Consider the following 72,089-nt stretch of genomic DNA (forward strand, 5'->3'; position numbering starts at 1 on the left):
ACCACTCGGCCATGGAGCTGGCCCCTGTGGTAAATTTTTAACATGTATATTTGTTCATGTTACCTGAAAGTAAACATGAAATTTCTGGAGCAGAGATCAGAGGTGTTAATATTTACAATGATAACTTTACCAGTTCCTCCTTGCCTTAATTCTTTCTCTTTCTGAAGCAATGTGATAAGAGCCAGGTGGACAGACGTGCAAGTGCAAAGGCAGGTTTACTCTACAGGAGAGGAACCCAAAAAATATGAATTTGGGAGTTTATATGCATTTTGCCCTCCTCCAGTCCTGAGAGAGAAGGAGAAGCTTAATCTCCTTAATCTTAACAAATTATAATTGGGAAATGAAGGAAAGGGTATCATTGTTCTTATCCTTGGGAATGTAAATAATTGTCACCAAAGGGAAATTAGGCCAAAGGCCTCCAGCTTTGAAGCCCAGGGAAGTTTCCTGCATTCCAGATTTCATTCCCTTTGAAATGTAAATGCATATCTCCAGGAGAGTAAATCTCAGTTCTCGTTATCTATTCAGTCATCTTTCTGTTTCTGAACCTTGTTTGTTAACCTAGGTCCTATATTTCTTTGTTCAAAAGCCCCCAATCATACAAGAATATAAATATGTTTTCTCTATAGGCCTGTAGTCCATTCATCTTTTTATCTAGTTCAGTCATCTTTTTTATCTATACTCTTTTCATCTATGAAGTATTTTTAGTTTTTCTTCTCTACAAGTTGTTTTCAATTTCCCACGTAATACACTAATACACACACAGGTACACAAATCTTACACCACCTCACTGTCTAAATTCAAACAACTACATAAAGCAAAGTCACTATTTGGTGCCACCCAATTTCACATTCTTTTTCAGAGATGCTTCCAGATCAATTTGCAAACACTTGCCTGTATGTATATGATACTGGCTCAACACAAGGACATAAGAGAAGCCATATTGCAGAAAAAAAACTATATGGTAACATTGAATGACCTCTGATTAACTAACCCAGACATGCTCTGTAGATTTTATGGCCTTTCCCAGCTATTACAAGTTGATAACTTTGAATTTTTGAGGTCCTTATGATTGGGATTGGTGAGGATTATTTTAGGCTGGTTAATTTTAAAAATTGCAGATGAGAAGCAGGCTCCGAGGACTGGAATTTGCTTGCCCTTTGAGAGACATTTGCATTTGTGAAGGAAGGCAGGATGGTCTTATCTCAGGAAACTCTTAACGTGGAAGGCAAGAATTTAAGTTGGTTACTGTCTGGCAACCTCATGTAACTGATTTAGGATGGTGGCTGCTGGCCTTTACTTAATCTGATTTGATTCTTATCTAAAAGTTGTGGGACTGCCCAGTGGCCGGACCCCACCTGCACTGATACCGTTTTGACTTTTTTACATGTTCTTTCCTTTGTCTTGTAAAGAGATGGCTCACATACCTATGCCTTAAATTTAGCCTTACTCTCCACCCATATTTGCAGCAGAAGCGGTGGTAGCAGCACCTCCTCCTGCCCTTGGGCCCTGTCCCCAGGCAGCAGCTCTGACTGCCCATGGGTCCTATCCCCATGTTATTCCATACTATTCTCTAAATAAAAGAGCACTACTGCCAGACCTTGAGAGTCCAAGAAATCTTTCTTTTGACTCCTCAGCTCACCGACCCCACATCAGGCTGACCCTCAGGCAGAGAGTATGTTGATAGCCATCATCAGTGACAATTGAAAGATCAGGGTATAGGGCATTGCTCAGGTCTCTGATGCATATCCAGGAAAACAAAGGACTATCAGGAACTAAAACCAGATATCTTCCCCCACCTGGAGATCAGAGGGAGGTCCCACTGAGATTTGGTCTATTTTTCAGGGACTATTAAAATTTGGCTTGTCTGTACTTCTTATCCTTCTGGTAGGATACTTGATTACAAAATGTGCCTTTAAATGTTTTCTAAAACCTTGTTAACTGTGCTGTTTAGGCAATATGCTATCTGATTGCCACTAGGTTACCATAGATAACATCTCCCAGGTGATGGGATCACCATAGTGATAGATGTTTGAGATGTTTTTGAGGAATTAGAACCCCTGTCCACTTCAGGCCAGCTGAGATCACCAGTCCATCAACTGGGCCCACATAGATGTCCAATAAGCAATCTTGTGACATGAAGAAGCTAAAAATCCACCCTCAGATCATGCTAATGCCACTATTTTGTGATCATGTGTCCTATGAAGAGACATGAAGTCTGACTACACTTGCGCAGATCATCAATTAACTCAGCTCTCTTCACCTCCCATCATCTATCTCCACATTTCAGACCACCTTGCTCCCCTACCCCATAAATATCACTGAGTCCCCATTTTTAAAGATAATCAATGTGATTAATTTTCTGCTTTTTCTTAAGATCTGTAAGAGTGAATGAATTTAAGGTTCATTTTTTGATGCAATTCAAATAACAAATTATTTAAAAGTTAATTCAAAAAACAAGATCAGAAGTAGATCTCACCTTCAAGGAGTTAACACCATGAAGTAACTAAAGTTTTTTTTTCCTTTTTGCAATTAGATTATAGCTTTTAGTTATTCACCCACCCATTGATCTAATTATGTGCATTCAATGACTAACATAATGTCTGGCACTTAGTTGATGCTAATAAATTGTTACTAGCTACTTGATCATCAATGGCTAACTGTTTGCTAGTTTCAGTCCCCCCATTCTTTGGTCATTCCTCTTTCTTGAGGGATTAGGGGCAACAGCTGATCTAGCTACTTCCTGCTGAATTGGGGCATAGTGAAAAAATCACAAAAGCTACAGAAGGAGGCAAACTGAGACTTGAGTAATTGAAAGATTCAATGATTTTACATAAGAAGATACAAACTCAAACACTGAACAATTCTTGTTAGTTAATAAAGCAAAATCAATAAAAATACAGGGTTTGTTCTATATTTTAAAAAGGAAGGTCATGACCTATATGATTTTAAGGAAAGTCATCTAGAAAAGCCAACACAAGTAGCATGCTTAACCTGCTGACAGGTGGTCCCTGTTACAGCTCTCACTGGGTTATAGAAACATCCTTCCTTCTTGCCCCTTCAGGCCAGGAGTGGTGATAAGTTCCTACTGAAGCCAGTCTCTGCATGCCTCATTATTCCTCATCAGTTCCCTTAATCTTGCCTGAATCATTGGAAATAATCTCTTTATTAAAGTATCTTCAGCCATACACTCTTGAGTGGAATTATATCTTGCTTAGCTGCAGTCCACATTTTTGAGTGATTATAAATTGTGTTTTGCAATAAGAGAGTTTTGAATCGAGAGTAAAGTTTGTGTTGATGAATTTATGCTAGATGAGAACAAATGAAACTATAGAAAGACTATTTTAATTTAGTGATAAGTGAGTATCTCTTGATTTTCATTCAAGGGAATTAATTACTAGAGTAGTACAGAGTGTAACTTACACTGGTTTCATCAACAAATCCACTCCTTGCATGGATGCACAAATCACACATATACTCTCTGCTTTATATTTCATCTTATTCTGATTCAATTTTCCCTTCTAAAAATAATAAATAAGGAAAGAAGTTTATGTTATAGAAATATACAGCCTCTGAAACTAGACACATGGTTTCCCGTGAGGGTACTCTTAGATGCCAAGAGCAGTGGTACAGCCTTCAGATGGCACTGGAGAACAAAGAGAAAAGCTGCCAGGAATTAACCATTTTCTCACATCTGCTTTTTTCTTCTCTCTCTGTGGGGCTCCCTCTACTCAATTCACAAGGCAAGTGAAATTTGGCTACTCTGGTGCCCTAATTGAATCGCATGTCCAAGAGACCAACACAAAATGATCTAGAACCTGTAGGTTCAGATTTCCTAATCATAATCTGATTCACCCTACCTGAGGGAACATCTACTACCTCCTTTATCATCTGTGGCCAAAGGGGAATTGTGGCTCTTACAAAATTGATTGTTGTGGTTCCAGGCCTGGAGAGTTCAGAACATCATTTGTAGCTGGAAACATACTCTAAAAGAAGTTTATTCCCTCCAAATTTTGTGATAATCTTTTTGGATATATAATTTCATATAATCTTCCAGAAAACCTGTCAGGAAGTTACTGTATGATACCAAGCTATAGATAAAGCCCAAGAAGGTTAAATAAATTGCTCAGGGTCACAGTGATTAAGTGACAGAACTGGGATTTAAATTCAGGTCTGTCGTAAGTCTAGAGTCAGAGTTCTAAACCACTGTGTCATACTGCTCCTTCTATCTGAAATATTTTTAGGCAATTAGGGGGAAGGTCAAAGTTTCCCCATGATTCTTTGTTCTTTGAAATAATTAAGCCAAAGAGACACATTTTAGGGAAGCATATTCTGCTCCCATTCACTTCCATACAATAAATGTGAGGATCGCAAATAAATATACATAAACTGGGTGCGATATAGTGCGTAGTCTATAAATTTCACTGTCTTCTTATTGTTAATGATGCTGCTGCAGATGCATGAGTAAAGAAAGAGCTGAGGTACTAGCTAAGTTAACAAGGTACCAGTAACAAGGCAGACTTACTATAAAATAAGTATAGTATTAATATTTTTTTAATATAATTTTTGATTTGCCAAAGATTGTGAGTAGAGAGTTCAGGAAGGGGTAAAATGAAGAAATTTGATCCTGCATATTGATATCATCTTTGAGAATTAGATCAATTGAGGAGGAAAGGAATCAAAACAATCAGAAAAATATGATTTCACAATCTTCTGGCAACTGATACTTGCTTGAATTCAAGAGAAAAATATCCTCACAAAATAAATAAAACCACAGGAAATGGGACTGTAATTAGGTTTATGAAAGTATTTACAAAATTATCAGTGCCATTTTTATTTATTTATTTATTTTTGGTGAGGAAGATTGTCCCTGAGCTAACATCTATTGCCAATCCTTCCCTTTTTGCTTGGGGAATATTTTCCCTGAGCTAACATCTGTGCCAATCTTCCTCCATTTTGTATGTGGGATGCTGCTGCAGCGTGGCTTGATGAGTGGTGTGTAGGTCCACACCCAGGATAGGAACCTGTGAAGCCTGGGTTGCCAAGATGGGGTGTGTAAACAACCAGTACACCACCAGGCCAGCCCCTTGGTATCCTTTTTCTTAATTAAAGCAATACTACACTAATTATGTGATGACCCATGTAGTAAAAGAATATGTTTTATAGTCTATTTTCTATGTGGTTTATTACTTTCTAATGTACAAATTTGTTAAAATAATAAGACAAGGCTAATTTGGAATTAACAGTACAATTTATAGGCCAACAAGTACTGTTTTGAATTTTAAAGCTAATTCTAACAATTGAATAGCAGGAATATATATGATAGGAATGATAAGGAAAAGAAGTATTAAATTTGACTTTGACAAAATCTGAATTCAAGAAAATTTACTTTACTATGGTGCAATAAAGATGCTGAGTTTTATAATTCATTTAAAAATTCCTGACGTTCAAAGTATCTGGCATTTCAAAATACCTATATGCTCAAATAAATGCTATTTTTAGAGAGCTCTCGTAAACTGCTATTTTAATGGCACCTACAGAAATACCAAATTAAAAAATAGGAAATGCAAAGAAATGATGACGAGCCTTAAGAACTTAACTAAATTTGGGGTCTCAGTTTCCTCTGATGGCCTTACATATGCTAAGGAAAGCATTAAGTTAATTAAAAATAAATAAATAAAAAGAAGCCGAGGGAAAGTCAGGGGACTCTTTTCCACAAAGTAAAAATTTTTTAAAGAATTTTTAGGAAATATGCTAAATGAAACAAATATTAAAAGAGGAAATAAAGAGGAACCAGAAAGGGAAGAGTCACAAGACTCATTCCAGCAGGATGGAAATCTTAAGATGGTTATTTAAAAAATGGAATAAATAAGATGGACATTAATGGGTTTAGCACAAAGGTGTAATATAGCACTGTCTAAGGTTCGCCAGGCCAAAGGGACCCCCTTCTGGCCCTCCAACATTAAAGGGCCACAAACAAGTCTTAAAACTTTAAAAAGCCAGAAGGCAGAGGTCACAATAAAAAACCCCACACTTGAGACAACAGTTAGCCTCTTAGCCAAGTTAAAGATTAACAAAAGGGCCAGAGTCTCTTGGCTCAACCTTTCGCTGGCGACTCTAAATACCTTTTGCACTGAAATAAGTGAAATAACCAGGAAATGGAAAAGAGAAGTTTCTGAGACTCCCTGATGCAGGAACCCTGCAAACTGTGATACCAAAACCCTATTGGTGGGGCCCTGACTCAGGTTAAAATTAGATTTAAAAAACGTGGAAAATTAAATAAAAGTGTAAGAGTTAATTATAAAGGATAGAATGTTTCAGCTAATATTATGTGAAGAGTTTATATCAACTTTGCCTTAGTGTTTTTTTTGAAAATGGATGTTATGTCTGGCTGGGAATGCTTCCCCTACCCAATATTGTAAGACCCAGACTTGTTGATGAAACCCTAATAGAGGCTTTAATTAGAGATACAAGAGTTGATGAAATTAAGACAAATTTTTGCGGGAAAATTGGTCTTTAAATGGGATTTATATGAAGTGAGTGTATCTCTTTTGCATAATTGTATTGTAAATTATATTGTGGGGCTAGACATCGTGTCTTACTGGGGAACATTTTCCCTGCCTCATATTCTAAGACAGCATATAAATCTGCCTTTCAGACAAAGTTAATTAAACATATTAAAGGGTAGTCGATAGGGTTGCCTGAACCCACACATATGAGAAAAAACCTAGAGGCTAGTATCAGGTACTAATAAAAAGGATAATAAAATTCCCACCCAAAGGTAGATTGGTCTATGGTTAAACTGTGGACTTAGAAAGAGGACCTTTGTTAAACGATTTGTGCAGACTTTTTAAAGGTGTGATATACTGTCCTAAAGTTTTAGAACATAAAAATCTTTTTGGCGTTGGCCCCCTGGCATAGTGGTTAAGTTTTGGTGTGCTCCACTTCAGCAACTCAGGTTCATAGGTTCAGATCCTGGATGTAAATCTATACCACTCATCAGACATGCTATGGCAGTGACCCACATATAAAATGGAGGAAGATCGGCACAGATGTTAGCTCAGGGCTAATCTTTCTCAAGCAAAAAATAAAATAGAGAGATTGGCAACAGATGCTTGCTCAGGGTTAATCTTCCTCAGCACAAACAAAACAAAATAAAACAAAACTTTTTATTTATCTCTTAGTTAAAATTTTCCCTGATATAAAGAAACAAATTAAAGAATGTAATTTAAATGAACAAATCTGCCTTTTATATCATTTAGGCTAAAAGTATTTGAGAAATTTGAAGCAACTATCTTTGTCTTACAAAAAATGAGAGGAAATATTCAAAAATGAAAAAAACAAGATCTTAAATGTCTTCTCCACAAATATTAGTAAAAAACAATTTAGCAGGTGAACTAAGATTCAACTCTTTCTAATTCCTAAAACAAACTTTGGATTTAACTATTCTTTTATAAACTAGTGAGTTTTGTGTTGACCTGCCTCATAGCAAAAATTTAATAGAAGCTATAAGGTTTCTGTATATGTCTGTCTGTGTGGTTATATATGTATATTTATATATGTGTTATAAAGGTGAGATAGTTTTTCTATCTCTGGATGGTATGTCCAAAATTAAGAGCTCTATTTCATTGGCTTAAAGTAAACATTTATATAAATTATTTCTAAATGTAATAGATACTAACTCAAATGTTTTTCAAGTTAACAAGATATGAAATAATCTTTGGTAAATAAAAGCTTATTGAAACTTGTTGGTTTGATTGAAATAGGCCCGTCCTTAAAGTTATCTGCATTGGATTTGATGCAGACATGCAGCCTGGGTTTACTAGCCAAATAAGCTCATGTTATCTCTGTTACAAATTTGTCAGCAAAATAATGTCTTAGAATGAAAGCTGATTTTGTCTAATGTCTCCTAAAGATTTTGTAAGGAGTCTAAACAAAATTATTTGAAAAAGGTCAACTAAATAGATGAAAGTAAGATAAACGTTTTTGGGTGAGCTTTTTAACAATAATTATGTGTTATGATATATGTACTTAAAACAATTTCCAAACCTTTTGGTGACTTGAAACTTTAGAGTTTTATTAAATTAAGTTAAATAATGATAAAAATTTATTCAATATCTAGATCATTTCCAAATAAGATAAAATATTAGACATTAATTATTAAATATGTGTTTATCTACTTTTGGCTTCCTATTACAGAGAAACCAAAAGATATTTCTGTCTATTAAACAGTCTAATAAACACATCTTGTGATTTATTAAAAGATTGTACTATGAAGTAGCATGTTTCTAAAAAGTATTTATAAACTTGCCAAGCCACACAATGCTAATGTAAAAGATAGTTTATAATTACTTGTATTTTAGTTCATTAAGAGTTGTCTAAAAGGGTTAAGAATTTTAATTAATATATCTGATTTCAGCTACTAAAATTAATAAAGGAAACATCTTTGTATTCAAAGAAAGTAAGATGTATGTTTTAAGTAAAAAAAGAGAAGCATAATAGTTTTGCGGAAGAGGAACTCTGAGAAAAGAGTTCTGTTCATGGTCAAATTGGCTAAGATCGAAATGAACTTAATTAAGTAAATGAGTTTTAATATCAAAAGTGAGCGGGTGCAAAATTAAAATTTGGTTTTCTCTCTTAAAAGGATAATTTTCTTAAACTTTTAGTCTGCTCTTATAAAGAAATTATAAAATGTTTTTTCTTTATTTTTGAGTAAATCTACATGAAAGAGAAATTCTATGTTTTGCAAAAATAATTTTGTATGTTCAAAAAGGCTGAGGTTTCTCTATTAAGAAAACTAAGTATTTTTTTAACTCTTTAGCTCTCTATGTTTGTATTTAACATTTTCTGTTGTCACTTTTGTTAAATGGGTAGCTAAGCATTGTTTCATAGGGACCTATGTTATTGTGTGGGTAAATGTACTGATAAAAGTGTTTTAAACATTCTATAACAGTCCTAAAATTCTGATCTGTCCTGGTTATCAGTCATAATTTCAATTATTATCTTAAAATATTATATGTCACAAAAGTAACTACTTCTTTGTCAATTACCATTTTTAACTCTTTTGTCATTTACAGTTTTGTTTTACTCTGCTTTTTCAAATATGTTTCATCCTCACAGAAATTAATGAAAAGGACTCTGACACTCTACAATATGTATTTATGATAAACTTTCAAACTGAACTTGGTAAGAAATTACAGAACTCTCACAGAGAAACTTATGACTTCATGAAACTGCTAACAGAAGATCAAGATCAAGAGTTGATTACATAGAACTGAATGAGCTGATGAGGATGACTATAATTTTTATGATTTTTATTTGAAATATTGCTGATTTTTTAATATTTTGTTTTTTCAGCTTTAAGGAAAACTTTCTCTTGTGAGCTATAACTTCCAACAATTTGGTGAATTATACTTTTGTAAGCAGAGTTAAAACATTTATCTTTTTCACCCTACCTGATTCCTTCAGGGTTTGGAAGCCCTTAGTGAGTGAGCATTCTTATTATCATGGCTATATAGTTGTTTGTATAAGTTCAATAAGAATCTGTTCTCCTTATAACAAGACACAACTGACAACACTGGTTATATTACCAAAGCTTTGACTGGAATGTCATATTTGAGAGAAACATGCATACATTCAGATAGGGCCAAACAGTTTAAAGGACAAAGAGTGACTTTATGAGACAAATAAATTCACTTCAAAATATCGGCCTATACTTTGTTTCCAGTCTTCCCAGCACCCTTACTTTGTGAGTAAAGAAGTTCACTCCCTCAGCAGGTGCAAAAAAACCTCAGGATATTTGGGGGACCTCAAGAAGAGAGGAATTCACCCAAATCTAAGGTATTGCAGGAAGAGTCTGATGACAAGTCCTTGGCTTGGCTTTCCTGGCCTTGGTAGCCCTATGAATTTCAATCTGAGATTCCTTATGAAAAGTTCCAGCAAAACAGATTTAAAAGAGCCTATATGATCAATTACAATTCTTACTGTACTTATGTAAATAACTGGGCCAAATTTGTTGAAACTAGTCTTATTTTGGAAACCAGTTAGTCTTAATTTGCTATCTTTGGTAAAAATGAAGGTGATTTTAGAGAGAAAAATTATGTTTCAGTAGAAAGTCTAATACATAATTTTGGATATTAGATTATAGTTCTGTTAATTGTCTTTGAGGTTTTTGTTTCCTACACATAAACTGGATTGGACCATGAATTCTTCTAGTCTCCTGAAATATCTGGCTACAAATTTCCAAAGTAACTTTTTAAACTTTTTCCATCCTTTTCATTTGGAATCATTGAGAACTGAAACCACTCTTTTTCTTGAAGCCCTACAAACTAAAGCTAGACAATTTGATATAAACTTAAGAGACATCATCAGGACAGCCCATGTTTAGACAATTTTCATGTCTATTGCTGCATAAGTCTCTCAAAAAGATACTAAACACCCAACGACGTCATCAGAGACATTTCAAACTGCAAAAGATGCTTCACCCTTAACATCCAGAAATCTTGACTATCTGTCTCCTGGACTGAGAAACTGGTTTATAATTTGTTCAAACCAATAACCTTGTTTTTCTTTTATTTTCATAGAAATACCTCTTATTAAATACCTAATTGCTTGCTTACACAATATCTATCTAACTTTGGGTGCCACCTTCATCACTGCCTTCTGAAATGAGTTTAACTGGACTGGCCTATTAGGACTAAGTGACTTGTTCAATGAGATGGAACAATCTACCAATAGAAACTTCTTGAAGTTTCAAAGGCAGGATGTGAGGGATCAGAATTTGCCACCCCAAAATGTGTCTCTTTGGCTTATTTTTGAGAACAAAAGACTATGAAAGATACTGACCTTCCCCCTAACTGCCTAAAAGAATTTCAGATAGAAGGCCTGTTGCAGGAAGGAACTAATATCATAATGTAACTATAGTATCATATAAACTAGACATGGTGGACAGGAAGGCACTAGCAGGCCCATTTTTACCAAAGTTTTTCCTTGAGTCTCATTATCTACAGATGGCCAAACAAACATTTGTTTATCAAGCATTTGCTTTTCCATCTCCATGCAAATTGCCTCTTCCACCTTGAAGTCCCAAACTACTACCCTCGCCCTCCTTTGTCCTTAGCTGAAGATGCTATTTAATGTAGTGGCTTCTGCCATTTTAGCAAGTTACTCAATTTCCGGTTTCTCCCATGTACACATGTTATGAAACTTTGTTTGATTTTCTCCTGTTTTTCTGTCTCATATCAATTTAATTCTTAGACCAGCAAGAAGGACCTAGAGGGGAGAGAAATAGTTCTTCCTTTCCTACAAAAGCAGAATGATATTATATCTGCTCAAATTCTAAGAGTCAATATAAACATTTAAAAAATAGGTGCTTATCTGGGATTTTTTTCTGGTTGAGTGTAAAAAGGAGGAAAGGTCACACTATGAATTCAAACATTTTATAAATTCCCTTGTACTCACTGCTAATGGACAAAGATGAAGGTTAAAGTAGCCATTTTGCCTATTGTTTTTGTTTTATTAGCAAAGGAATCTTCACCATTTGGGAGATTATCTGAGGCTAAATATGTTTTGAGCTTTGCTAGTTGCCAGCCTCACATGATTTAGAAGCATTTGTAACATCCCTGCAGCCAATTGCTTATAAGTGAAGACAAGAGTGATGGCTTGAAGGTTAAACCTGTTCTAATTAGCTTGTGCTAATAATATTTTTGGTAAATAATAGAGGAAGCCTCACAGATCCTTATCATTAAAAAATAATTATAAAAACAATTAAGGTAAGCTATGCAACAGTGTTAAAAATTATATTCCATGTTAAATTTGTATATTTAATGATTAAATGTTTTAACACATTCTATTTAACTCAAATAAATATAAAAAAATAAAATGACTGATGGGGCCAGCCTGGTGGCATAAGAGTTAAGTTTGCACATTCCTCTTTGGCAGCCTGGGGTTGACCAGTTCAGATCCTGGGTGCAGACCTAGGCACCATTTGTCAAGCCACACTGTGACAGGTGTCCCACATATAAAGTAGAGAAAGATGGGCACAGATGTTAGCTCAGGGCCAGACTTCCTCAGCAAAAAAGAGGAGGATTGGTGGCAGATGTTAGCTCAGGGCTAATCTTCCTCAAAAATCAAATAAATAAAAAATAAAATGAATGATTACATAAAACCAGATAACGTAAAATGTAAATTTGAGCCCCCAGTTACTCCTGCTCTACCTTGATTTTCAATCATGGAAAGCCTCATTTCTCAGAAACCACTTAACTATTCTCTTTCACTTTGTGTAGGCCTGGATATTAATGCCTTCAGAAACTAACAATGATAGATCTCTTAACTTCTTATCTTTCCTGAAGACATCTGCTAATTTCAGTCTGTTAATAAGTGTTCAATGCCCAGACTGCTAGAGGCCATGTAGTGTGCTAAGTACAGAGTAAGGGCCTTGTTTTTAAGCTATATACAGTCTAATAAGGAAAGTGGACAAGAAAATTTTAATTACCTCGCGTTGGAGGAATATGTGCTGACTACGAGAAAGTGCGGGTTTGAAGGTCACTCTAAGGGATATTCAGTCTTGCAAGAGTCAGAGAAGGCCTTTCAAAGGAGGTGCACTCAAATTAGAATTGAGGGACAAATGAGAACTAACCAGTTCTAACTAGGCTGGATGTTTTGATGAGAGTGGTGGGGTGGGAGCAAGGGAGAATTTTCTCAACTCAAGGGTGAGGAGGTGTAGAGACATGAAAGGAAGAAAAGTGGAGGATTCATGGGTTCCAAAAGTCCTTGGCCTTTTCTTTTTCTCATTCTCTTATTCAAGTTCCAATGGTGCCAATGGCTAACTTTACCTGGAAATTCCACACCATACCGTGAAGAATGTGTTTGGGAGCAGAGAGAAGTGAGATTTTTAAAATAATAATCCAAAAGTAAGTGATGTTTACATTCTTTCCTTAGCTGTCATCTGTTTTTGATTTTCAGGGTTGCTTAAGAGTTAAAGCCAAAGATTTTAAATAGAAGGTGTTTTCCGCTTGACTTGTTAGGACACAACCAAGTACTGCAAAGCCTTCTTTGACAGGTCTCAGGAAACTGAGCCCGGTCTTCTGATCCAGGGTGCTCGCTGCCCTCCTGTATCTTCCCTGTCGTTTTCTTCTGTCCTCTCATTCCTCTGGAAAATTTATTCTCTTGCAGGTAATGTCACCCATTTTATTATTCATCAGTGAATGAGTAATGGACTCTCTTTCCCCAAGCTCTATTATATTTTGGTCTGTTCTCTCTCATTATCCCCTTAGCTTCCTTTCCCTCTCTCTTTTCAACACACTGATAGCTATTGGCAAATTTCAGAATTTGACTATGAGCCAAAAATGAAAAATTACAGCAGAGGCTTTCTACATCTCTGTATGAAAGAGCATGACTCTCTGGCTAAACGTATCTGCAGGTGTGTATCCATGTTTATTTTACTCCATTGCGTCACATGCTCCAGAAAGCCAAACCCCTCAAATTTATCTCCACCTCCTTCTCTGGCATTCTGAATAAAAGCTCTCCAGAAACATTCCAAATGCACGAGTGGTTCTTATATTTTTTTTGCAGTTTACAACCTGAGTGGGAATTTGAAGAAAACTAAACTGGATCACGCAGTTTCTTTCATAGGATCATCCAGACAGGTTGTATTTTTATCATTATTGTTGATATTAATGTTTAAATTATAGATAAATGAAATATAGAATGCAAATTTTATATCATAAGGCTGTTACAAAAGGAAATAGAGAATAAAGTGTTTATCAATACTTTTGTAACTTTGGTTACTTAATAATGTAATACATTTAAAGCCTTTTATTATTTTTTTTGATGAAGATTAGCCCTGAGTTAACATCTGCCGCCAATCTTCCTCTCTTTGCTGAGGAAGACTTTCCCTGAACTAACGTCTGTGCCCATCTTCCTCTATTTTATATGTGGGACACCTACCACAGCATGGCTTGATAAGCAGTATGTAGGTCCACGTAGGGACCCTAACTGATGCACTCTGGGCCACCAAAGCAGGGCACATGAAGTTAACTGCTATGCCACCTGGCTGGCACCTTAAAGCCTTTTTAAATCACTTGTTTGTCATTAAAATAATACCTTGCATATGTATAGTGCTTTGCTGTTTAAAGAGTTTTAACATCAAACTACAGTATCATAGTTGCTTGTAAGTCCTGCATGCTGAATAGGATCTCCATTTTACTGATGAGGAAACAAAGCAAGCAGGGTAGAAAGAGTGGAGACTGGCTTCTAGGCTTGTGTTCACTTTTGTGAAATATGTCAGAAGCAGTCTGTTATCCTCAGGGGCCTTGCGATTTTTTACTGGAACTTTTGCATGAGAGATATCACGTCAATAAGAGCAAAATCCAAGTCCTTGGTAAATCATTGATAGGGAGGTCATTAGCAAGATAGTACCTATTTATCAAAGAGTCTGTAGTAGAAACTAGAGAGCTCAGAGAGATTTGATTTAACAATTAAATTTAATGAGTATTTGTGAGCATCTACTTTGTGATACAGTGCTGAGGCCTTGGATAGAATGATGCACAAAGGATATTCTCAGCTTTCAGCCACTTTATCCAAATCCAGGTCAGTCCAAGACAGTGAGGACTCAATGAGCTCTTTGCATCTGTACTCACTGTGGTATCTCAGCGTTTAAGCCTGGGAACGAGGTCGGCCCTAACATAGAGGGTATTTACTGGATGTATACAAAATTGAGGATGGTCTGGGAGAGAATTTAGAAAGGGAGAAAAAAATAGGAAGGAAAGAAGAAATGAGGAGGAAAAAAGGAATAAAAAATTTAATTCAGTTGAATTTATGAATCACAGTTTTAACAGCTTTTTGTTGGTGTTTCTAGACAACAGTAACCCACATACTGAGTCAGGAAATTAAATTAACAATTTCTGCTGTTGCTTTTGAGAAAGAAGAGAGCAGCTAGAGGCTAAATCTGTACGTTGTGATGTGAGATAATTTACCAAAAGAAGTTAAACAAAGAAAGGGATTTCATTATATGTCACGTAGTTTAACTCTGAGACCAAATTTGAACATGAAGAGGCAGTCAATAGTCCACCAAATGTTCCATGGTAAATCGACTACTCCCAACTGACAATAAGCCAATTCTTACAAACTTGGCAGAACATCAAGAAAAGTTGTTCATGTGAATAAACAAATCAGTAGGCAGAGCAAGCGATGTCTTTCATACAGATTGCTTCTCTTGAAAGATCTATTTTCCAAGAGCAAGGGGAAGGTTTGGGGAACAAGCTGATTTATTAACAAGACTAATTTCTAATCGAAATCTCATAATTTTGATGAGATTACATCTGATATACCTGAGAGGGAGGTTTGGAAAGAGTTGAGCTTGTTCTTAAGGACTGAGATTCTTTTTCCTTTCACTAAGAGCATCCATGACTAGTGTTAGTCTGTGGTTTCCAAAACACATGTTAAACCATTCTTTTGTTAAAAACAAACAAATGAAAATTCTTTCATTGTGTCTCATTTCTGGTGTGCAATCTGGGACCAAAAGGAAATGAATGTCGTGCTGGGTTGTCCCAGAGAACTTTAGAGAAGCAAACAAACAGGAGCAAAAGTCAGATTGGACATGTATAGATTTTATCCTCTCCAGTGAGAAAACAGATTATTGACTATAAGTTTCTCCAGATAATTTTATATATATGAAACTCACTTTTCAGAATTTTTGAGGACAAATATTTCCCTGCTTTGAACAGAGATAGTGCCATGTAATGTGTCCTGTTACTGAGTGACTTTAAAGTGACTGGCTCCTCTGCATTATCATACAGACTTGGCATAATAACAAGATAAGCTTACACTTATTAAGCATTTATAATTGCCAGGCTTATCCTCTCATTTAAGTCCTGATAACTGTTTTTTGTAAGAATTATAATTATTCTCATCCTCAGTTAGTAGATGAGAAAATGGGACACAGTAGAGCTAAAGTAATTTGCCAAGATCACACGACTTTGAATAGCAGAGCTAAGATTTAAACCAAGAGGGCCTACTGTAGAGCCCACAGTCTTAATAACTATATTCTCTGCTACGTACATATTAACCATCTAATTTAATATGAATGTATCATTTTTAACACATATGTATTTCTCATTATATGAGCACATTTAAATGTTAGTTAACCATAGCAACCATAATACAAAAATTTGACACGTTTGATTACATGAACAATAAACTTTTATACACTACCATTAAAGAATTCAAAAGATAACTGTCAATATAACACAGAAAATCTACAGATATCATCAGTATATAAATCAGCAATAAATTACTAGCTATAAATCTGTTAGGAGAAAGCAACACTCCTGGTGGGAAAAATGAATCAAAAGGACTAAAATAACTGATAACTTAGAAATATGAAAATATGAGAAATTATAAAATATCTATGAAATACAGATCAAAAAAATATACTTTTAATTATGAAAGATTATATTAAACAATTTCCAGCCCTGGTGAGAATGTGAGAATACAGGCAATTTCATATACTGTGGAAATTGGTACAATCTTCAGTAATTTTTTAAAAAAAATTTATCAGTATCTTATATGTGCATGTCTTTTATTTTGGCAATTCTATTGTCATTGCAAGGATAAGTGTGAAAACACATATCCTCAAAGACACTCATCGCAGTGCTACTTACATCAAAATATTGGAGAAAACAAGAATTTCCATCAATAAAGAATTATATCATCTATGTTCTGCCCATACTATAGACTGCTATGTGTCATTTATAAGAATAAAGACAGAATTTATGTATCAACACCAAAAAATGTTCACGTTATATAGTTCAGTGAAAAAATAGAGACAAAATGAATGAAAAATATAATAAAAATTAAATTATATACATAAGCATATAGATTTTATATACATTTAAATATTTGGAAGCATAAATGCAATACTGTTAGGAGTGATTATCTCTTGAGATTAGAATAAAGACGCACTTTCATTTTCTCTATACTGTTTAAAGTTTTCAACAATTATCTGTCAAAAATAAGGATATTTATATGTACGTGTTTACATGTATGCATAAATTTGTGCATATTTATCTTTCCTTGAGTAGGATAAATATGGTTTCTATCATCAAGGAATCTGGGGCAGGACAAAGTTAACCTAATTGTTAAAGATGTCTGCTTTTCACAGAATTTTATTACATATAAATAAGATTTTAAAATAAAACTTTTCCAGTCTGGCACAAAGGAAGTTCTTAGTAAATAACATCCTTTTCCCTTCTTCTGATGGTTGTAGAAAGAGGAGAAATGCACTTTTTACAGGAAGGCAAATTGGAACACTATTTTCATATTCAATCAGCAATTGGAAAGGTTCTGAGCTAGGACAGTGACCATAAACATAGAAAAGAGGACAATAATGAAGATGGAATCAATGGGATTGAGTGCCACATGTTGGCGAGGGAGAGTCAGAAGGCAACATGCGAAGGTTTTCATCTATAATGTGCAGCCTAGGAATGCAGTGAGGAAAACACTATCAGAAGAAGCCTTCAGGATAAGCCAAGGGTCCAAGTATTTAGTTTGATTTGTAGGACTCTTATCTTACTAAAATTTTGCCATCAGATGTTTCTTCTTTTGGGTTACAGTATCTACTAATTTCATTCTGCTAATTCAAATTTAATTTAACTTAATCTAATTTAATACTAATTTAATTCTACTAATTTGTTACAGTATCTATTAATTTCATTTCCTCTCCTCAGTGCCTCTCTCAGCGATCAGGATTGTCTGTATTAAAGGAAACACATTAGATGGCTAAAAGAACTGTTGCCTCCAAGAGGCTCCTGTTATAATACAAACCCTCTGAAAAAGACAATAAAAACTACAGCAGTCACAAATGTATGAGTGTACAACAAGTTGTAGCTTTTTGGGCAAGGGTGAATAAAAGGGAGATCTAGAAAGGCTAATATCAAAGAAGGACAAAGTTTGTTGAGATGCCATATCACAAACTCAGAGTGGGGTAAATTTGGGGAAAAAAAGATAGTGAAAGAAGTTGAAAGCCATTAAAGGAAACTTGCTTAATTAAAAATTCTATGACTAATCCTGAACATGAAATAGCGTGTCATGGGATCAGGATTTCAATTATCAAATGATAACCACCTTGTTTAACCTTATAATTTTCAGACAAGTCACTCCACTAATTTACTGATCCAGTGAGAGAGAAAAGTAAAGGAAATGTCAGAGGTCAGAGAAGAATCTTCTGTACTCTCAAGGATCCATATCTTAGATACATCCATTACAATGTCATGAATTTCATCCTCTTTTAAATACACTTTCCAAGCATTTGAAGTTTTTCGCTTAATGAAACGTATTCAAGGACTAAGGAAGCTCTGACTTTGAGATCTGGCAATAGCTATCAAATGTGACCATCAGTCTTTATTGTTATTTAATGTATACATAATTAATGAAAGTGGTTATTTGTCCAAGTAGTGTTATATTTCTGAACCTTTTAGTCTTTTTATGTGCCCCATCAATTTTGACAAAAAAATTGAAGGCTCTGTTGTTTTCATTAATCGTAGATTTTATTAAGTATAAATATTATGTATAAATATGATTGTATAAATGTATCACACATTTGTACATACTTTTAGACATCTTAGTTTATAGTGCCTTGTACGTTCTTATTCTTTTATATGTTAGACTTATCTCCTTAATAAGAAAAGAAACCCTAAAAGCAAGAGGACTATGATAGATACTTCTTTAATATACCTTTACCCCAAATGCGCAAGAAAAAGAAACGCTAGACACCCAAGAGAACCTCAATATAGAAAGCTATTATTAATGTTAAAATATTTAAAAGTACATACAGAGTGGAAAACATGCATTTTTTTTTTCAGTGTGCAACTCTGTGATGGATTCCTCCAAACTTGACCATTCTGCATACTTTGGCAGAGTCCATGGAATTCTAATGTATAAAGATTTTATTAAATTTTGGGATGATGTGGAGGCATTCGAGGCAAGACCAGATGACATTGTCATTGCCACCTATCCCAAATCTGGTAGGTCTCTTTGTTATGTCAAATTTGTTCCTTTTTCATCTAAAAATGACAAACCCACCTTGAATGGTAAATGTTAAGCTGTTTGCTTCTTCCTCATTCATTGTTCACATTGAATAAAGACATATATAGACATAGAAAAAGTGATGTGGTATAGCTCTATTCTAAGATCAAAATCTGTACCTATATCTTGAGCAGCACATTGAAAAATGGGTATTGTCGGCCACTTTGGAAAATTATGTAATATAGTTGGATGAATATAGATGCATAATTAAAATTTGAAACTGCCAACTCTTTTTACCTTATGTCACTATTGTGATTGCTGTGTAGACAGAGTATAAGCAATTTTCACAGATTTAAAAAACTCTTTTCTGCTAACTAGTTCCACTTCTTCAAGTCCATCCCGCAAACTCCATTTTTAAGCAACATTTTTTATTCCTGAGATTAGCTCAACTGTTTATCAAAGTTCTGGAATCTTAAATCATAGACTTTTAGAAATTAGAAGGTCCAATCCAAACTACTCTATCTGGTTGTTCCATCTAACATTTAAATTTGTCAATATGTCTTTGACTAGTCTGACTCTGAAGCTGTTCCTCAATTTCTCTTCTCTTTCTGGGTCAATGTCAGCACGATACCAGTCATCTGAAGAGGAAACTTTAGAGCTACTCCAGATTCAATTCCTCTTGCTTCTTCATTTCCTATATTCAATCAATCAAAATGTTTTGCCCATTTAGTCTCATAAATATGTCTCACAATCAGTCACTTACAAGTGACTTGTCTCTTTTCTTACGGACCCTTCACTCCATTGTTTTATTTACTCTTACACAAGAAAAATCATTCCAAACATAACCCTGATAATCTTGCACTTTTGCCTACTGTATGTTAATGTCTTTCCAAAAATTTTAGAAAGCAACTGGCACTTTTTAGTATGAACATACAAGGCATTTGATGCTTGCCCTCTGCTTGTGTCTATAGCTTCATCCTCACCCATTTCTTCAAGTAGATTCTTTGATTTACACTTTATAATCTATTTTCAATTCTTTTCCTCACCACTATACTGTTCTTAAGTATCTGACCTTTGATAAATAAAAAAGACAGTTTTTCTGCCTGGTAGAATCATTCTTGACCTCACAAAACTGGTGAATTTATGCCTGTAATTTGATCACATTTATTCTTTTCTATATCCTCTAAACTAGGTCTCAAATTGAGGTGTAAGAGCTGTCAGTAAAGTTTGTAGTTTAAAGCATGCTTGAGTCTATCATCTATTATTCAAGTCTCCTTACTTTTTAGGTGTAAAAATATAGAACCAAAACTGTTATCAGCTTGCACATTCTCATAATTCATCATGGACAAACTTGGACTCCTACCACAGGTGTATCTTACTACAATATTCACCTTTATTTATGGATATTATTTTTTGGTTCTGTAAGATTAAATATTAGAGGAAATATTTTTTGAGTCCTTTGGTTATTCTGACATCTTCAAGTAATATTGCATTGGTACTTTCCTACTTTCTCCAGTGGTAAATCCATCATTCCTGTCATCAACCCTGCGTGGTCAATGGGAGACTCAGGTTTGTTTAACTTTTACAGGCACAACCTGGGTTAGTGAAATCGTAGACATGATCTATAAAGAGGGTGATGTGGAGAAGTGCAAAGAAGATGCCATTTTTAATCGAGTACCTTACTTGGAATGCAGAAAAGATGACGTAATGAATGGTAATGTTTAAGTTGATTGTAAAAGCTGTATGCATATTTTAAGGTGTGGATGTGGACGGTGAAAGAGACTGTAAGCAAGAGTGGCAATTAGTATTATGCCTTCTACACAAGAAGGCATGTAAATTTAAGTTTAAATCTTGACAGAGTTTATGGTGTAGGATGCGTCTGGAATACAGTGAATAAGGTAGCATTTATATGCCTTCAGCAGAGCCTAGTAATATGTGACCATTTATTTCTCTGTGAGCTGAATGTGATAATACTTTAAAAACTGGGAAAATATCCATGAAATGTTCAAGGATATATACAAAAGGATATTTGTCACAGATTCTTTTAATTTTGTGAAAAATTTGAAACAATATAAATGTTAATCAACAGAAGAGTTGTTTAATGTGATATAGTAACACTATGATTATTAAAAATTTTAGAATGTCTTGTTTCTTGACAATGAGGTTTCAGTATAATATATTAAGAAAAAGGGCAATTAGGCGATATTAAAAATTTCATCAGTGTGTGTGGTATTTGGATGGCTGTGATTCTGGTTATCTAGGTATTTTTATATAGAAAGTTGCTTCCCAAGATGTTAATAATGATTTTTCCAAAGTGGTGAAATCTTATTTGATCTTATTTTTTCTGTGTAATTTTCTCTATCTAAACTTCTGTCAGAGAATATGTATTATTATTATTATGAATGCAATACAGAATTTTAAATTGACTTTTATTTTTAACATATCTATAAAATCCGTACAAATATTTATAATTTTCAGTTGTATAACCTTTAATTTTTTAAAAATCAGGAATAAAACAACTGAAACAGATGGCGTCTCCTAGAATAGTGAAGACTCATCTGTCAGCCGACCTTCTTCCAGCCTCATTTTGGGAAAAGAACTGTAAGGTAACCAGAGTCAAGTATTATTAGAACTTCATCCAACTCAAAGAAATTTTAGAATCTTCAAGTCAAGAAAGCATCTTAACTGAGTCTTATACACACTTTTTAATTTATTCTTTCATTGAATCTATAGACATTTAATAAATGTGGATTATAGCATAGTCAGAGTCTAAATTTCAATTCCAACTCTAGGTGTAATTCTGGAAAAACAAGTAAACTTTCTAAGCTGCAGTTTCCTTATCTATAAAAGAAGGATGTTAATAACAGCTTCCTCACCTTGTTATAAGAGTTAAATGAGATAATGCTTGTAACATGCTTAATATAGTGCCTATCATATTGTAAACACTCAATAAATAGTAGCTAGTTTTGTATTTGTTGCTGTTACTGATTATACTGAATGTACTCTTTTTGCCAACTATTGTGCTTGGCAGTATGAGGAATGTAAATGAACTAGACAGGATCAACCAAATATCTCATAATAATTATTTACTAAATGCCTTTCATGTGCCAGCAATGTAACAATTAACAAGACACATGCATTCCTTGTCTTCATGGACATATGGTCCACTTGGGGAAAGGGGCAAATAAATGGACAATGCATGAGGTGCCATAGGTTAAGGAAGAAGAATTCTAGCCCAGACATTAAGGGCAGGGAAGGCATCCAGAAGTAAGTAACGTCTCAGCTGATTTTTGAAGGATGAGTAGGAGTTAGTCTATATAATCTCAGATGCGATTCCAAGAGGGATCTGAAACCAGTTCAGTTTAGATGGGAGCTTAAGTGTACATATTAGCTGGATGAGTGCAGGGAGAGAAGCTGGGTTTGATTACAACCGACATTGTAGCCAAGTTAAGAAGTTTGGACTCTCTTTGATGATAATGAGGAGTTAGAGACATATTAAGCTGGTGATTGACATGATCAGTTTTCTTTTTAGAAAGAATGATATATGTAACCCCAGGCAATGATGCTGTTCCTCAAGACCTTTCTAGCATTTTTAGGACACATCATGACCCATACTATATCCATGAGATATTAAAGTACTATATGCATCCATTATTAACAAAAAAGAGGATTTATCACAGTCATGAATCATTTTCATTTTGTACTCTGATGTTACATGATGTATTTGACATTTTCTGGAGATCCACGGTCCAAAATTCTGAAGATTCCAATGTTTCTTATTTGTTTGCTTTTATCATACAAAATGCTAGATAGATCACATGCATCCTGATGAAGGCATTCCATACATAAAATAAATACCATTTACTCATTAGTAAATACCATTTATGTATTATTCAAGATATGTGTCATTACCATTTTTTCAAGAGATTGAACCAAGTCACTTTATTTCCTTTGGAAATTTGGGTGTAGTCTTGATGTTACCAATTTGCTTCTCAAATGAAAATAGATACTATACAATTACGTAGTCTCAGTCTTCACAAAACTGATTATCATCTCAGAGTTCATCAAAGAGTAGGCAAATAGATGGATTCATGTCCTGAGTATTTCCAAGGTGATTCACTGAGGGAGAAGAAGACAGACGGATTGGGACTATTAGTAAAAGTATGTTTGGAGTGGGGGACCAGAAACTATAAGTGATAAAAAAGAAGAAAGTGGAAAAAAAAAAAAAGAAATAGGCTAATAGATGAGAAACAATTGAGGCTAAGTGATTTGAGGTCTTGGAGTGCTTGCAGCAGAAGTCTATCGGAAATAATTGATAAGGAAGAAGAGAGGAGCAAGACTTTCTTAGAAGAAAACATGATGCTCCAGGATAAGGCTTCAAAAGTGAAACCTTTAGAGTACTGACAAGATTCACAATTTGATTATAACAGTGGTTGACTGAAACCAAACAGAAGTAATAATCAATGAATACAAGAACCTAGAGAATCAGATGGATCATACATATGGATACCAAAATTACAAAAGATGATGACAGGATTTAGAATGGAGAGTAATACTATGAGGCAAGTGTTCAAATCTTCTATTAAAGCAAGGGAATAACCAAAACTTAGAAATTCATCTGGGAGAGCTATAGATTGAGTATCACAGGCACGATGGTCTTTCAAGTGTCAGATTTTAAGATGAATTATGATTCCAAATGAATTGTGGGTAAACTAGGAACTGACTTGAGAGACTTGCAGGAAAAGTCATATCTTCAGGGAAGACCTAGATTTTCCTCCAAGGCAGGAAGAGTGTGTGTTGTAAAAAGTTTGAGGGTATATAACAGGATCTGTCAAAATGGAGATTAGATAAACTAATGGGAATTTAGGGGAAGAGAGATTACTTTTGCTACCTACCCAACTGGAAGAATAGAAATCTTCATGGAAGACCGGGAGTTAAAGCCTTAAAAATGGATAGAATTTTGAGATGTAGAGAATATTCAAATCAGAAAGAATAGCATGAAGAAGGGCAAAGAGTGAAAATTCTGAAGTAAATTCATGAATATATTAGCAAAGAATTCCATTCAGCTAATAGGCAAAAAGAACAAGGGAGAGCTGTATGGAAGATTGGAAAAGTTTGATATGACTAATGATAGTTTTGAAAAGAATAGAAATATCACTTTCATTCTGTAATAATTAAAAGTTTTTATAGTGGGATCTTAGAAACGAGAGCCATAGTTTTTAGAATAAACTAGAAGATTTCTTTAAAATTGTTTGAAACTGTAGAGATTTGAGTAAGACAAATGAGTGAGCCTGGTCATATCCAGTAAACAGTGGAGAACCAAGAGCAGCCTTCTCTGATGGCATTGCTCTGGTTCCCGTGGGTGGAAGGGAAGACCACTGGGATACTGGAGTTTACTTTTGCAGATCTTTTCTTGCAACATTGACTACCAGACCTAGTGGAGACCATAATCTGACCCAACTCAATTGTTTAGTGGGTAAAAAAATGTAAGTCCAAAAGGAGTGCTACTTTTTAAGATGATAGCACTTTGTAGTAATAGAATTACCAACTAAAATCAAGGCTTCCTGATTACTAATTTATTGGTGTTTCCTCTGTATGTAAAACGGAAACACAGCAAGGTATTGGTGAATATTGTGTTTTTACTGAGATCTATGTGCTTTTGAATAGACCCTCAGGAAAACTTTTCTTGAAGATTGGAAGTGAAGAAACAATAGGACTTTTTTTCCTTTAGTATGCAGAATGGTGGTATAGGCTAAACACTGGGGGACTTTATTGTTGACTGAATGATTTATCAAATCATTTGCTCTCATTGAGTTATTCTCAATGACATATTCTGACTCAGCTTCAGTTTAGTTTCTTCAGTTATAAATTGGGGATAATAATCAATCTGGCTCAATTTATAGCAATGGAATTTGTGACATTTAAGTGAGCTTTTATCAGTGCAAATAGCATTAAAATGAAAAGTGATAACTAACATTGAACAACAATACAGGAGATGCTGTCACTTCAGGTTATTGAAGTGTTTTTTCTTTATAATTTTATATATTTTATACAATATCTACAATACATAAGCATTATTTTTATAGTTGAAAACATAAATTCTTCCTTTTTAATTCTTGATGAGACAATGTTTGAAAAAAATCAGGTGGTTTAATATATGATTTCATCCTCTTAGATGATCTATCTTTGCCGGAATGCCAAGGACGTGGTTGTTTCTTTTTATTATTTCTTTCTAATGGTAGCTGGGCATCCACATCCTGGATCTTTTCAAGAGTTTGTGGAGAAATTCATGGATGGAGAAGGTAAGAACAGCTTATTTTCTCTAAATTCTTTCAAGGTAAATGATACAAGACAAATGGTATCTCTGAGCAAAACTTTTTATTGTCTATCCTAGTCTAATTTCTTCCCTGTTCCTTAATTAAAACACAGAAGGTCTGGAAGCCCTTAAACTTTATGGCAAGCATAAGATTTCCAGCTGTGTATGGCAAATGGCAAAACCCGGACACTCTAGTTCAGTGCCTACAAATAAATACATAAGTGTGTTTGAGAAGTGGAAGTAACAACTTTCTTCTCTAAGACTGAAACTCAGTGTCCAATTCATTCTCTTATCTCTTTTTATTGGAAAAGTATTTTGCAGCATGTTATTACAACTCCATTGAACAAAGGGATAGGGAATAAAGAAGAGACAATGCCTATTTGTTTCCGTGAAAAATTTTAGGTGCTACATGGGACCAGAATTCACAAAGTCTGAATATCTAACAAGGACTTACTCATTCTACCCAGTGTGCAGTCTGAATGAGTCAACTGGAGTTTTCAGAACAGTATAGAGTTACTTGAGCAGAAATTCTGGGAAATGTTGCCCTTTTGTATTTAGCTCCAGACTAAAGCAACTGAGTATTTAGATTTGAGGAAGAAAGTGTTCAGGAGAGTTTACTATTAGCTAAAGAAGGCCATTCTGCTCCTGCAGTAATAATTGTAAAGAAAACTGATAATAATGCCATTTCTATATCCATAGTAGATGACGTTAACTAAACAAAAGTAGGACGTATGTACTTTATGTTTGTTGCTACATGTTGGAAAAACTTATGCTAAAGCATCAAGAATAAAATACTTGCCTCAAGATCATCAAAACCCACATTGTAAGACAGAGAAAGATAATGTTGCACCTCTACAAAATGGATGAATAAGACCATATAAATATTATTATATAACTTTTTCTGTAAAGATAATTGTCAATAAGGACAAAGAATAGAAGAGATATGCAATGATTTAATACAAAGCAGAATACTTTGACTTACACGTTACTATATTATTTTGTCAGCTTTTTATTGGGTGGAACACTTGCATATACGTGAGAGAAGATAAGGCAAGAGAAAGGAAGAGACAGCATTTAGTCATATCACATTATCTCCAAAATCTTTTAACTTTTTTAGAGTCAGAATGACACTAAAGGTCCCTAGAAGAACACTCCTTACCATCTAAACTGCAAGTAGTGTAATAAAAAACTGTATAGTTACTAGCTATAGCTCAGTTGCCAAAGCTGGTTTGTAGATGGTAAATATGAGACAGATTGAATTCTGATTGTAGGAATGTTGATAGATTTCACACACACACACACACACACACACACACACATCAGTTTCAAACATGAACCCTAAATCAAATTGATGATAAGGGGACTTCCTTCACTTTTTCTCTGTGTCATAAACCATGTCACAATAATGAAAGTTGAGAATATGTTCCTGTATATGGATTATTTAAAATAATTTGCCTCTCTTGCTGCAGAGAAATTTGCTTAAACATGTGGGTAATACCTAGTTTTCATTCTATGATTATTTATTTCTATGTATTTTTTCTACTGTTATGTGAACACTCATTTTCAAGCTGTATAAAGATGATATTATGCATTTTCCATTGTTTTTATCTCTAATTTTAGTTCCTTATGGTTCCTGGTATAAACATGCAAAATCTTGGTGGGAAAAGAGAAAGAATCCACATGTGCTGTTTCTTTTCTATGAAGACATGCAGAAGGTAAGAAACTAAAAACAAATGGGCAACTTACTAACTTCTAAAGTGGTATCATTTGAAGATATTCTAGATCCAAAAATCTGCCTTTAAAGAAATGATAAAGCCACCTCCAAACGTTCCAATAGTCCAGATACTTTAGCACAGATTTGAAGATGATAAATAAAACTCTTCCTGTGAATAAATACATTTTCAACCCGTCTCAAAAAATTACCAAAGATAAAATTTGAAAGAACTTGAGTTCATAAAACTAATAAAATATAACAACAAACACACACACACACATAGACACATACAAACTGGGAATCAGAATGGGAAAGAAGAGTCAATTGGACTCCAAACTCATGGATGTTGGAATTATCAGAGAAGGTCTATAAAATAACTATGCTTAACATGTTAAGTGTAAAAGCGAAAAGAAAGAAGAAATTAAAAATTTTACAAAGAAATAAGATCTTATTGAAATTATCTAGGCAGATTTGAAAAAATTAGCAAAATAGAATTTCTAAAATAATAACAAAATTAAAATTAGAAAATCAAGAGATGGTTTACATAACAAATAAGACATGGCTAAATAGTGAATTAGTCAAGTAGAAGATGGAGCTGAGGAAATTCCATAGAATGAACCACACGAGATAGACTACTTTGATAAGAGATTAATGGATATGTAGGATAAAGTGATAAGGTCCCACATATACCAACTCAAACTTCCAGAAGAAGAGAGTAAAGAGAATGCTGGAACAGCAATATGCAAACATATGATGTCCTCAAAATTTCCTCATAATCTAGTTTTTCTTTAGCTTCATTAGTAATCAGGGTCATTCAAAATAAAAACCACTATGAGACACCATTTCACACCCAGCAGATTGACAACAATTAAAAAGTCTGACTATAATAAGTGTTAGTCTGGATGTGGATCAGCGAGAAGTAACACACTGCTGATAGGAAAATAAAAAGGTACAAATACTATGGAAACAACTTGTAATTATCTAGGAGGGGCAAACATACACATAACTTCAGACCCAGAAATTCCACTAGTAAATATCTACTCTTGAGAAACTCTGGCTTGTATACATTAGATTATACATACAACAGTCTTCATAGCAGCATTCTCCATAACCATAAAAACTGGAAACAACCCAAATATAAATAGAATCAAGAATCAGTACAGGATGTATTCTTGTCCTACATTTAAATATTCTATTCCAGAGAAAATGAATAAACTTCAAATATACATCATTTGGGTAAAACCAAACCATATCTTGTCTAAGGATATAAACATAAGTTTGAAAACTAAAAAGTAAAGCACAGAATTGATTAGATCAATTTCAGGGTAGAAGTGTGTTTTTTGTTGTTGTTAATGTTGTTGTTGTTTGTGGAAATGGGGATGGCGAATGAAAGGAATGCAGTTAGAAACTTGCCAGTGGAAGAACTCAACAAAATTTGAATGTTTTTTCCCACAAGGTGGCTAGTGGGTAATGGGTGCTCTATTCATTTTTATTCTTTAAAGCACATATTTACACATATCAAGTAATTTTTTAAAAGATAGGCAAAATATTGGTTCTCTTCATTAAAAGATGAGAAACATCCTCTCTATTCTCATTCTTTATTGGCACCAAGAACGCAGTCAATATCCATGTCTTGTTTACACTTTTGCACAATTATTTAAATTCATGTTGCAGTAATTTTAGAATTGTTTTGATGAAGATATATTTAAAATCATTAATTATATTTTAGAGATTAAATTATAATTTATTTATAGAATTTATCACTGGACAAATTTGAATGAGAAGCAGTCACAATCTGTAATTTATTATATTATCTAACATTGTGTTCTGTAACTGGAATATTGATGACAGTAAATTTAAAAGGCACAGAAGCAAAATTTATTAGTTAATTTAACCATCTCACTCCCTCACATTGTCCATGTCCATTTACTCCCTATTTTGGTCAATAATGGTCACGTTTAGGTTCCCTCTAGAGTTGGATTAATAAAGAGCCTAGGAATGAATAAATTAATTTTCTCTTGTTTCTACAATGTATCAACTAGAAAGACAATCAGACATATTAACATTGTGTGTAGGAGGACCATCAACATCATGATGGTGTGAGAGGATCCTTTTGTCTTTCTCCTTCAATCTACAGTAAAACATCCATAACCCAACAAAGGCTACATTGCCCAACACCCTAGGATATCAGAAATATCCACACATTGGTCCATACAAAGGCGGGTCAATTGGAACACATAGAGAGAGGAGGCTAAATGGGGGAACAGCAGAGGCAGACCCGGGATTCTGTATCCTTGGCCACTGTGGAGCAAACAACCTCCAGTGCCATGGAACTCAGTGAGCAGCAGCAGAGGCGTGTGTGTGGTTCCAGGTAGCCAGCGGGGGAGACATCTGCAGTAGGAAGTGGATAAACAGTGGAGGTGGAGCCCTGTGATCACAGCCCTGGTGCTGTCTCAGAGCCTGGTGCACATAGGACTTCTACATCCCAATGGCAGCTGCACCTGTGACCAGGAGACAACAAGCAAAAGCTGAACTGGTGCCCTGTGCACCAGGCTTCCTCCCCATCATTTCCTATTCCTCCCACAGTGGTGGAGTTTCCTATCCATGTGATACTGGATGGTGCTGAGGCATTAGCTATCCCTGAGCCTCAGCAGCAAAACCAGCACCCACGACAACACCAGAAGAGCAAGGTGTCAGCAACCTACAGAAGTGCAGGCGTCCACAAGGAGAGTGCTGGTGACACCCTAAATAGAGGCTTCAGAGGGTGGAATATGCACATCCTTAAACATAGCCAGAGGCAGCTGAGGTAAGAGAAACCGAAAATCAGCACTCTAGCATCAGCTACTGAAAAACAAATGAAAGACTTCTAATCTCCAAGCAGTTGAAAAGTTTGAATCAAAAGAAAGTGATATCTAAATAACAAGATGTGTCTTCTACAGCAAATGTGCCTGTAGAGGAATGACTCAGCAAGAGATACAAAAAGCCACAGTATGATGGCATTACAGAAAGAAAACAATTATCTAGAAACCAAACAGAAAATCATGGAAGATTGTGATCTACCTCATGAAGAATTCAAAATAACTATCATGAGGAAGCTCAACAAGCTATAAGAAAACTGAGAAATGCTGTTCAATGAGCTCAGGAATAAAATCAATGAATAGAAGAAATACTTTGCCAAAGAAATTGAAGCTTTAAAACAGTACCAAACAAATTTTGGAACTGAAGAACTCAATAAATGAGATAAAGAATGCATTAGAAAGCATTAGAAATGGAGCAGACCATATGGAAAAGAGAATTAGCAAGCTCAGAGATAGAAACCTGGAAATGATGTAGGTAGAAGAGGAGAGAGAACTAAGACTAAAAAAATGTAGAAATTCTATGAAACATCTGACTCTATTAGAAAGGGCAACATAATGGTACTGGGTGTCTCAGAAGGAGAAGAGAGAGAGAAGGGAGCATAGAGCTTATCTAAAGAAATAATAGCTGAAAAACTCCCAAACCTGGGGAAGGAACTGGGTATACAAATCCATGAAGGTGATAGAACACTCAGTTATCTCAATGCAAAAATACCTTCTCCAAGACACATGATAACAAAACTGTGATATATCAATGAGAAAGAAATAATATTAAAAGAAGCCAGGGAGAAAAAGAAAACAATCCACAAAGGAATACATGTTAGGCTGTCAGTAGATTTCTCAGCAGAAACCCTACAGGCCAGGAGAGAGTAGAAAGATGTATTTAAAATCTCGAAACACAAAAACTGTTAGCTGAGAATACTCTATCCAGTAAAGTTACCTTTCAGATATGGAGAAATAAAGACATTTCCAGACAAAGAAAAGCTGAGGGAGTTCATCACCACTAGAATGGCCTCACAGAAATGTTAAAAGGAGTCCTCCTATCTGAAACAAAAAGGTGAAGGTATACAAAGCTTTGAGCAAGATGATAAATAGATAGATGGAATCAGAAAACTGCAAATCTGTACCAAAATTGGATAGTATACACTTAATTATAAAATAAATGCTAAAGGGAAATAAGATTAATACCTATCTTTAGCAAATTTTTCCAAAAAATTGAAGAGGAGAGGATGCTTCGTAACTCACTTTACCAGGCTAACAGTATCCTGATGTCAAAACCAGACAAGAATGATACAAAAAAGGAAAATTACTGGCCAATATCACTGATGAACAAAAGTGCAACAATTCTCAACAAAGCATTAGAAAATTAACTACAACAATACATTAAAAGGATCATCTACCACAATCAAGTGAGATTTATTCCAGGGAGGCAAGGATGGTTCAGCATCCACAAATCAATCAATGTGATATACCACATCAACGAAATGAGGAATAAAAATTATGTGATCATCTCAATAGATGTAAAGAAAACACTTGACAAGATTGAGCATCCATTTATGATAAAAACTCTCAGTAAAATGGGTATGAAAAGAAGTGGCTGAACATAATAAAGGCCATATATGAGAAACCCACAGCAACCATCAGACAGCAAAAAAAGTCAGGCAGAGAAAGACAAATAGCATATGATTTCACTCATATGTGGTAGCTAAATAAACAATTAAAAAATTATATGTAGAGAAATAATCTTTGTGGAAGGCACACAAATGTAGTAAAAATTATGAGAATAATGATATGGTACAATAGATTTATATGGAAATCTATGAGGACAAATATAGGGTCATATCACGCAAATTGGAATAGTGAAGGCAATCATCCCAAAGAAGGTGATACTTAAGCTAAAATCTGACAGACAAGCCGTAATTTGTAGAACAGAGCATTTGAAAAGAGCATTCTGTGCAGAGGGAACTGAACATCAGGATAAGCATTATGGTTGGTATTGTGAACAGTTGCACTGACTGATTTAGCTGGATAATAGGGTACACTGTTGGAGTGACATACAGATGGGGAGGTTTGTAGCTATGGTTCATATATATCTGATGTTCCATGTGAGCGTTTGCTTTCCCACACCTTTTGTCTTTCTGATTTCTCTGCTTCTCGTTAGTTACACCAATAAATTAGGAGAAAAATGAAAGCTGTCTGCATATTTTCAGCACCAAACTTGATGTGTCACAAGAAACTGTAGACTTTGAACATGTATATTCACATTCATAGATTATATTTATTGAGCATGTACTATGTATCAAGGACTACAAAGAGTACTTTATAAACTTCATCCCATTTAGTGTTCTAACAATCTTTGAAGTATCTTTTGTATCCATTTTATGGATGAGGGAAATTATGCTTAGAGATGTGTAATTTCAATATCAGTGGGAAAAAAAGGAGAAAAGCTTTCTCTCTTTCTCTTTTTTTAGAAATCCAAATAGTAGTGTATTCAATTTCAGTAACTGAGTCTTCAAAATACTTTTTCTCCCTAGGATATCAGAAAAGAGGTGATAAAATTGATACAATTTCTGGGAAGGAAGCCATCGGAGGAGCTTGTGGACAAGATTGTACAACATACTTCATTCCAGGAGATGAAGAACAATCCATCTACCAATTACACAATACTACCAGACGAAGTCATGAACCAAAAGATATCTCCCTTCATGAGAAAGGGTGAGATAGTCACATTATTTGCCTCTATTGTTATAGGAAGTCACAAATTGAAATACTTGTAGGCAATTGTCTATTGAGGTCTATGCATGCCTGTGAAGCCAGTTTGTTTTCTTCATAGCTGTTTCGTATTTGAGCACTTTCTTTATTGAATTACCAGTTCTAGAGAGGCATAAAACATTAGTGTTACTAGTAACACCAGTAATAAATTGCCATTACTTGTTGATTATTTAATATATGCAGCACATTATATTAAGAATGACCAGCAGTGACCCCAACTTCAGCACTAATACCACACTTTACTAGCTGTCATTTACTAAGCGTCTGTGCCTTGCTGCTGCATCATGTACATTATATAAATATAGACAATTTTAAAATTCTAGTTCTCTTTAAATTCTAGTCAGAGACTCAGGAGCAAGTTCCCATTGTTATCTCGTTTTGAGATGAGGAAACAAGCTTAGAACACTTAGCTTTTCCTTGACCAACCAGCAGACACTTTTCAAGACTAAGCATCAAAGTCCAAACTTATCAAATTGTACACATTAAATATGCACAATTCTTTGTATTTCAATTATATCTCAAGAAACCTGTTGAAAAAAGACTAAGTTTCAAAGGACTTAGTTGCAAATACAGGTCTGTTTAGCAAAACATCAAAGTACAATGAGGTGACATTCTATTAGGAGGAGGCACAGTCTGAAGAGATATAGCCTGTTTATAAACCCAAAGGCGTGGAGGAGATGCAGAGTATTGGGACATCCAGATGTACTGATACGTACAGCAGAGATAGGACAAAGAAAATCTTGTTCTTTGAACCCAGTTGTCAGTGAGAGGGTCAGGGATCTTTGAAGTAATAGGAATAACAAATTTGTCACTGGGCCAAAACAGGGAGTCCCTGAAAAGAGACTTAACGTGCAGGTTATATTTTAATTATTTACTTCTCAGATTATCTCAGTCTCCTTTTCCATAATATCCACATGTATTTTTAAGATGAAACAATGATCTTAAAATACTTGTCATGCGTGTAAAGGGCTGCTTCCGGCTATATGCTCAGACTCTACCCAAATCTCAGGACACACATTTTCTGTGTTTTGGTCAATTTCACTGGGAAAGTTTAGAGCTCCTTGAGCTAAGGAGGGATGTGAACTACTGACTAATTTAAAATACGAAGAGACTTCCTTCTGTCAGGGCAGGGTTGGATGTGATGGAAAGCAAAAGAGAAGGGCCTGCTAGACTACCATATTAGCACAGGTGGGAAATACTGAGGAGCTTCTCTGTCAGTGGCCGCAGAAATGGAAGGAGGCAATGGAAATGAAAGAAGTCTGAGTATGAAGAAAGAGTTAGATGCTGTGGTTGAGGGACAACCTCAAAGTTTATGCCTGGATACCTGGTGTTGCTATTAACCAGGTTATGGAAAAGTACACAAAGGAAACATGATTTGGAGAGAAAGAAAATGAATTTGTTTTTGAACTAGTTGAATTTGAGACTCTTGTATGGAATCCAGGTGGCAATATCATGTAGGCAGTTGGATATAGAGGTATAAGTCTGGATTTGGGTGGTACCAGTATGAAGATGATATTTAATATCTTGGAAGTGGGTAAAATATGGATCTCATCTTAGAAGATCCAACATTTCAGAGGAAATTGGTGAAGAAAAATTAAGTGAAGTACCATATGTGGGAAGAATCAGAGAAAGAAATTTGCTTTGTTGTGTTTTTGTTTTTTTAACAATCAGGACAAATCCTTCTTTGCAAGCTCAAATACATATTTTGTTTATGGTATGCATTTATTTCTATAATTGAGGATTGCAAGAATAAAATTTGATTAGATTAAAGAAAGTGATGAATATTAAAAAACTTCATGATTCTGGCTGGAAGACATTGTATTTACTATTTTTCTCTTTGTTACAGGGATTGTGGGAGACTGGAAGAATTACTTTACAGTGGCCCTGAACGAGAAATTTGACACACACTACAAGCAGGAAATGAAGGGGTCTACACTGAAGTTACAAACTGAGATCTAACAAGAGTTTTCATAGCATATCTGAGGTTAAAGCATTCTTCTCATCATTCCTCCCCTTTTAAAAATTTTAGATCAGTAGAGAAGGAGTCATGTGATGGATTATAGTGAGGTTCACATGGTTATTGAGATCTTGATATAAAGAGCAAGAAGAATTTTTTTCTCTATTATCTTTTTTATTTTGTTTTCTTTCTTTTTCTTCTTCTTTTCTTTAAATATTACACGAATCTATAATCTACAGAAATGATGTAGGAGCACACAGATACTTCAAGTTGTTAAGAAACATTGAGAATATCCAAGCATTCCTGGGTCTGGCCTGGTGGCACAGCAGTTAAGTTTGCACGTTCTGCTTTGGCAGCTCGGGGTTTCACTTGTTCAGATCCCGGGTGTGGACCTACACACTACTTGTCAAGCCATGCTGTGTGTCAAGCCACATATAAAGTAGAGGAAGATGGGCACAGATATTAGCTCAGGGCCAGTCTTCAGCAAAAAGAGGAAGATTAGTGGCAGACGTTATCTCAGGGCTAAGCTTCCTCAACAGCAACAAAAAATCCAAGCATTCCAAATTCTTTACTTTTGTGGTTAGTTTTTTATTCATTTAGTAGTACATCTAATATTACGTATATGTATATGCATAAGTATATATAGTATTAATAACTGCACATGGACTTTGAAAACCTTGACAGAAAGAACTAAAGAATAAAAAAATTGGGGAGCGTAACTATATGCATTATTTCCTTCCTACTTTTCTTTCACTTTTTGCAAAGTGGCTTAATTTGGAATTTATCTTCGTTTAATGTAAATTTTGGGCATAACAAAACTGATTTCCAGATATCTATAAATAATCCCAGTGAGTGTAATTTATGCTTGAATGTCTTCAGCTAATTTGAAACATTTGTGCTCTAGAGTTCCTTCTGTCCTATAAAGCGTAATAAATATAAGCTCTGTAAACTTGTTTTAAATAATGTGATATTTGCCTGTAAAATAAAACAAAAATGAAAGGAAAAGAAGAAGAATTGTTATTGTTTATTTACACAATGTTGTTTACCTTATCTCTTATTTTTCTGTATTCTATTGAATTTTTTCTATGCTATGTTTATTTGTAACAGTCAATGCTTCTTTTCTCTAAATCAGAAGACACACAAGATCATGAAAACTTCAGTAGGTTCTTAGTATAATATTACATCCTTAATTCCTAAACTAAAAGGTCAAATTCAAGGAGAAATTGATGTGATTTTTTTTCTTACCCTTTGAAATAAAGGCTAGAGATTTCTCAGCACCTTGTTCAATAGTTATAATTTTTCAGTATCAAGCTATTTTTTTCAAAAAAAGTGTAATATATTTATTCATTATATGAAAATTGGAGAGTCTTGAAAACAATTAAGATTGTTTTGGGATGGGGAGCAGAATTAGAATCTCAATCTCTGAAGGCAACAATTGTTACTTAGTTTTTCAGCACCCAGTTTTTACTTTAACATGATAGTATATAATAACAACTTTTTAATTTTCTACTTTGCAAAACTCATAGTTGATGTTGCCCACGTATAAAAAAACAAGGATAAGCTGATGTATCTTTCTGCATTATTTCTTAGTAAACCTACGTTTTCAAAGTTGGGCTGATTGAAATTTGAACCAATCACATTTCCCCACAGATTGTCTAGAAATTTCTGTAACTTCCTTGGAGAAAGAAGCCAGCTGGGATCTATCTTAAAATTTAAATACAATTTCAAACCCTCTGTTATTCTTTGGTACCTTCCCTGAGCAGGGCTTAAAGTCCCTGTGGGCTGGAGGCATTGAGGTTCTTGGACAGCATTGTGTAGTGGGGTTCACAGGAGTACACACTGTGGCTTTGCTTCTGTGCTGTCAGGAAAGCTATAAATTTCTGGTTACCTTAGTGTTTAAGGTTTCCCAATAATTACATGTCTAGAACAATGCCTTTGGACCAAATGGTAGATACTCAGAAGCAATTAATAAAGGCTCATTGACTTACTGATTGATGGGTACCATGTTAAAACTTGGAAATGCTCAGTAAGCATTTATTTGTGAGGATTGTAATTCCTTTATATGACTAAAATGCCTAAGAGCTCAATTTGGGCAACAAAATAAATAACATAGTACTGGATTATAAACCCATCATATAAAATATCCATGAGTCCATGCTGATAAAAATCAATGATTGAATAAATAATTAAGTGGGGGAAAATACACAAATATCGATACAGAAGAATTGCAAATAACTATGTATAATTCCCCATTCCATCCCTGAAGTGTGGGATTCATATAGTGCTTTCTTTCTAAAGAGTGTGGAAAGGGTAACCAGTAGGGTGGGGAAGGATGAGTTACTTTACAGCAGAGAAACCTGGCAAACTCTGTCTCAGCCAGTTGATCATGTCAACATCTTCAGTGATGAGATACGTTGATAGTAAATACCCTTGATATTGATGAAAATAGCTCTTTACTTCTCAGGTCTTTCTCCCCAAAATGCATGACCATGGTAAAAACATCAAACAAACCCAAATGGAAGAACATAGACAAAATACCTGACCAATACTCCTCAGTTTTGTCAAGGTCATCAGAAATAAGGAAAATCTGATGAGCTGTGACAGTCAAGAGGAATCTAAAGATCACTACTCAATGTAATGTGGCATCCTGGATTTACTCTTGGGACAGAAAAAGGAATTAGGTAAAAATTCATAGAATTCTTATGAAGTGTGGACTTTAGTTAATAATAATGTGTCAACATTGGTTCATTAGTATGTAACAAATGTACCATGGGAGTGTAAGAACTTAATAAGGGGCCGGTCTGGTGGCACAGAGGTTAAGTTCGCATGTTCTGCTTCTTGGCAGCCTGAGGTTCACCAGTTCCAATCCCGGGTGCGGACATGGCACCGTTTGGCACACCATGCTGTGGTAGGTGTCCCACATATAAAGTAGAGGAAGATGGGCATAGATGCTAGCTCAGGGCCAGGCTTCCTCAGCAAAAAAGAGGAGGACTGGCAGTAGTTAGCTCAGGGCTAATCTTCCTCAAAAAGAAAAAGAAAAAAAAAAGAACTTAATAATATGGGAAAATGGATTCTGAAACTACAGAAACTCTGTAATATTCTTGCAATAATTGTTTTTCTGTAAAGGGCCAGATAGTAAATATTTCCAACTTTGTGGACTATAGGCTCATGGTTGCAACTACTCAACTCTGTCTTTGTAGCTTGAAAGTAGTCACGGAAAACAACACAGAAAGGAATGAGCATGTCACTTTGTTAAAATAAAATCGTATTTACAACATCAAACAGAAATGCACATTTGGCCTGAGGGTTGTAGTTTGCCAGCTCCTCCTTTAGATACTAATTTTTTTCTTCCATTTTTAAAAATGTAGAGATGTCTTCCACTTTTAGAAAGGCTAGGAATGCTCCAAAAGGTGTATTTTATCCAGAACTTAGTTGCTCTTTGTTGGTTGTCTTTCAGAATATCTAGAGAGCCATGTTGCTAGAAGAAAGTGTCTTATAGCTTATATCAAGTGTCTCCTATTGGAGACAAGTGTTAGAAGTCAAAATCTGCATCTAGGGGTAATCTGTACCTGAAATGAAACATCACGTTTTTTAATTCAAGTTCTAGAGGTAGAATGGGTACTACAGAGATTTTCTATCCCCTTTAACCACAAATAAAAGAAAAATCCTACACCACCACCAACAAATGTGTATCTCTTTCCTTCAATTGTGAATTTTCTCTTACTATGGCTGAACAGTCCCTGGTATGTGTGTAATTCGAATCTTTCTCCTTGTGCACTGAACACTTCAACTCTTGTTTACTCCAGCAATTGATACTTCTTCTCTGTATCCTCATCATTTTCTTCTCCTGAATGATGAATTCCCATCAGCAAATATGTTGTGATATCTCACAACTTAAAACAAAACAAAACAAATCTTAGCATCAGATCTCATCCAGATAGTCCTACATATTCTCTCATCTTCTTTATATTAGAAGCCATTCAAGACTTATCTATACTCACTGTATCCAGTTTTTCACTTTACTCTTCTCCTACTGTAGCCTTTTCTGAATTAGTTTTATTAAACTGCTTTATTACATAAGTACAAGAATATATATATTCATACACAAAAGTATATGTATGCATGTATGGTGTAAAGAATAAGAACAAAAGGCACACCACTGTACCACCATCAGCCTAAGAAAAGGAACTTATCCACACCACTGAAGTTCCTCTGTGCTTCCCAGTCCCACCTCTTTACATATCCTGCCCACAGGTAACATAATCAGTGGCCTGAATTTTCTATTTACCCCTCCCTGGATTTCCCTCACAGCTTAACACACTTACATGTTTACTCATACAGTTTATTCCTTCGATCAGCAGGTCTTAATTATGTACAAAGGCAATCATACTCAATGTGTTCTTTCCTGATTTGCTTTAATCCTGGCACAAGGTCATGTTACCAAAATTTACTTATGCTGATATTTGAAGCTATAGAACATTTGTTTGCATGACATGTATAAAAATATATTTGTTTATTCATTTTAATGTTGACAGATGTTTGAGTGGTAGAAAAATTCTTTTTATAAGCTTGATACTAGGAATATTCATGTATCTGTGTTGAGGAAAATGCCCTAGAGTTTCTCTACATACGAGTCAAATTAATTACTGGGTTGTCATATCTGTGAATTTTGAAATTCCTTGATATTGCCTTGTTTTTCACATGGATGCTAACATCTATTATTGTCATATTTTTGATATTTGCTATCTCAGGCATAAAACTGCATCTCATTGTGGTGGTTTTATTTTATATTTCTCTAATTATTAATTATACTCTATTAATAATTATTAAATATAATTACTAATTATATTTCCCTAATTAAAAATGGCTTACTCCAGAATAATGGCTCCAGGTTGAAGGAGCAGACTATACATAGTCTCATGACTGGTCTCATGGCAAAGGTAAATGAGCAGGCAGCACCATAAGTCTTAAAGCTTTGGTATAGAAGTTAGATTTATTGTTTTTATTCGCATTTATTGGTCTGAGCTTGTGATATATCCAACTCTGATGTTGATAGGATGGGGAGGTATAAACTTCTATTAGATGTGGCGGGTATATTTGGGAAGAATATCATAGTCAATTCATGTTGTTTTGTCTTATTCTTGGTTATTTGTCATTGTATGTGGGAGGTTGTATTTGAAAATTTGTTTGTAGACATAATTTAAAGACTGTGACAGTATTTTCTTCCTCCTGCGAAAATTATTCATTTATTTCTGCCATATGTCTAAGGCAACTAGTAGTTAGAATCATTTAATCAGTTTTTAAGGATTGAGATGATTCAAACATTTAAAAATGGTCTATTTCAAATTTACTCTTACTTCTTAAATAATAATTTATTATAAAATAATATCAAGCTTAGAGCAGTTATAATAGCAGTACAAAATATCCTGTATCTGCTTCACCCATGTTTCTCAATTGTTAGCATTTCATCCTAATTTTTTTCTCTCTCTCTCTATACATGCATATGTGCATATACATAAATACACAAATTCACATTCGTTCATTATCATTATTCTTTTTCTGAGTCGTATGAGATCAAGCTGTACATACAATCATCCTTATAAAGATACCAGAGTGTATTTCTCCAAAATAAGGCACATTCTTACATAACTACAACTATCCAAATCAGAAAATCCACATTGATGCAATACTGCTATTCAATTCCTCTATCACATCCACACCCATCCTTCCCAACTGTTCTGTCAAAGGCTTTTTTTATTTTTTTATTATTTTTTTTTTTTGAGGAAGATTAGCCCTGAGCTAACATCTGCTGCCAATCCTCCTCTTTTTGCTGAGGAAGACTGGCCCTGAGCTAACATCCGTGCCCATTTTCCTCTACTTTATATGTGGGACACCTACCACAGCATGGCTTGCCAAGGGGTGCCATGTCTACACCCGGGATCTGAACCGGCGAACCCCGGGTCACTGAAGCAGAACATGTGAACTTAACCACTGCACCACTGGGTGGCCCCTACTTTTTTTACTTTTTAAGGTGTGATTTTTGGTGAGAAAGATTGGCCCTGAGCTAACATCTGTTGCCAATCTTCCTCTTTTTTTTTTCTCCCCAAAGCCCCAGCACATAGTTGTATATCCTAGTTGCAAGTCATTCTAGTTCTTTTATGTGGGAGTTCCCACAGTGTGGCTTGATGAGCAGTGTATAGGTCTGTGCTCAGGATCTGAACTGGAGAAACTTGGGCTTTGGAAGCAGAGCATGTGAACTTAACCACCCAGCCACCGGGCCAGCCCCAACTAAATGGCATTATATTATAAGAAAGAACTCTTCTTTCTTCCTCATTTATTCATTCATATCAATCTGAATGCACAGCTTCCTATTTAATTCTAAAGCTATAATATATCATACCATAATTTATTCTGATACTCCAATTATCCCAGATGGCTAATGGGGGTTCCCCAAACTGGCTCTTTCGTTTTTTTCTTGACATTCCCCTATCATCTTTTGAGAAATTGCTTATTTTCTGATTTACCATATATTTTCCTTGGCTCAGCCCTGGGACCAGCTATTTTTCCAAGATTTTTGAGTTCCTTCAGTGGAGAATAACAGTTAGAAAGCAGAACCTGGTCACTTTGTGTGCTCATTGCTAGTAGGTTATCATCGTTGCTTTCAGACATCTTAGTGTAGTTATTCCACTCTCTGTTTCTCAATGTCTCTTGATATATAGATACATAGAGAGAGATAAGTAGATATAGACAGATCTATATAGAGCTCCATCTATAGATATATATGTAATTTCTGAATCTATAGGTATTCATACTGTAAAAAATACAAGTTTTCATCAATACCTATAATTCCAAACAAAACCTCAAGGATAGTATCTAGCCTTCTCATTTTCCAAATGTTTAAATTACCTTCCATTATCCTTAATGTACTTATTGCTGCTTAATTCTGCCCCATCCCCCATATGTAACCAATCTCATGATCATGCTGCTACCTGCTCTGCCCTGCCACTTACTTGATCCCTGGCCATACTGCCACTTTCTTATCCTCCAGGCATGCTACTGCCTGCTAGACTCCAGTAACTCTTTAGTCTTTAGCAATGCTGCCTCTTCCAAATGAAAGGAAAGGAAAAGGAAGAGAAATTTGAACTTACTTCAAAGTTCTCTGGGGTTCAGTTAAAAGCACAGGGGTTATATAAGTCCTTCTGCCCCCATTGTCTTTTTCTGGGGCCTAGAGTCTAACGTTCATCTTTCCAAACCCACAAGGTGCTCAAAAGCTCTTCTCAGCTTCTCAGCCACCTTAAAGGAATCAGAAAAAGTGCTCGTGACAATAAAAATCTTCTCGATTTCTGTGTCATCTGGATTTTGGACCAGTATTTTGTAATTTTCTCTTTAGTTCACCAAAGCAAAATAAACCCAGAAGAAGCAGAAGGAAAGAAATGATAATAAAATCAGAAATAAATGAAATTGAATATAGGAAAACAATAGGGAAAATTAATGAAACCAAAAGCTACTTCTTAAAAAAAATCAGCAAAATTAATCGTTGATAATTCTTTAGCAAGAATGACAAGGATGAGAAGATACAAGATATAAATCACCAATATCAGGAATAAAAGCAGGACTTATCACCACAGATTTGGGCTTTGGGGAGAAAAAGGAAAAAAATAAAAAATCTTTTAAAAAAATTGTACTGAGGTATTCTACTCTACTAATTTTGGGTTTATAAGGTTAAAAATAATTTTAAAGTCTGTTAGTCTTTCACTCTCACAGTATTTCTATTTAGTTCAAAGAAATAATTTCACATGGTCCACTGCTGGTTTGAGTTCTTGAAAGATCTGTGTGTGAGAATATGAAAATCAGATCTAGGCCAAGATATAGCTTTCACAAGACTCATTTTGTATACTTCTCAAGATTCCCGAAGAGAATACTATATAGATGCTAGAAAAATATATTTTCCATGGATGACTGCTTTATTTCATTTTTCAAAAACATTTTGACCAGTATATGGCATATTTTTTACCACAATACATATATGATGCTTTTTAATCATTAAATCAGAGACCCACTACAGTGCTGTATTCTTCAAATTTCTGGAAATGTATTACTCCTTAAATGGTTTTGAAATAAGATTTAAACTATTTTACTTTTTTCGCATGCATCCTCCTTTTGCCACTTTAATGAATGACCACTTCATTGTGGTCTCTTATACATCCCTTTGTTTTATGCCTTGGGTTTATTACCAAAGCGATATTCTAAAAACCATACTCCAGCATAAAAAGTCCTTATAAATGAGAAGTCATGTGATATCATTGTTTATTGGAGCAATGAGAACATTTAACATTATATTTTAACAACCAATGAAAAAGACTTTATTTTCAATCCAAATATTTTAAATTAAAGCAATTCTAGTAGGTCAGATTAATCTACTTAGGCTAACACCTGTGACCAGTCAATGCAAGATTTTTTCAGTGAATCAACACTTTACAATTACTACTTTTTAAAAACAAAATCTGAACATTTTTCTTAGATACATGAAAATTTAAATATTTGAAATTTGTCAGCCAATGTCCTGAAAATGTTCCAAAATTATATTTTTATTTTTAATGGTACGTAGATTTGTTAGCTATCAAGATGTATAAAACTATACTAGATTTTAAAATTCCTACACCCTCACCTTAAAATGGGAATTCATATTTGAAGTCTTATTCTATCATGTGATACTCTAAATTTCCAGATAAACTGAAAGAGGTTTTTATGTGATTAAAAAAGCTCAAACGTTCATTTTGTGTCACATGACTCATTTAGTATTTCATGATGGCTTAGAGTATTTAGAGGGCGTTTTTCAACGTCAATTATATTCTTTGTTCTTCCTGGAATTTTAGCAAATTTATATCTTTGTTTGTTACATCTAAGGGCAACTTCCCATTGTGTTCTGAAACTTGATACAAATAACTGTGAAAGAGTCTTTGAAATTTATTTCAAAAGTTGATAGGAAGTGACTTTCAAAAACCTTTATAAATTTGCAGAATACTTTCAAAGACCTGTGGCCAGGCAGCAGAACACTTGTAGCCAATCAGAATCTAGAATGTCCCAGTCTAAGGTATACGAGTGGGTTAAAGCAGGAAGTTATCTAGTTCTCAGAAGAACTGAAAGGAAGCTTTATTAAGCTTCATAATGTACACATCTCATCCCATCTCATATCACCACATCCTGAGAATAGATTTTAGAGAGGAAGAAAGAAATAACATTAATCTTTCCTAGAGAAGAGAAATTCATTGTTTGGAAAAAGATTTGATGATAAGGCATCTGAGATTGCCCAGTTAACTTTCTTTAGGTCTGATTTAGCCCACCGTAGATCACTTTGACCTTGAAAATGTGGATTTAAGGCTAAACCTAACTCTAGTCTTCTCAAGTTAACAGAAATTATTAATGCTTTTAGTCTATGTAAATATCATTATTTCTCAAAGACACTGAATTTTGTATCCTATCCTCAAAAGATAGTCAGGCTATAAAAGTTATAGTATGCATAAAGTTGTAGATGGGCAAGAAAGAAGGAAATATATTTTAAAGGACTATTATAAATACCTCTGTTAACAAAAGTACTCATATTGCTTTAAAAATCAAAACTGAATAAATACATTTTTATATAGGTATATATATATCCATATATATTAATATATATATACACATATATGAATTTTTTAAAGAAACAGATATAGAACGCTGAAAAAAAGTTAATAATACTATTGTCTCATAATATAGAATTCAAAAGAAAACGGATTAAGTTATAGAAAGGTGACTCTATAATAATAAATATTGTATTATATAATAAATTCAAAAATATCAAAATATGCTTCAAATACATACTTTCGAAGTAAAAAGAAAAACTCAGATAATGTATATGTGAAAAGTTTTGAGAGAAATTGATAGAAACATATGTGCAGAGGGAGATTTTACATAGTATTAATCTATCCAACAGATTGAATTTTAAAAAAGATTTTGAAGATTTAAAAATATATTGATATTGAACTCATTTGTGTGTGTGTATATAAGTACACATATTTATGCTTATACCAGCAATGGATAATACAACTTGCAACAAAATGGTCATTTATTGGCACCAGAAAATCACAGTCAAATCTAAAATGTAGAATTTATGATGTTTGCATTCTCTAGACCAGCAAATTAACATAGAGAATATAATTAAAAATTGTTGTAAAATGCAATTGATTAAAAAATTAAAGCCAAACCAAATACGTTTTCTTTAAAATAATCTATTGGGTCAACTAAATACAAATTATATAGTAAATAATAAAACTGAAAATATTAAAATGTCTAGGATTTTGTTGAAGCTGTGATCTTTGGCAAATTCAAAACCTTAAATGCTTTCATATTAGGGTAATAAAAAGAAAAATGGAGGCTGGACCCATGGCTTAGTGGTTAAAGTTCCATGCGCTCCACTTCAGCAGCCTGGGGTTCACAGGTTCAGATCCTGGATGTGAACTGCTCGGTTCATCAGCCATGCTGTGGAGGCATCCCACAAACAAAGTAAAGAGAGATTGGCACAGATGTTAGCTCAGGGTGTATCTTCCTCACGAAACAAACAAACAAACAAAAAAGATGTAATTATTCAGCTAAAAAAAAAGGAGCAAAATGATCTCCAGAATCTGTAAAACTGACTATGATTTTCTTTTTGAGGAAGATTAGCCCTGAACTAACATCCGCTGCTAATCCTCCTCTTTTTGCTGAGGAAGATTGGCCTGACTAACATCTGTGAGCATCTTCCTCTATCTTTTATGTGTGGGACACCTACCACACCATGGCTTGATAAGCGGTGTTAGGTCCATGCCCAGGATCTGAACCAGAGAACCCTACGTCGCTGAAGTGGAGCGCATGAACTTAACTGCTATGCCACCCGGCTGGCCCCTGACTATGATTTTTTACTTAACTATGTATATGTTGTTTGACTTTGGGAAATGCTTATAACATCTTGAAGCCTCAGTTTATTTTTCTGTAAGATAGGGATAAATAATATCTATCTTAAAAACTGCTATAAGGCTAAATAATTACTGTAGTTATTTTTGTTTTTAATATTTTATTATTATTTGAAGTACTTTACAAATTTAATTCTCACAACTATCCAATGTGATGGGACATACACTAATTCCCATAGGTGTTCCATAAATGTGCTTTTCTCCACTTCTCTACCGTTGCCTACTTTTGGTTTCATAAAATAAGGAAGACTTTATTTCAACCTGTCTTACAACCAATGCTGCAGGATATTGTCTATTTCTCAATATCCTACTTAAAACTTCAGGTAAAATCATATACCATGTTGATGGGAAAACCAAATCATTAAAGAAAGAAACAAAGACAAAATAAAGTTAAAAAAACTGAAAAAACCACAGGTACAAACACACATATATACAATTATATTTTTAATAAAGATACGTTTGCTATCCCATTTCTAACATGTATTTCATTTAGGCTGACAAGCAAACAAGACCTATTATAAAGCAGAGTTGTTTATGCTTTCAGGAACTGAGATGATGATCTCATCAAGCCCTTTCATTGCTACGATATTGGAAAGTTGTTTTCTGGATTTTATTAGGCCCCAGGGATCCTGAATGTAGAAGAGTGTAATTAACTCTTCACCATCAAATATCTATGTTCGAATATCCTGAAAATAAAAGAAGGCCTAATAGCAAATGCCATCCAGTACTTCCTGACTACGTAAAATTAATTGCCTGAGGATATAAAATAATAAGGTATATTTAACTGTAAAATATCTATATGAGACAGAAGACACAGATAAGTGCAATTATTTCCACTTAAAGGCTAAAGTTGCCAAGCATTGTATGGCTAATGACTTGCTCAAGACTGATTATAAGGCAGAGCTTAAATATAACTTAGACTCATTATCTCTTTTCGTGTAGGACTGAGTGAAGGATGGAGAATAGTTCTCTAGGTGAAAGAGAATGCACTTTTCTTCTGATTTGAGGTGATGTTGAAGTTTTAAAAGTGCATGAACTTCGAGATAATGATAGTATAAATAGTGGTGATTTCATAAAAATTTCAGTAATACTTAAGCTATATTGAGAAATTTTTACATGCCAGACAGCATGTTGCATCTTTTATACCCATTAAATTATTTCATTTGTGAGATTATAATAATGAGTCATTCTATGAATTGGATACTATCTGCTAAGATGATAAAAAAAAGTTCACTTGCCCAAAGCTTCATAGTTGGCAAGTTTTAGATTTTTCCAACAGTGGCCTTTCCAGCAACAAAGCTCAGTGCTTTCACCATTAGATGTGTTACTTTCCAGTATTTGAAACTTGATTTTACCATTTATAAGATTTGTGTGGTTGGGCAAGTTGCATAAACTCTGAAAATTTCTAATGATAATATGAATTTCAAAACTATTATTATTGGGGCTGGTCCCATGACCAAGTGGTTAAGTTCACGCACTCCACTTTGCTGGCCTAGGGTTTCACTGGTTTGGATCCTAGGTGCAGACATGCCACCACTCATCAGGCCATGCTTAGGCAGTGTCCCACATAGCACAACCAGAAGGACACACAACTAGCACACACAACTATGTACTGGGGGGTTTTGGGGAGAAGAAGAAGAAAAAAAAGAAGAAGATTGGCAACAGATGTTAGCTCAGGTGCCAATCTTAAAAAAAACCCAAACTATTATTATTAAGTTGAAGTGGACATATATGATAGGGAAATTATAATGCCTATATGTTCATAAATATTACTCTTCATAGCCTATGACTTAATGTTGACCCATGTTGTTTTAGCCAATTAAATTTGATAATCTTAATATAAATTAAGATTGTTTGTAAGACAGAGTGTGAGGGAAAATAACATGGTCTCATTTCTAGGTATATAACAAACAAAAAAATAGACCAAAAAACAATCAAAGGCCATGTAACTGGATCCTATATTGCATAAATTCCAAAGGTCATGTGAAAAATAAATAATATTTCTATTACTTTTGGGTTTCTATAAATGAGAATCTTCTATAAATGTGAACTCTGAGGTTTTATAAAAGCGAAGCAGCATTAATTAATTAGTAGTAGCAGAATGGAATTTCTCAGCAATTGAAGTGTTCTGTTAAACAGCTCATTCCTTTCTCGTTTCTACTGTTGTAATTTAAATCATGTAGTCTGATAATCAAAGAATATAAATTTTACTCAGAATTGTATAATATTAGAGGTGAAACAAACTAGAGTGATCATTTTGTACATTTCCCATCTAGTTTTAGACGGGTAAAACATGGCTCAGAAATTCGAGGTAAGTAACTCAGGGTTATCCTCTGATTTGGGGAATAGTTTACTCAAATGCCTCTCTTCAGGTTCCCATGATGTGCTTAGAAGAACCCCACAAGTACAGCCTTCCTATTGTCAAAATATTTTATCTTTTACATATTTAAAAAGGAGATAAAATTTGTCCTGTAGGTTAAGGATCTGTTGAATATCAAAATGTGAATTTCTGGGAGAATAATGCATTGATTATTATCAGTTTAATATTCAGTTTTTTATGATTCAGGCACGTCGTATCCTTAGGTACAGTATTTCATTATTTTAACTCACTAATTAGCATGAGAGTCAATAGTTTTGTTCAGGTTAACATGGACTAACATTGATTTTTATCAGCGTGAAGAATTTTAAATAGTTTCCAAGGGTTTATAGCTAATCTCCAGAGGAAGTTACATAGCAAGGGACAATTTCAGAGAAGTAAACAAAAGAGGCCTTAAGGGAAGCAACCTCTTCTTTCAACATATCCTGAGCGTCTACCCACTCAATTTCTCTCACATAGCAAGTTATTCGCAACTCCAGGGTATTGTTTTTTTAATGATTTTTTGGCTCTGGTTCTTTTTTTTTTTTTATTGAGTTATTGATAGGTTACAATCTTGTGACATTTCAATTGTACATTAATGTTTGTCAGTCATGTTGTAGGTGCACCACTTCACCCTTTGTGCCCACCCCCCACCCCACCTTTTCCCTGGTATCCACTAAACTGTTCTTAGTCCATAATTTTAAATTCCTCATATGAGTGGAGTCATACACAGATTATCTTTCTCTCGCTGGCTTATTTCACTTAACATAATTCTCTCAAGGTCCATCCATGTTATTGCAAATGGAATGATTTTGTTCTGTTTTGCAGCTGAGTAGTATTCCATTGTATATATGTACCACATCTTCTTTATCCATTTGTCTGTTGCTGGACACTTAGGTTGCTTCCACGTCTTGGCTATTGTAAACAGTGCTCAATAAACATTGGGGTGCATAGGACTTTTGGGATTGCTGACTTCAAGCTCTTTGGATAAATACCCAGTAGTGGGATGGCTGGATCGTATGGTAGTTCTATTTTTAATTTTTTGAGGAATCTCCATACTGTTTTCCATAGTGGCTGCACCAGTTTGCATTCCCACCAGCAGTGTATGAGGGTTCCTTTTTCTCTGCAACCTCTCTAACATTTGTTGCTATTAGTTTTAGATATTTTTGTCATTCTAATGGGTGTAAGGTGATATCTTAGTGTAGTTTTGATTTGCATTTCCCTGATGATCAGCGATGATGAGCATCTTTTCATGTGCCTATTGGCCATCAGTATATCTTCTTTGGAGAAATGTCTGTTCATGTCTCCAGCCCATTTTTTGATTGGGTTGTTTGATGTTTTGTTGTTGAGTTGCAAGAGTTCTTTATATATTATGGATATTAAGCCTTTGTCAGATATATGACTTGCAAATATTTTTTCCCAGTTAGTGGGTTGTTTTTTTGTTTCAATCCTGTTTTCGTTTGCCTTGAAGAAGCTCTTTAATCTGATGAAGCCCCATTTGTTTATTCTTTCTATTGTTTCCCTTCTCTGAGAAGGCATGGCGTCTGAAAAGATCCTTTTAATGCTGATGTCAAAGAGTGTACTGCCTACGTTTTCTGCCAGAAGCCTTATGGTTTCAGGTCTCACCTTTAGGTCTTTAATCCATTTTGAGTTTATTTTGGTCAATTTTCATTCTTTTACATGTGGCTTTCCAGTTTTCCCAGCACCATTTGTTGAAAAGACTTTCTTTTCTCCATTGTATGCCCTCAGCTCCTTTGTCAAAGATAAGCTGTCCATAGATGTGTGGTTTTATTTCTGGGCTTTCAATTCTGTTCCATTGATCTGTGCACCTGTTTTTGTACCAGTACCATGCTGTTTTGATTACTGTAGCTTTGTAGTATGTTTTGAAGTCAGGGATTGTGATGCCTCCCGTTTTGTTCTTTTTTCTCAGGATTGCTTTAGAAATTCGGGGTCTTTTGTTGCCCCATATGAATTTTAGGATTCTTTGTTCTAATTCTGTAAAGAATGTCATTGGGATTCTGATTGGGTTGGTGTTGAATCTTTAGATTGCTTTAGGTAGAACGGACATTTTAACTATGTTTATTCTTCCAATCCATGTACATGGAATGTCTTTCCATCTCCTTATGTCGTCATCCAATTCTCTCAGAAAGGCCTTGTAATTTTCATTATATAGGTCCTTCACTTCTTTAGTTAAGTTTACCCCAAGGTATTTTATTCTTTTTGTTGCGATTGTGAATGGTATTGTGTTCTTGAGTTCTTTTTCTGTTGGTTCCTTACTTGAGTATAGAAATGCTAATGATTTATGCAAATTGATTTTATACCCTGCAACTTTGCTGTAGTTCTTGATTACTTCTAACAGTTTTCCAATGGATTCTTTGGGGTTTTCTATATATAAGATCATGTCGTCTGCAAACAGTGAGAGTTTCACTTCTTCCCTCCCTATTTGGATTCCTTTTATTCCTTTTTCTTGCCTGATTGCTCTGGCCAGGACCTCCAGTACTATGTTAAATAAGAGTGGTGATAGAGGGCATCCTTGTCTCGTTCCTGTTTTCAGGGGGATGGCGTTCAGTTTTTGCCCATTGAGTATGATGTTGGCTATGGGTTTGTCATATATGGCCTTTATTATGTTGAGGTAGTTTCCTTCTATGCCCATTTTGTTCAGAGTTTTTATCATAAATGGCTGTTGGATCTTGTCAAATGCCTTCTCTGCATCTATTGAGATGATCATGTGGTTTTTATTCCTCAGTTTGTTGATGTGGTGTATCACGTTGATTGATTTGCGGATGTTGAACCATCCCTGTGTCCCTGGTATGAATCCCACCTGATCCTGATGTATGATTCTTTTGATGAATTGCTGAATTCTGGTTGCCAAAATTTTGTCTAGAATTTTTGCATCTGTGTTCATCAGTGATATTGGCCGGTAGTTCTCTTTTTTCGTGGTGTCCTTGTCAGGTTTTGGTATCAGCGTGATGTTGGCCTCATAGAATGTGTTAGGAAGTGTTCCATCTTCCCTAATTTTTTGGAATAGCTTGAAAAGGATAGGTATTAAATTCTCTCTGAAAGTTTGGTAGAATTCCCCAGGAAAGCCATCTGGTCCTGGGGTTTTATTCTTTGGGATGTTTTTGATTGCTGTTTCAATCTCTTTCCTTGTGATTGGTCTCTTCAAATTGTCTGCCTCTTCTTGAGTGAGCTTTGGGAGATTGTAGGAGTCCAAGAATTTATCCATTTCCTCTAGGTTACCCATTCTGTTGGCATATAGTTTTTTGTAGTATTCTCTTATAATCTGTTGTATTTCTGCAGAGTCTGTTGTTATTTCTCCTCGCTCATTTCTGATTTTGTTTATTTGAGCTTTCTCCCTTTTTTTCTTTGTAAGTCTGGCTAATGGTTTGTCAATTTTATTTATCTTCTCAAAAAACCAGCTCTTTGTCTCATTGATCCTTTCTACTGCCTTTTTCGTTTCAATAGTATTTATCTCTGCTCTGATTTTTATTATTTCTCTCCTTCTGATGACTTTGGGCTTCATTTGTTCTTTTTTCTCTAGTTCAGTTAGGTGTGCTTTACAGTTGCTTATTTGGGATTTTTCTTGTTTGTTAAAATGTGCCTGTATTGCGATGAATTTTCCTCTTAATACAGCTTTTGCTGTATCCCATATGAGTTGGTATGGCATGCTATCATTTTCATTTGTTTCCAGGTATTTTTTTATTTCTTCTTTAATTTCTTCAATGATCCATTGCTTGTTCAGTTGTGTGTTGTTTAGTCTCCACATCTTTGTGCCTTTCTCAGCTTTTTTCTTGTAATTAATTTCTAGCCTTATAGCACTATGATCTGAGAAGATGCTTGTTATTATTTCAATTTTTTTAAATTTGTAGAGGCTTGCCTTGTTTCCCAACATATGGTCTATCCTAGAGAATGTTCCATGTGCACTTGAGAAGAATGTGTATTCAGCTCTTTCAGGGTGAAGTGATCTATATATGTCTATTAAGTCCAATTGTTTTAGTTTTTTATTTAGCTCCATTATTTCCTTGTTGATTTTCTGTCTGGATGATCTGTCCTTTGATGTGAGTGGGGTGTTGAGGTCCCCTACTATTATTGTGTTGTTTTTAACATCTTCCTTTAGGTCTGTTAATAGTTGCTTTATGAATCTTGGTGCTCCTGTGTTGGGTGCATAGATATTTATAAGTGTTATTTCTTCTTGATGAAGTGTTCCTTTGATCATTATATATTGTCCCTCTGTGTCTCTCTTTACCTGTCTTATTTTGAAATCCACTTGGTCTGATATGAGAATTGCAACACCTGCCTTTTTTTCCTTGCTATTTGCTTGAAGTATTGTCCTCCACCCCTTCACCCTGAGTCTGTGTTTGTCCTTGGGGCTGAGGTGTGTTTCCTGGAGGCAACAAATTGTTGGATTGTGTTCTTTAATCCATTTTGCCACTCTGTGTATTTTTATTGGAGAGTTCAATCCGTTCACATTGAGAGTGATTATTGATGCATGTGGACTTAGTGCTGTTAATCTGTCGCTCATTATCTTGTTTTCCTGTGTTTCTTTTCACTGTGTGCTTTAGACTACCCATTTAATACTGCAATTTCTTATGCTGGGTTTCTTAGATTTTTCCTTATTTATGGTTTGTGACTCTGTTCTGTACTTTATTTTAGTGTCTACCTTGAAGTTTGTACTTAGAATCTCGTGTATAATATAGTCTATTCTCTGGTGGTCTCTTACCTACTTGACCAATACTGATTTAGACCCTTTGCTCTTCCCCTCCTAAATAATTATTTTCATTTTTTATTCCAACTCATCTTATTCATTTGTAGTTAGAGTGCTAAGATCGTCCTTGTTTTGGTAGTTTCCTTACCTTTACCCTAATGCTATAATTGAATATTTTCTATCCTGTTCTGGTTCTATCCATCGGTCTCTCTAGTCTGTGGCTTGTGTCCCCCTTCTCCCTTTTTTCTTTTTTCAAGTATGAGAGCCCTCTTGAGGATTTCTTGTAATGGAGGGCTTTTAGTTACAAATTCCCTTAACTTTTGTTTGTCTGGAAAAGATTTAATTTCTCCCTCATATCTGAAGGAAATTCTTGCTGGATAGAGTATTCTTGGCTGAAGGTTTTTATCCTTTAACGCTTTGAATATATCACTCCATTCTCTCCTAGCTTGTAGGGTTTCTGTAGAGAAATCCACTGACAGTCTGATAGGGGCTCCTTTATAGGTTATTCTCTTTTTTTTTCCTTACTTCCCTGAGTATTCTTTCCTTATCATTCCTATTTGCCAACTTTACTACTATGTGCCTTGCAGTAGATCTTTTTACATTGACAAATCTAGGAGATCTAAAACCCTTCTCTACACACATTTCTACATCGATCCCTAGATTTGGGAAGTTCTCTTCAATAATTTCGTTAAGCACACTTTCTGCTCCATTTTCCTTTTCCATATTCTCGGGAATTCCTATGATCCTTATGTTCTTACTCCTCATTGAATCCACTATCTCTCGGAGATTTTCCTCATTTTTTTTAATTCTTAGTTGTCTTTCTTCCTCTGTCTGGCGCCATTCAGCCTGTCTGTCCTCGATTATGCTAATTTTCTCCTCTATGTTGTCTACACAGGCATTCAGGGAATCTGTATTCTGTTTTATCTGGTCCATTGTGTTTTTCATCTCAAGTAATTCTGTTTGATTCTTCTTTATGATTTCAATCTCTTTTGTGAAGTAACTCCAGAACTCGGCTTGTTTCTCTATCTTTCTCTCTACCTCATTGAGTTTTTTGATTATAGCTGCTCTGAACTCATTATCACTTAGTTTACCTAATTCCAAGTCCTCAGGACTTAATTCTGTGTTTTTATTGTTTTCCTTCTGGTCTGGGGCTTTTATAAATTGCTGGATGGTAGAGGAGTGGTTTTTTCTCATGGTGGTAGAATTCAGTTGCAGTTACAGCCTGTTGCCACTAGATGGGGGTTGACAGCGGCATGTTATGAGCTCTCTGCCTTCCGGCAAGATGGCTGCGCCCACTGGCTTCACTGGGGGGGAGGGGCTGTTACTCACACTTGCCGGTCTGTGTTCAGATCAGTTCTGTTCTCTGGTCTCCCAAGGCCCTTGATTTATGGGGTCCCCATGGACAGAAGCTTTCCCCCCATCAGCGGGTCTCCACTGAATCAGTGGCAGGAGTCCTGGATGATCCCCAGGTCACACGGCCCCTCCCCCGCTCCTTCCCAATCACAGACTCTAGGGGAGGGAGCAATGTTCTCTCCTACCGTTCCAGTGCCTCCGAAGGTGTAAGCAAAGTTTATGATCTACGCCTTCTTGGTATTGTAGGTCTCTAACGAGCTGGCATTATTTTTGTTCTCTGAAATTCAGTTCTTCCAATCTTTTGTTGTATTTTGGAGGGGAGAGAATCCCGGGTCAGCTCACCCCGCCATTTTGCTCCTGGCTCTGGTTCTTAATTTGAAGATGTTTATTTAAAGCTCTCAGGAGTGTAAAAGTAGGTTAAATTTGACTACATTTGCTTCGTGAATACTTTTGTTGTGGGTTTTTTAGGAGTATAAGGCTAAGTTAGAATACTGAACTCATGCAAGATTTGAATCAGAACCAGGAAATACTAAAATACATTGATGTGATTAGTTCACCTTCAATGTATGATCTATAGTAACCAAATATTGGCAAAAACACAGATATTCCAAAAGTTACAAAAAACTGTGTATAAATTAAATTAAAATATTTCATTTAGTTTTCACACATGAAACAAGGTTAAAAATGTATAATATCTCCGTTTAGAAATGGTTCCAAATAAACTTTTACATAATCGGGTAAAATATATCAGTAGTGAATGAAGATAAATATCATTAAAGCAAATCATGACTGTGATTCAGTTTCTCTAAAAGTCATTTCATATACTCTTTAGAAGATTAAATTTCCATATATTTATGAAGTACTGTAGTGTGTGCGATATTGAGCAGAAAGGAATACTATTTCTCTATCTTTTCTACCTAAAATATCCTTCTGTATCTCTAATTAGCCAAATTTCATGGTCAAAATCAAATCATATCACCTGTACTACAGATCTGCTAGATACCTCACCGTAGTCTGGCACTTCCTTATGTCATCTTGTATTAAGATTTAACTCTTTAATGTTCATATTTAGAAGGGAGTATAGGATAGTGATTAATATTGATGGTCCTATAGTCAGACTATAGGATAGTGATTAATATTGATGGTCCTATAGTCAGACTATCTGGGTTCAAATTCAGTCCTAACTGACAGTGTGACCTAGGCAACTTACTTAAGCTTTCTCTATGCTAATTTTCCCCTTGGTAAAATGGGGATAATAGGACTTAATATAGAAGATTTTTTTATGAGGATTAAATAACTTAATACATGCACTGAAAGCATAGTTGTGTGTGAGTGTGTGTGTATTTTGCATTATATTTAGAAAGTAAAGTCCTTATTGATTTGGTCTATGACCTACTGATACTTTCCAGCATATCTCAAAAAGTGCTAGCTTGATAATCAAAATTATGGTGGTAAGATAAAATAATTCAATCCTCGATTATCCCTCCTAGAATGTTGGAGAAGCTTTATTTCATTTCAATATGCATGTATTAATCTCAATAAGGTAAAGACCTTGGAATTACAAAGTCAAATATATGTTCCAGTCCTGGGACAAGGAATCTAAATTCAATCATGGAAATAGATAGTACCTAATAATTGTTAACAGACAGAAACAGAACATCAACATATATGAAAAAATATCAGTATATTCAAGATATGCAAATGGAGAAGAGAGGGTAACTCATTTTATCTTTAGGTCACCAGGAAGGCTTTCCAGAGGATGTGAAATTTGTACAAGATTTTGAGGAATGAATAGGAGTTTTCCAGCTACACAAGAGCAGTAACAGTATCAGCTTAAAGACAGAAAATGCAAGTGCCAAAGCTAGATGTGAGGGTGGATCTATTTCTTTCTTTTAATTATCTTGTTGCTGGAGGTTAAAAGTCTAAGTGATGAAGAGGTAAACAGAGACAGGATCAGAGAAATTCAAATGTAAAAACCATGATAAAGCTCTTTAAACTTTATCCTTTCAATTATGGCTTGTGATCAGGTTTTAGAGAGAGTTGGCAGGTGGAAGGGAGGAAGTGAGCTTGGAGATAAGGGAACTAATTTCAAGACCACAGTACAAAGTGGATGATGATAAAGACATGAATTAATACATATTTTTTGGGCAATAATAATAATGATAATATTAACAATGGCTATCTTTTACCAAATGTACCCCATGTTTTATCAACATACATGTCACGTTCATCATCTTCTTTCTCCATCACAATAACTCTATAAGTTAAGTGAATCATTACCTCTGTTTTAAGATCAGGAAATTGAAGCTTGGGTTTATGATTTGTCCAGAGTCACATTGGTAGTAGTAAATGATATCTGGGGTATGAACTCTGAACCTGGAGACCTTACAGTCTTAACCACTAGCTGATTCATACAGATAAGCTGCTTTTCTTAGGGACACTTGAAAGATAGAAACAATCAGCTCTGTGAGCCAATTAGGTTCTGAAGAATCAAGGAGGAGGCCTAATCTAAGGTGACTTCCAGATTTCTGGCCTGACTAGCGGAGTGACTGAGGTATCACCGAAATATGAGGTACATAAGGAATCCAGCACAAGAACTGGTTCAGTGGAGACAAAGGCTAATGAGTTTTAAGTTTGTGGTGACTGAATTTGAGATGGCTGAGGAACATCTGGGGAAGATATGCAACAGCAGTTGGATATATAGGTCTAAAATTCAGAACAGAAAATAAAATCAAGGATAAATCTACCTTCTCGAGGCATTAGCTTACAGGTTGTTGTTAAAACCATGGGAAAAGTATGTAACATAAGATGAGAGAGCCAACTAAGGGACTCCAAGGGAAAACAACACTTCTAACCCAAAAAGATAGGAATATTTCTTAGGGAAATTGAGAATTAACAAAGAGAGAGCAGATCAATCAGAATGTGGTAACATGGAAATCAAGAGAGGGTTGTTTAAGAAGAATATACAGTCAAAATTATCAAATACCATATATAAGTCAAATTTAATGTGGATTAAATCATTCACATTGTGTTTGAACATTGCAAGGGCACTGGAAAGTTGTAAGGAGAATTATGTTTCTTTATTTACGTTTATCCCTTCCTAACCCTTCCTCATATTTACATATTAATTCAGTTGTGTCATTCCTCTTGTCAAAATCTTAAGTCACCTTCTGTTTCCTTATTAACTGAATACAAATTTTGGAGCCTAACATTCACAACTGTCCACAATAGGGACAATTTTTCAGCCATGTCTCTCATTACCCACTAGACAGAAAATTTTAACCAACTCTTGGTGGGGAGATCACCTCAGTCTTGTTTCTAGGCATCTGAACACATAGACTCCAAGGGCTCTGTGGCAGTGGAAGAGAAGACGGGAAGGTGGAGGAAAGCTTTTACGTTTCCCACAGCCCACCAACCAGAACTCAGTCGTACGCTCCCAATCTAACTGCAACGGAGGCTGAAAAATACTCTGCTCAGAAAGAGGTAAAGCTGTTTGCCTAGGGGTGTACAGCATTGTCTCTGCCCTAGCCCCTGTCTATCACCAGTGCCTGGAATAATGTTTGGTACACAGTAGTTCCCAGCAAATGATATTTAAAAAAATCAGAATTTGTTACTTAGAGGGGGAAAATGTGAAATTTTTAAACTTTACATTTCTTATGCTTTATTTTCACAGGGAGATATCCATGGAAATTAGCAAATATTAGCAGGAAATATTACAGTACCAATACAATTGAATCATAGTCCACTGCTGTCAAAAATTTACTTTGGAGGTATACAAACACAAGAATCATCTTAATATTATCTATTGGTATTGAAACTTTATGATATTTATGAATCCCAAGACATTTGGTAAAAGCAAAAAGGAAAAATCACTAATATCTAATTATATACTCCCTCCCAATCATGCTCAGGAATATCCCAGAACCACTTTCATATCATCACCCTCTCAAATTAGAACTGACAAATAAAAATGGCAAGTAATAGGATATATTGGAGTATATGAGGAAGCCACTTTGTGTAAACTTAATTCAGCCTGACCTTATCTTTCCAAAAGGGCCTGACCAAGGATGTTGAGCATGCATTGTATATGTGCTTTACAGATTCCCTATGGCAAGAGCAAAGGCCCTTGAGATAAAGGTGCAACTTCTCTCCCCCTCCCAACGTTGGCATCTCCTTAAAGATTAAGCATCTTTCTTTAGGCTGGGAACTGATTGCAATGCTCATCTGTGACCACCCAGCCCAAGGCAAAACACCTGCCACCCCCTGGCATTCACTGAGACAGCAGACCTATCTGCCGTTTTCGTCAATCGCTGTGCTGACAGAACAGCCTCGTGACTATTGTAAAAGGGACATTTCAATCATATGTGAAACATACTATTTGAGGGTATATAACCACCCTGTATACCCCCACCTCTTTAGAGTGCTCTGTTCCTTTGTGGAAAGACTCTCCAGGGTTATAATCCTCAGATTTAAGCTCAGAATAAACTCACCCAAATTTTCATTTATAGATTGGTTAAGAATTATTTTCATCAACAGTTCGTGGTATAGTTGTGGCAGGATTTCAGAGAAGCCCACTGGAGACCACCTGGAATCTACACTGAACTGGCATTTGGTACCAATAAGGGCCCATTCACCCACCCCCCCACGCCAGATCACTGCATTCTTCAGGTGACCTTGGTGAGTTCTCCTGAAACCCGGACCTCCTTACTTTAAGTTGATGGTCCAAGAGTTTATATGAGCTGGGTAAGGTCTTAAGACTAGAGATTTTGAGGGGTACCGGTACATTTCCCAGGTGGAGAAAAACCTGGAGGGAGTTCCTAAGCTGCGGGAGCTTAGAGGGAGCTTGGAGTGAGCTGGGTTGGTTGTCCTTTTAATTTGGCTTTAAATTGGAAAGAACTGTATTTATAAAGTCTGAACAAACTGCTTGATAGAGAAATGAGAGACTGAACGTGTTCAGCTCCAAAGAAAAGGGACACTTACTCCTCCCGGCCTTTACCAAAAGGCACACTTAGGTGACTAAGGACCTCAGCTGGAGTGTCAGAGGATCAAGCCTCCCGACGTGCAGTGGTCCCATAGGGAACTCCACTTATTCACGGTAATTAATTACAGGCTCATCCGGGTACGTGAACATAAGGGCTGGTCACCCGTGCTCTGAGCCCCACGGTGGTTTTAGACTGTTGGAGGAGAAACCGAGGCACGAAAGAGGGTGTTTACGACCTTACTATAGAGAGTAACACTCACAAGAAGCACACTTCTGACCCACTACACTGTCCTTAGAAGTTGTTCAGACTTTATTTAAAAAAAAAAAAGACAAGCAAAAAGAAAATGGGAAACCGTGCTTCTAAAGCCGGCCAGCTCCCAGGTGGACAACCTCCCACTGGGACTCCAGCTGGTTTCATGCATAATGCATATGGAAACAATGCTTGCAAGTATTTAATAAAACGGGAAGGATTAACTAAGAATGACTTAAGTCTTAAAATGTCCAAAGTGGGGAACGTTTGATATCTCAAACCTACTGTATTTGCGCGCACAAGTAGAAAGAGCCAGCCCTAAAACTAAAGCAAAAGAATGGGAAGCTTATTATGATTGACATTTAGAGGTTTCAAAAGATAATATGATAAAATGAATTCTTTACAAGCGACTAACCATTTACGGTTAATAAATTGGCAGAGAGCGTATCTGAATTGAAAAAGGATAAGAAGTCAGAAACCATCCCACCCCACTTATCCCTTCCATCTCGTCTGCAGCTGCCTTTGGAATCTCAGAGCTCATCTCCTTCTTCTCCCTCAGCACCCTTACAATTTCTAAAGGGCTCTATTCCATTGACTTAAAGTAAGTGCTTACAAAAAGTTTTTCTGAATAGAACTAACCCAAATGTCTTTAAAGTTTATGGTATGAATTAGGGCTGCCCCAGGGAGAGAAGCCGGGGCATCCTCACATACATACCAATCTATGTGACCAGATTCGTATCTAAAGTTATGCGACCGCACAATAACCAGACCCCATCTGCACTGAAATCATTTAATGACTTTTTACATCATCCCTTGCTACAGGAACCCTAATGGGGGGATTTTCAAAGTAATGGCTCTCTGTCTTTCATCTCTCTCTTAGAGTTACAATTGCCATTTTCGTCTCCTTTTGAGCTTTGCAACAGGGAAACAAAGAAATCTTTAAAGAGTCAAAGGCTCCACCCCTGGGAGCCCCAACTTTGGGTTTCGGGGCCTGATCACCCCGGTGACCCCAAGTGGGGTGCCCTCTCTTGACAGTTGACTCATTGAGCATTTTAGTCACCTACTGAGTCAGTTATGAGGGTAGGAGACCTGTGATTTATTCTGTGAACTGTCCTGCTGGGGTTGTGTGCCCAGCATAGGAACTGTTGTGTGACTCTTATCTTCTGGAAGAGGCCATGAGGGTGAGGTCTGATCTCTTCTTTTCCTTTCTTTGTCTGTTTTGCTCATCATCTCTTCTGTTGTCACCAAGTCCAGGTTAAGTTCAGGCTGGACCTGACCAGAACCTGGACCTTCTGTAAAATTGAAACTTGAGGGGTTTCTCTGTGCCTTTATGATGCAGTTGGACAGGTAGATCAACCTAGAATGTCATTCAAGTTACAATCCAGTTTCTGGGAGGTCAAGAGCAACTGTCCTTAGAAAATCCTTGCAAGATGGAAATACTGCTCTAGAGGCAGTTCAGATTCCACCCAGTTCCTTTATCACGAAAAGGATTATCATCTCCCCTCTCCAGGAACTACTACCTAGCGCATCACTAATTCCTAAGACTGAAGAAAAAAAAAATGGAGGGGGAGGAAAAAACAGCTTCCAAATTCTTTTTGGTAACAATCTTGAGTTCTGCTAAGTTAAGTGATAAAAATATGAGTATCTGGGTCATTTCTGGATTGGATAGAACACAAACATTGCTAAACATCTAAGTTTATCTACTTTTGGCTTTTTAGTGCAGAGATGCTAAAAGTCTTTGAGTCTTTTACTGTAAAGTGACGTGTTCCTAGAAATTATGAAGTGTTTAGAATGCTGATATAAAAGGCAGTTCATAATTGCTTACCTTTTGTCTATTAATGGTTAAAAGGTCTAATTAACATATATAATTAAAGCTATTGGAAATTAATAAGGAAAACAGCTCTGCATTCAAGGAAAGTTAAAATGTATGTTTTCAGTAAAGAAGGTATAAAGAATGGAAGTATTTTTGTTTGTTTGGTTAAGAAAGATAAATTTGTCCTAATGTACTAGAAGGGAAGAAAGCAAGCATGGGACAAATTCTGAATGCAAAAGAAGTTATAGAAGTTTTGTGCAAGAAATTCTGAAAAGAGTTTTGTACCTGGTCAAGTTGGCTAAGATTGAAATGAATATAATTAAGTAAATGGGTTTTAATATGAAAAAGTAAACTGGTACAAAAACTAGAATTTGGCTTTCTCTCTTAAAAGGATAATTTTCTTAAACTCTTAGTCTGCTCTTGATAAAGAGATTATAAAAGGTTTTTCCTTCTGAGTAAATTTACAAAATATCTATGTTTTGTTGTATCTGTGTTTATGTTTCCTAGGTGTAAAAGACAGAGGTCTCTCTATTAAGGTTTTTTTTTTTTTTTTGCTGTTGATACCTAAGCATTGTTTCACAGTGAGTGTTGTTTAAATAAGTGTTTTAAAAATATTTTGATATTTTTGACAAGATTCTCTTTCTCAAAAAAAAAAAAAAATTCAAGTCCTAAATAAAGGTTTTCCTTTGACTTGAATGAAGGAGGAGAATTTCTCTGAGGATTTTCAGAGGGCCCCTGAGACTTCACAGAGAAATTGGCGCCCTCTTCCTATAAGGTGGAAGAGTCTAAACCAATTAGGCTTATTTTGTCTGTTAAATTACCTTGGAAGCATTGTCAGATAAGTGATGATAATCTTTCTTAGTTGGTATCATGTGGGTAAATGTTACTGATATATGTGTTTTGAAAATTATGTAACATTCCTAAAATTCTGATCTGTCCTGGTTATCAGTCATAATTCTAATTATTAGTTTAAAGTGTTGTATATCACAGAAATAAGCTTCTCTGTCAATTGCCATTTTTAAGTCTTTTGTTGTTTACAGTCAGTTGTTTTACTCTGATGCTTTTTGCTTTTGCAAATATGTCTCATCTTCAGAGGAATTCATGGAAAAGACTCTGACACTTACTCTGGATTACAGTTTTCTGGTAAATTTTCAGATCATAGAACTGAACTGGGTAAGAAATTACAGAAATCTAATGGAAAAACTGATGACCTCATAAAACTGCTAACAGAAGATTAAGATCAAGAACCGGTTATACAGGACTGAATGAACTGAGGATGATTATAAATTTTTTTACGACTTTTGTTTGAAATATTGTTTTTGATTTGTTGTTTTGTTTTCTCAGATTTAAGGAAATCTTTTTCTCTTTTCTCTTCTGCTAACTATGCCTTATAGCAATTTAGTGAAATTATAACTTTATGAGCAGAACTAAAACATTTATCTTTTCCTCCCTACCTGATCCCTCCAGAATTTGGAAATTCTTTGTAGGTGAGTATGGTTATTTCGTGGCAATATAGTTATTTGCATAAGTTCAATAAGAATCTGCTCTCCTTATAAGGGGACACATTTGTTATCTTACCAAAACTTTGACTGGAATGTCATATTTGAGAGAAACATACAGACTCAGATATGACAATCCTGCCTTTGAGGAATAAGGTTGACTTTCTGGAAATATGGCCACTTGGAAATATGGGCATGGTACCTTGCTTTACAGAGAGAGATTTTAGCAATCTTACCTGGTAAGTAAGGAAGCTTGCTCATCTGGCAGGAGCAATGAACCTCGAAATATTTTGGGAAATCTCAAGAAAGGAGAGAAATTCACTCAAATCTAAGGTATTGCAGGCAAGGCCTGATGGCATAAATCCTTGCTGTGGCTTTCCTGGCCTCGAGAGGTCTTTAAGGTTCAATCTGAGATTACTCATAAAAAAACTTCCAGCAAAAGCAGATTTAAGAGCCTATATTATCAATTGCTATTCTTGCTGCACTTATGTAAATAATTGGCCAAGTTTCTTGAAACTAAACTTATTTTGCAAACTAATTAGTCTTAATTTGACTATCTTTGGTAAAAATGAGGGTGATTTTGGAGAGAAGAATTATGTTTCAGTGAAAAACTATAATACGCATTTGTGGATATTAGATCCTAGTTCTGTTAATTGTCTTTGAGATTTTTTCTACCTGTGAACTGGACTGGATCCTGAATTCTTCTACTGAAATATCTGGTTACAAACTTCCAAACTAATGTTTTCAGTTTTTACCTCATTTTCATTTGGAATCATTGAGAATTGAACATGCTCTTTTTCCTGAAGCCTTGCAAACCGAAGTGGAACTACTTGGTATAAACTTAAGAGAGATTCCTATCTGTTGCTGTGTAAGCTGTAAGCCACTCAAAAAGATACCCAAATTGTTTATACATCTTAATGTTTAAATATTTGGTTTATTTTAATATTTTAAACATATTTTGTAAATATGCTCAGAAATATTTTGTTATAAATTTAAACCACTGCTGACCTCAGTATATGACCTGAAAAAAGGGAATTTAAGATGACAATAAGAATCAATAACTTTTTTCTCCAGATTTTTTGGTGACAAACTTCAGACTTACCCAGTGACAGATATACAGAGAGATATTGGAGACATGAGGCTCTCTTTCTCCTTTTATCCAATTAATTTACTTGAGCCCATAATCAATCAACTGTTCTAATGACTAAATTCTCTAAAGTCAACTTACTTTAACATTCCTGCTTCACTTCTTAAAGAACTTGAGTAAAAGAAATTTTAATAAGTATGTTGACTATCAATCTTCTTTTTAGATTATAAATATTAAAATTATTTCAAAGGAATTCCTAACAAGTCCTCGAAGGAAAGCCCTGAATTTTGGGGATTCTAATGTGACACAATGACACATAATCCCTGAGAGCAAAGGGCTCCTATTAGGAAGCAGACAAATATACAATACAGACCTCTGTAGATATAAAAAACAAGCTTGTTTTGGCAAAAGCCTGTTTTTTTCTTTCTTTTCGTACCAGTTACATTGTTCTCTGAGCAGTTCACCAAACTCAAATTGTTTAGGACAAAAACTACTTTGCACCTGTTGACATACAAGTTTAGAAAAGGGAGGGCAGTCACTGAGAGTGTACATGTTCTTTTGTTTCTGCTAGTTTTTGATATATTCACAAGCAAAACACCATTAAGGTAATCTTTGGAAGGTACCATTACACATAGTTCATCTACAAAGGTGCTCTTTGAAGCTGAATTTTTTTCTGACATAGTAAAAGCTAGATGACTACACATAAATTAATCATATGTTCTTTGGTACTTTTTTTCTTTTGTTTGCTTTACAAGCTGTTGAAGACATGTGTTAAAGTTATTAATATATCAGTACTCTGTTAATTTTGTTATAAAAGATCCAAGCTAACTCCTTATATGAACTAAATTATGTGCTTTAAAAAAAAATCATGGAAAAATAAACATTTCAAATTCAAAGCATAGCTAAATTGGCATTTCTTTCAATCAGATTTCATTGGCCACAATTTGAACTACCCGTTGATAATAAATGAAATGTGTTATATTGTACTTTGGAATTTAGGTCTCCTTTTTTCCCGCAAATTATTGCTTAAGCCTAAGCCAGATCAGACCATGAAATATTCAAAGGTAGTATTAATTTGCTCACTTTTTTCTTAGCACTGTAATTGTCTGTTAGAAGGATGGGAGAAATAGCCTCAGTCTCATAATTTAGGAACAAGAAGGAGGAAGTCATTCTCAAGAAAGGATTATAAAGGGGGCCAAAAGTACTGGAATATCTCGAACAAATCCAAAGTTACATCCACATGCAGACCACCCTTCAAAAATGTTGCTGTGCCAACAGATTAATTATTTAATTTATCTTTTTACTTTCCACTCATGCTTATTCAATTTAGAGAATATCGTTACACTTTTGGTAGAGAGGAAAAGGATGGGAACAGTTAAGAAGATGTTTTTCTCCTATATCTTATAATTACTTTTTTGTCAGTGCCTTGATAACCTGATCACTGAGTGCCATAGACAATTAAGCAGAGCATATTCTCATATACTTCAGATCCACTTCTTGAAAGACTGGTGAAACACAATTTTGTAAAGATAGGAGTGACTTGACCCACTCTGCTCCATCAGGATCTACAGTCTCTTGTTTGAGAGTAATACACTGGTCATCACAAACGCACTCACAAAGTTCTCTCTGTTTACCTTCTTCCCCCCCTCCACCAAATGCTGAATATTTTTACCTGAAGTATTCTTCAGTCTCAAAGCCTAATAATCCTTTTGATATTAGTAAAAAATGTACAAATTACTGGTCAGACTCATTGAAATTGTTTTCCCCATCCATTCCACCAAGGAGGGTGTGCAATCATTACTTACATACTCTTTCTTTAATATCCCACGTTTTACTTACGTTTCAAGTCTTACTTTTATAATTCTTTTAATCATATTTTACACACACACACACACACAATACATATGCACATGTTCGAGACAGATGAGAATGTTTCCTAGAAAAAGGGAGGAGAGAAGGAAGGAAAACGAAGAGCACATTTTTGTTGTTGATGTTACACAACTTCTCTACCTCTACTGACTCTCTCATACACTTTTTGACAGAAAACTTTAGAGTTCTTTTAATTTTTTTCCCCCTCAGGAACAACCTGGATCTGTGAAATATTGGATTTGATCTATAACAATGGGGATGTGGAGAAATGTAAACGGGATGCAATATATAACAGAGTGCCGTTCATGGAATTGATAGTTCCTGGACTCGTGAATGGTATTTTCTCTTAATATTTCTTTTCATCATAGGAAAAAATCCCTCTATCTTTTTATGGTGTCTGGAGGAGTCATGATGGAAAATGATATTGACAGAGCTTGGACAATTGAATCATAAGTGTCTATAGTAGAAGAGTAAGAATTTGTTTATGTCAATAGCCATATTATACTCCTCCTCTATCCAAAGATAATATCTACATAAGAGGATATAGGATATTTTTTCTTAAGAAGACAGGTAGAATTCTTCAACATTTAGATATTATGTGATCATTATATATAGAAAATTCAGTGTTTTATCCAATATAGAATCATGTCTACTGCTAGTTAGCTGATATTCACAGACTCAAGGGAAAAGATTAGGGGAATATATGGTCTTGCATTGTTAAAACTTTAAAAATTACATGAGTCTCATGGCTTAATTTGATCTTAGAATTGAAATATGAGAAAGCTAAAAAGAGATTTTTGAAATCATCTAGTTCAGTTTCCTCATATTGTAAATGAGAAAAAGAGGAAGGTAATTGAACAGAGGAAGGAAAAATTTGGGCATGTTGACTCTTGACTTACTGCTGTTTCTGCCTCATCAAGGTGTTATATCTGAGGATTTTTATAGACACTTATGAAGATAATAAACCTTGCAATAAAGCACACACAGTTAAACAGTCTAACTAACCAGAATTTGTCATTTTTTATGTCATTGTAGATTTTAGAGGTATATGAAGCTATATAGCCACATAGTCATTTCAAGTCATATGGTGGGATTAATATTTAGAAAGTCTTAAATTATATTGTATTTGACCTTATGATTCCACATTTATAATGTAGTTTACCTTTTGTGCTGTGGGTGTTGAGACATTGAAAGACATGCCATCTCCTCGATTAGTGAAAACACACCTACCTGTTCAACTTCGCCCTTCTTCATTTTGGAAGAATAACTGCAAGGTAGGAAATTGAAAAAAAAAATCCTTATTTGTGTTGTAATTTGTTTTACTAACTATAAAGAAATGAAGATGAGGGATTTCAACCCCTGGGTAAGTCATTGCAAAAATAATAATGTGGGCCTTATATTCCAAGGGTCAAAATAACACCAGTGGACACCAGTGTCATAGATGTGGATTGTACTCAGCACACAAGCACTGAGAATCCGTCAGATTTTCAGTTCTCTAAAATGCCTATCATTCTGTCCAAATCCCTTCAATTACTGTCTACTTTTAAATAATAGATATTTAAATAATCCCAGAACTCCTTCATGAATTCAGCATAACTCTAATTTAAAAATAGGCATTTATAATTATAAAATTTATGGATTATAAATCATATGTAATTATATATATTTATGGATTAGTTAGGCTTTTTTTAAAATAACACTTTAATTCAAGCATAACATTTATGGAGAAAAGTATATAAATCCTAAGTATACAGCTTGATGAATTTTCACTAAGTGAGCATTCCCATCAAATCAGTGCTCAGATCGAGAAATTAAACATTACCAACACCTCAAAAGCTCTGTTCCAGGGAAGAATCCATACCTCCCAAGATAATCACTATCTTGAATGTTTTCACCATAAATTAGTTTGCCTGTTTTGTCTGTAATCATAAAGTACCTAATCTTGAGTACTTAGCTTATTTCATTTAACGTAATATTTGTGAGATCACCTCTTATCATGCTTGTTATTTTGTGTTTGTTTTGTTTAACGCAGACTGTGGGGATCACAAAATTTCATACCCTGAGCAAAAGTAGCTCATTAGAGATGGAAATTCTCAGGCCCAATTCAGACCTGCTGAATTAGAAACTATGGGGATTGGGCCCAGTAATCCATTTAAGTAGTATCCCAGGTGAATTTGATTCATGCCAATGTTTGAGAACCACAGACGTAAGGCATTCCATTATGTATATGTGAATATTCCACGACTTACTTATTCATGGTACTATTGATGGACCAGTTGGTTGATGGATCAGTTGGGTTTTTGCTAGTGATCAGTAATGAAAATAGTGAGAAATATTGGCATATAATTTTTTATTGTCATTTTTTCTTCATTAGGGTATAATGTCTTCGGTATTAGGGTAATGCTGGCCTCATAAGATAAGTTGGGAATTGATATTATTTCATTCTTAAATATATTTTACAATTCATCAGTAAGGGTATGCCTGGAATTTTCTTTATCTGGAAAGATTTTTAAGTACAAGTTCAATGTGTTTAATAGATATAGAATTATGTAGGCTATGTACCTTTCCTTGCATGATCTTTAGTAGTTTATGGCTTTCAAGGAATTGGTCCATTTCATTTAAATTGCCAAATTTTTGTAATAAAGTTGCTCATGATATTCCTTTAATATTCTTTTAATATCTATAGAATCTGTACTGATGTCACCTTTCTCAGTCTTCATATTTTTCTATCAGTTATTGAGAGGAAGATATTGAAATCTGGCTATAATTTCTTTTTCTCCTTGGAATTCTGTCTGTTCCAGCTTCTTGTGAGCAAAATCATTCAATAAGTGTATAATCAGTAAACATTTATGGAAATGCTACCATGTATACCAAATACTGTGATTGTTATTATAAATGTGAACACAAATAAGACATTCTCTGCCATCTAAGAGCATATTATTTTATTTAATTTCTATGAATACTATAGAGCTTAGTCTGTTTGCCAGTCACTTCTATGTCTATTAATGCAACAGCTTAAAAAGTCAGTGACCTCTGCCCTATATAGCCTTTGATCCTGTGGAATACCTCAAGTAGTGGAAAAAAAGATATATATGAAAAAAAGTACATATCAGTAAGATAAGTGAGAATACATGAAGTCAAAAAGATTCTATGGGGCAAAGAGTCTCATAGATGAAGAAAAGTTTGATCAGCATCCTAAAGAAAGAGTAAATTTTTTCACATATACAAGGACATTTTACAGAGAAGACTGCATGTGCCTAGGCTAACAGATGTGAAACAGAAAGGCATGTATCAGATTTTACAAGTGATTCAGTGTGGCTGAAAAGTAAATCTGGGAAGGTTGGCAGTCACCAACTCTAGATCTAAGAAAGGTGTTTAGAGTATGCCTTTACCCAAGCACCTTTGATAGAATGAGCAAAACAGCTGTACTCTAGAGTATGTTTAGATACACAAATACTTACCATTGTGTTACAATTGCCTACAGTATCTGGTACAGTAACATACTATGCAGGTTTGTAGCCCAAGAGCGATAGGCTATACTATATAGCCTAGAAGTGTAGGAGGCTATACTATCTAGATCTGTGTAAGTACCCTCTGTGATGTTTGCACAACAATGAAATGGCCTAATGATGCATTTCTCAGAATGTAGCCCCATCGTTAAGCGACACATGATTGTATTAAAGAGTACAAACAAAATGAAGATTTCCCATCTCCCCACAGATCGTCTATGTGGCACGGAATGCTAAAGATGTGGCTGTATCTTACTTTTATTTCTACCAGATGGCAAAAATTCACCCAGACCCTGGCACCTGGGAGGAGTTCCTGGACAAAGTCATGATGGGGAAGGGTGGGTCCGACTCTTACTTTAATCATGCAGTTTCATAATGAAAAGTCTTTTTTTGCAAGGAGATATAAAGTTCAAATATAAATCTTGTGTTTATTATAAATGTAATATGTGCTCAACACTCTACTAATGCATCAGGAAGTCTATAGTAGAGGCAGAATACATAGCCATTGCTCTTCTTTAAGGACTTTTGGGGAATATGTGACTTACAGATTTTTCAGTCCTTAGTCTTATTGTTTCATTAGTGCAAAGTGACTACTGCTAAGCGCTTTCTTCTCTTGCTGTCCATGCCATTGCGTTGTTTTGATTTTATGCACATTTCTTGGACTCTTTTATTTCTACTATTCCTTTATTTTTATTATATAAACTGAAAATTCTTGAGTGAAGAGTTTATTGTCGAGGCTCTGTTTTTCTGCCTGTATATTCTCTCTTTCAGGGAAACATTTATACCAATGGTAGTAACTCTACTTATCATTCTCCTATAAAAACTCTCTTTTTAAGGCAAATACATCTCAATGGTATCTTGCAAGTTTTTACTCTTTTATTGCTAGGACTATTCTTTGTCCGTATCTACTCATTCTTATCATTCTCGAAGTCTAACTCGTCTTAGATCCAAATATACTCTATTTCCTCCACAGCTTTCTTAACCTCTCCATCACAATGATTTTCTCACCTTCTTTCCCTCTCCTAGGAACTTCTGTAACACTTATTGTCTGCATTACTCAGTATCTGCCATCTAGCCCCTCTAGTTTTATTTATTAGAAGTTGTATTTGTTTGCTAGGACTACCACAACAAAGCACTACAGACTGAGTGGCTTAAACAACATAAATTTATTTTCTTCCAGTTCTGGAGGCAAGAAGTCCAAGATCAAGGTGTCTTCAGGGTTGTCTTTTTCTGACCTTTTCCCTTGGCTTGTAGATGACCACCTTCTCTCTATGTTTTCACACAGTCTTCTCTCTGTGCATGTCTGTGTTGTAATTTCCTTTTCATACAAGGAGACCAGTCATTTTGAATCAGGATCCATCCTAGTGATCTCATTTTAACTTAATTACCTCCTTAAAGACACTATCTTTAAATATAGTCAGATTCTGAGGTATTGGGTTTAGGACTTCAACACATGAATTTTGAAGTGGACACAATTCAGCTCATAACATTCTTCCTTCTGTCCCCCCAAAATTGGTGTCTTTCTCACATGCAAAATACATTCACTCCATCTCAACAGCCCCAGAAGTCTGAATCTATTCCAGCATCAGCTCCAAGCCTAAAATCTCATCTAAATATCGTGTAAGTCAGGTATGGGTGAGAGTAAGGTATAATTCATCCTGAGACAAAATTCTTCTCCAGCTGTGAACCTGTGAAATCAGATAAGTTATCCTCTTCCAAAATACAATGGTGGGACATGAATAGAATAGACATTCCCATATGAAAAGACACGGCAGAAAGAAGAAAGCCTGAAACCTAATGGGCAAACATCATTAGATTTTAAGGCTTGAGAGTAATTGTCTTTGGAGACATGTTCTGCCGTACATGCCCAATGGGGCGGCCCTGTCCCCTGGGCTTGTGCCCTCTGGGACTGTGGTAGTAGTGGCAGCCCTGTTGACCTCTGAAACTTCATTGGAGTCATTCTTCTCCGTTTTTGAAGGACAAAGTATATTCACAGACAGATAGCTCTATCGGCCCATTTCTTACCTGCAGAATCCTGGAAGTCCAACAATCTGTCTGCATTTCATCCCTCCACTTATCCCCTTCAGTCCCAACCGACAGTTTTTCTGCTGAGATGGTTGATTGGATCCACAAGTCACACACCTAATCTCTTCAATAAAAGTTGTCCGGCCGCACCCTTGGTGTTCTTTCCAGAGCATACTTTCTCATTTTTTTGGTAATATGGATAAGCTGAGAATTTTATAAATCTTTATATTCCAGTTCGTTTTTGCTTAACAATTTCTTCTTCAACTCCTCTCTCTCATCTCACATTTTACTGTAAGCAGTAAGGAGAAACCAGGCAATTCCTTCAATGCTTTGCTTAAAAATCTTTTCAGCTAAGTATCCAAGTTCATTACTTACAAGTTCTACTTTCCACAAACACTAGAACAGAATTTTACGAAGTTCTTTGCACTGTATAACAAAAATTCCCTTTCCTCCGGTTTCCAATAACATATTCCTTATTTATGTCTGAGACCTTGCCAGAAGCACCTTTAATGTTCATATTTCTATCAACATTCTCTTCATGATGATGTATGTATCATAAGACAATAGAAACTTCTCCGAGTCTTCTCTTTTTCTGAGCCCTCACTACAATTACTTTTAGTATCCACAGTTCTACCAATCATCTCTTCCAGGCAATCTAGGTATTTTTCTAACATACACCGCAGACCTCTTCCAGCCTTTACCCATTATCCAGTTCCAAAGTCATTTCTACATTTTTTAGACATTTGTTACAGTAGCACCCACTTATCAGTACCAAAATTTGTGGTAGTTTGCTAGGTCTGCCATAACAAAGTTCCACAGACCAGGTGGCTTAAACGACATAAATTTATTTTCTGACAGTTTTGGAGGTTAGAAGTCCAAGATCAAGTATCTTCAGGATAGGTTTCTTCTGAGGCCTTTCTGCTTGTCTTGGTCATCTTTAATCTGTACCTCTGCATGACCTTTCTTCTGTGCATCATCTGTGTTGTAATTTCCTCTTCTCATAAAGACATCAGTCATATT

The 72,089-nt window shown here is 35.2% G+C and overlaps 2 protein-coding genes across 2 annotated transcripts in view; both read left to right on the forward strand.

The window, feature by feature from the left end:
- The first annotated feature begins 13,518 nt into the window (after positions 1-13,518).
- LOC124237592 (sulfotransferase 1E1-like) lies at positions 13,519-35,064 on the forward strand. Its single transcript, XM_046657432.1, has 8 exons — positions 13,519-13,643; positions 18,858-19,019; positions 20,609-20,734; positions 21,529-21,626; positions 25,196-25,322; positions 26,957-27,051; positions 32,440-32,620; positions 34,524-35,064. Exons 2-8 carry the CDS (start codon positions 18,872-18,874, stop codon positions 34,634-34,636), a joined length of 888 nt encoding a protein of 295 aa, XP_046513388.1. The 5' UTR covers positions 13,519-13,643; positions 18,858-18,871; the 3' UTR covers positions 34,637-35,064.
- Positions 35,065-56,603: 21,539 nt separating this feature from the next.
- LOC124236808 (sulfotransferase 1 family member D1-like) overlaps positions 56,604-72,089 on the forward strand; it is a 21,566-nt gene continuing 6,080 nt past the window's right edge. Inside the window, exons 1-4 of the mRNA XM_046655757.1 lie at positions 56,604-56,727; positions 65,746-65,864; positions 66,693-66,809; positions 69,256-69,382. Of these exons, the coding sequence (XP_046511713.1) occupies positions 56,604-56,727; positions 65,746-65,864; positions 66,693-66,809; positions 69,256-69,382 (487 nt within the window). The remainder of the gene's footprint in view (positions 56,728-65,745; positions 65,865-66,692; positions 66,810-69,255; positions 69,383-72,089) is intronic.

This window comes from Equus quagga, chromosome 3 (genome assembly GCF_021613505.1).
Source record: "Equus quagga isolate Etosha38 chromosome 3, UCLA_HA_Equagga_1.0, whole genome shotgun sequence".
In the NCBI taxonomy this organism is placed as follows: domain Eukaryota; kingdom Metazoa; phylum Chordata; class Mammalia; order Perissodactyla; family Equidae; genus Equus; species Equus quagga.

Bases quoted from the DNA above. Each gene is read 5' to 3' on its own strand.
- LOC124237592 (XM_046657432.1), top strand. From the start codon at position 18,872: ATGGATTCCTCCAAACTTGACCATTCTGCATACTTTGGCAGAGTCCAT. The intron at 25,323-26,956 runs GTAAGAACAGCT...CTCTAATTTTAG, and splicing joins GAAATTCATGGATGGAGAAG to TTCCTTATGGTTCCTGGTAT. The intron at 27,052-32,439 runs GTAAGAAACTAA...TTTTCTCCCTAG, and splicing joins TCTATGAAGACATGCAGAAG to GATATCAGAAAAGAGGTGAT.